Source organism: Natrix helvetica, assembly GCF_964273705.1.
Source record: "Natrix helvetica genome assembly, chromosome: 3".
In the NCBI taxonomy this organism is placed as follows: domain Eukaryota; kingdom Metazoa; phylum Chordata; class Lepidosauria; order Squamata; family Natricidae; genus Natrix; species Natrix helvetica.
In genome coordinates this window covers 171,051,044-171,111,991 of record NC_138549.1, presented here as the reverse complement: position 1 = coordinate 171,111,991, position 60,948 = coordinate 171,051,044, and the positions used below count along the sequence as shown (strand labels likewise).

Below are 60,948 nucleotides of genomic sequence, written 5' to 3'. Positions count from 1 at the left end.
CCAGATGGCCATGTCTTCTGTATATAACCCGCTTATAAATTCCTTACCCACCACACTGGAAAAACCCTTTCACATTTTTAAAAAGAAAACTTTTAAAAGGAGTCCATTGTACAAGTCAGAAAGGGCTGGGCTGAAATGCATCCTGAAAGTTCATTGAGCAATAGAAGGCAGAAAGGGACTTTCCCCGTTCCTTCTTTCCCACCCTCTCTGCTTTTCCAGTTTGCACACCTTGTGCTGGTAGGGCTCACCTGCTCCAGGAACGCCTCCGTGGCTTTACGAGAAATCCCTTTGCTGCATTCCAGAAGGACTGCAAAACTATGCGAGTGTCAACAGGGCTTGCAGCTGGCGAAGGCAGAAAGGAGACAAAACCAAAGTTGATTTGTTCCCTCTTTTCAATCCGGCGCTCGCCATGGCTTGCAAGACAGATCCGGTGCCGGGAGCCCGGTGTTCTCTATACACCAGTTTGTGGGATTTTGAAGCCCGAACCGAAACGGAGCTGACTTTCCAAGCAGGGGACCTGTTCGAAGTGATTCAGAAGACCGGGGAATGGTGTTGGGCCAAGCAGGTGGATGTTCTTGGGGGAATATGCGAGGAAGGCTACGTTCCCTACAGCTATCTCGCCAAGAAAGAGACAGTAGAGACGGAGCCGTAAGTACTAGCAGGTTGCAACTTGAAGCATTACTCTAGCCTTTGCTGCAAAAATCTTCAGTGGGTTTTGGTGGCTACGTTGAAGGAATTCGGGTGGCGCAGTGGTTAGAATGCGGTATTGCAGGCTAACTCTGCCCACTGCCAACAGTTCAATCTTGACGGGTTGACTCAGCCTTCTATCCTTTCGAGGTCGGTAAAATGAGGACCCAGGTGGTTGGGGGACAATAGGCTGACTCTGTAAATCACTTAGAGAGGGATGTGAAGTACTGTGAAGCTGTATATAAGTCCAATGGCTAATTTCTATTCTGTTCTATTCTATTCTAGCCATGGCGGCACATGGTTAGATTGCAGTATTGCAGGCAAACTTTGCCCACTGCCAGCAGTTCAATCCTGATTGGCTCAAGATTGACTCAGCCTTCCATCCTTCCAAGGTCACTAAAATGAGGGCACAGATTGTTGGGGTCAATATGTTGACATAAACTGCTCAGAGAGTTCCATAAAGCACAATGAGGCGGCATATAAGTGTGCTATTGCTATTGAGGCCTTGATGCAGTTCTGTGCGAGTAAACATTAGCTGAAAGGATAACTTGAGATCCAGGGGTATTTTCAGACTGTTTGAGTCACAACCGGCAGGGAAATGGGGCACCCAGAGAGGCTATAGCAGTGTCAATCTTACCCACTTTAAAATGTGTGTGTGAAGAATTCTGGGAGTTGAAGTCCACACATCACTGACAGGCAGGAGGCTAGAGCAGAGCTTTTCAACTTTAGCACATTGAAGATATTTGGACTTCAACTCCCAGAATTCCTCACCCAATATGGCGAGCTGGGGAATTCTGGGAAATTGAAGTCCAGATATCTTAAAGCGGCCAAGGTTGAAAAGCATTAGATTAGATCGTAGAAATTTCATACACACAAGGACGCCTACACACACACACACACACACACACACGCACACCTCATCATTATGAGCATCTTCTTCCCGCTCCCGAGGATAACCAACATCTTTCCCTGGACATTTTTTTCATGGAAAGGACAAAAGTTCCAATTCAGCTTGTTTTCCAAGAAGCATCCCCCAAACACACCAGTTCCTCCAGTTTCCCTTCCCAGCCCCACAACCAACCTGCTGGGAAATCCACCCCATGCTGCACGTAGAAACGAGCCTGCAGACGGCTCAAGTCAGTCAGCCAAGCTAAAAAGAAGTGGTGACTTGCAGACGCAGCAATGATGTCGTAGAACAGGGATGGCTAACCTTTTCTGCAACAATGCAAGGCGTGTGCGACCCCTCCCCACGGGCGTCCTGCCCCCACGCATGCGTGTGTGACACACACACACGTGCTCCCCCTCCCCCCCCGCACATGTGCACCCCCCCATCACCCATTTTTGGCTTCCAGGTTGGTGAAGGCATTCCAGGCCCAAAACAGCCCGCAGGGGCAGAGCTTATGCGCGGGGGTCGAGGCAAACGCAGGGACGCACGCACACATGCGCGGGGTGGGGTGGGGGGATATGCATGGGGGGCAGGGGGCATGGGCACAGGAGTGCTTGCATTGCATTTTGGGGCCTTATTCCCGCCCTCCTCCTCCCGTGCCCCACTTTGACTTCCAGATTGGTGCAGAAGGCCTTCCAGGCCCAAAACAGGGGGTGGGGCGCATGCATAGGATGTGCACATGCATTGCCTTTTGGGGCGCAGCATTTGGGCCTTGTTTTGGGCCTGGAAGGTCTCCTGCACCTTGTGCGGTAGAGCTGGGCTGGGGTGAGGGCCGCTGTGCCCGCAGAGAGGGCTCTGTGTACCCCCTCTGGCAGGCGTGCCATAGGTTTTGCCATCACAGTCAAAGAAAGTTGACAGAGGGATAGAATCAAGATCACGCGAAGTGTTAATACGACTTTATAAGGCCACACTTAGAATACTGCATCCAGTATTGATCGCCACAATGTAAAAAAGATATGGAGACTCTAGAAAGAGTGCAGAGAAGAGCAACAAAGATGATTAGGGGACTGGAGACTAAAACATATGAAGAAAACGGTTGCAGGAACTGGGTATGTTTAGTTTAAGAGAAAGAAGGACTAGGGGAGACATGATAGCAGTCTTCCAATATCTCAGGGGTTGCCACAAAGAAGGAGTCAAACTATTCTCCAAAGCACCCGAGGGCAGAACAAGAAGCAATGGATGGAAACTAATCAAGGAGAGAAGCAACTTAGAACTGAGGAGAAACTTCCTGACAGTTAGAACAATTAATCAGTGGAATAGCTTGCCTCCAGAAGTTGTGAATGCCCCAACACTGGAAGTCTTTAAGAAGATGTTGGATAGCCATTTGTCTGAAACGGTAATGGGTTTCCTGCCAAGGCAGGGGGTTGGACTGGAAGACCTCCAAGGTCCCTTCCAACTCTGCTATTGTATTGTATTGTAAAGTGGAGAGGAACAGGGATACACGGTTCTCCAGTCCATCATCCCCCACCCCATTGTGAAAAAGATTGTTAGACTAGATCAGTGTTTCTCAAACTTGGCGACTTTAAGTCCTGTGGACTTCAACTCCCAGAATCCCCCAGCCAGCATAGCTGGCTGGGGAATTCTGGGAGTTGAAGTCCACAGGACTTAAAGACACCAAGTTTGAGAAACACTGGACTAGATGGATGTGGGTCAGATTCAGCGGCTTATTTCTTCTTTTTTTTCCTTCTACCGTCCCCATAGATGGTTCTTTGGGCAAATCTCCCGCTCGGAAGCCGTGCTTCGGCTGTTGTCGGAAAGGAATAAATCCGGTGCTTTCCTGGTTCGTATCAGTGAGAAAATTGGAGCGGATTTCGTACTTTCAGGTAAGACTTTCTGCTGCAAAAAACAGAAAGGATTCTTGTGTTCTTTTCTGAATTCTTCACAGGCAGACCTCCACTTATAACTGTTTGCTTAGTGCAGGGGTGTCAAACTCGATTTCACTGAGGGCCACATCAGGGTTGTATTTGACCTCGGGGAGGGGGAATGGGCGTGGCCATGGCAGGTGGGACTCATGTTGGGGCCACCAGTGGTGGCCAAGTGCTAAGGCAGGACTTCCCTCAGACCCTCCCTCACATTATAATCTTCCTTCCTTCCTTCCTTCCTTCCTTATTTTCCTTCCTTGCTCTCTTCCCATCTTCCCTTCTTTTTCTTTCCTCTTTCCTCTTTCCCGTTCTCCTTTTCCTTCCTTCCCTCCTTTTCCCTTCCCTCTTCATTCTGTTGCAGAAAATGACAGGCTTTAGACTTCTCAGGATACAGGAAAAGTTTATTTGGCAGCCAGGTTCAGAAATGTTAGCCCATGGTTAACATTGCAAATTCCGAACGATCTTTATTATTGATGCACGCATTTTTATACATTCTCAAAGCAGCGTAACACGGAAATACGTAACACATTTCTTATTGGTTATTTAGGGAAAAAGCCTTATAAGTAGATGGGGGTCTTACTTCTCCTTTTGTTACGGGCAGGGACGTGCGGTCATTGGAGGCAGGGGAGGCAGAGCCTCCCCTCTCATCATGAAATAATAATATATAAAATAATAATATCCATGAGGGAGTTTCATATATATAAGAGGAAGAGGAGCTCAGGCGGGCGAAAGGAAGCGCTTTAGTCAGCGGGGTGTGGGGGAGAGGAGGGGAGAATGCCTGAGCATTCTCTCCTCTCCCCCACACCCCGCTGACTAAAGCGCTTCCTTTCGCCCGCCTGAGCTGTGCCGCGGGCGAAAGACAGCGCTTTAGTCAGTGAGGTGTCGGGGGAGAGGAGGAGAGATTCTATCCTCTCCCCTGACACCTCACTGACTAAAGCGCTGTCTTTCGCCCGCGGCACAGCTCAGGCTGGTGGACGCTCAGAGCCCCTGGAGCCCGTGCTCCCTCACAGCTCCTGTCGTCCCGTCTGGCAGGCGCCACCCGCTTGGGAAGCAGCTGAGCTGGGAAGTTTGGCAGTTTGGGCGCCGGTGGGCTCCTCTGGGCTCCCGCCTTCCCAAAGCGCGTCCCTGTTTTTACGGAAAGCAAAAGAATGGAGAAGAAACGGGGAAGCTTCGGGTGGGAAATGAGGCCATGGAAGAGAGTTTTGCCCTTTGCTGGTGAACATGGATCGGTCTTGCGCCCATCGTGGAGAGATCCCACCCTGGGCTGGCTTTCAGAGACGTGAAAGGCTCTTTCCTCAGGCGGGCATCTTTTCCAATGAAATAGATCGAGATAAGAAGATCATTTTATTACATTTGAACGTTTTGACTAAAACGGATTCTCTCATTCAAGGAGGGAACCCAAAGACCATCTTTCCGTCCCTTTTATCAAAGAAAATGCCATTGGACAGGGCAAAAATAACTCCTCCTTTGCCCTGGAAATCAGCTACATGGAATTAAACACTATAATCCAACTTCTGTGTGTGTGTGTGTGTGTGTGTGTGTGTGTGTGTGTTTGTGTGTTTGAGAGGGGGGAGGGGGGAGAGAGGGAGGAAGGAGGGGAAGGGAAAAGAAAAAGAAAAAGAAGGAAGAAAACTTATTTAAATAAGTTTAAAGCTGTTGCTTTAAATCGGAACTGAGCATGCCTGGCTGTGGAATTCTGGGAGTTGAAGTCCACAAGTCTAAAAAAATTGCTGCCTCACTAGCCATAAACTTCACCGCACGTCACTGGTTACAGGTATGGGCTACGTGTCATTAACGAACTTTATTTGAACCTTGTGGTTTTGGACTTTTGACACAGGGACTTTTACTGGAACATGTTGTGGTTGAAGGTTGATGACATTTCCTTATCTTTTGAAACAGGCTTCCAACTGTCCTTTCTATGCCACGTCTTCATTCTTATATTTTTAATCCATATTTTATTCTACTTTAATTCTCCTTTCTTCTTACTTCCCATCTTCCCTTCTTTTTCTTTGTCTTTCCCTTTCTCCTTTTCCTTCCTTCCCTCCTTTTCCCTTCCCTCTTCATTCTCCTTCCTTCTTCTTTCCCCTCTCTCCTTCTTTTTCCTTCCTTGCTCTCTTCCCATCTTTCCTTCTTTTTCTTTGTCATTCCTCTTTCCCTTTCTCCTTTTCCTTCTTCCCTTCCTTCCTTCCCTCCCTCCCTCTTCCTTTTCCTTTCTTCTTCCTTCCCCTCTTTCCTTCTTTTTCCTTCCTTGCTCTTTCCCATCTTCCCATCTTGGTCTTTCCTATGTCCCTTTCTCCTTTCCTGTCCCTTCTTGCATGCTGACTCTGTAAACCGCTTAGAGAGGGCGGTAAAGCGGTATATAAATCTAAGCGCTGGTGCTATTGCTATGCTCAAATGCAAAAGGGGAAACATTTCTCCTTTTGCTTTGTTTCTAGTTTGTTTTGATAGCCCTCTGCCAGCAACAACGGAGCATGTTTTCTCTGGCAGGGGCATTGCGTGCCAGTCCTTTGCTGTTTTCAGGCTGGCCTAACTGGCTGGATCTAAGCACCCTACAGGGACCCTTCGTTTATTGGCCATTCAAAGTTACAACAGCACTGGAAAAAAATGGCAACCTGCCTTCTCATTTACCGTCTTCGCAGCCTCCCCCTGGTCACGGGATCAAAATTCAGACGCTTGGCAACTGGCATGTACTTATGACGGTTGCAAAGCCTCGGTGGGGGTCACGTGATCGTCATGTGTGACTTTCCCAGCTGGCTTCCCACGAGCAAAGTCAGAATGGTGGGGGAATCCAGATTTGCTTAATGGCCGTGTGATTCACTTAGCGACTGCACCGATTCACATAACAACCGTGTCAAGAAAAGGTGGTAAAATCAGTGGTTAGTCACTTAATTGTGGTCGTAAACCGAGGAGCGGCCGTCATGACTAAGGGATTTTTGGCCTCCCGGAGCAGTTTAGAAAAGAAACGGGAGATTTGACTCATCCACTAAAACGACTCTTAAGAAGAGAGAGAGGAAATTAAAAGGAAGGATTGAGAAAGGGCTACCCATCTCTTTGGGCCAGAATTTGCAAAACTTTTAAGGGAGGGGCTGCAGGATTAAAAGAGTCAAGATAATGACCTCAACCATGTTATTCAGCCCACTCCTCTTTTGTTTTTTTGTAAAGAATTTTATTGGTTTTAAAACATTTATGGGGAAAAGGTTAAAAGGTACATTGAAAATTTTGGTAGCTCCCATGCTAGTAGTAGAAATCCCTCCAAATCTCACAGTTTTACAATTTTAAAAATAACATATAAAAGGTAAGCATAAACGGAATTCTTACTTTATATCAACCATGTGTTCAATCATCTGGTTTTAATGTGCATTGCACACTGGTGAGAGTAAAAAGAGGACGGGGCTTTCTGGGGCATGGCCAGAGTTAAGTTAAGGTAACCTCAGCAATTTTAGGAGGTGTGGACATCATTTCCCAGAATTCTGGGCATTGAAGTCCCCCCTCATTTTAAAATTGCTGAGGTGGACAAACACGGATCTAAAGACTTTATTAAAATAGATGACAAAGATTTCCTTCCTTCCTTCCTTCCTCCCTCCTTCCCTCTCCCTCCATCTTTTCCTTCCTTCCTTCCTCTCCCTCTTTTCCTTTCTTCCTCCTTCCCTCACTCTTCTTTCTTTCTTTCTTTCTTTCTTTCTTTCTTTCTTTCTTTCTTTCTTTCTTTCTTTCTTTCTTTCTTTCTTTCTTTCTTTCCATTCCTATTCTACAAAGCAATTCAAACTGAGCAAGAATTGGAAACCCTTTCAGTAGGTATTTCTGGGTCTCCTTGCCCATTTCCCAAAGGTAAATAAAGGCACAGGGTGGCGGCTTCATGCACACCCGCCCTTGTTTTCTTGGGCAATGGGATGGGAGTGGTTGGAGCGGTCATCCTTTTCTTCCAAGGTCCTATTTTGATTTGGCAACCCTGCCTAGAAAATTCCCTCACCGTCTCCCATCCAAATATTAACCAGCTCTGACCTGGCTTAGTTTGATTTACACTCAATCAAAGCTGAATAGATGTTGCACATGTGCTCCGTTTTCTTTCCCTGCACCAGTGGTGGCTAACATTTTTGTCGCACGCACCCATGATGCAATGCGCAGGTGGCACCCTGCGCATTTATGCACGCGCGACCTCCCAGTATGCATCCCACCCCCTGCGCATGTAAACATGACCCCCACACACTCCCACGCACCCCACGTATGCATTTACAACCCCCCCACAAACCCCCCTCCACACACACACCCGCCCCGCCCCGTGCATATGCGTGCATCTCCCACATGCGCTCCTCCCCCTACACATGCTCGGCAGAGACCCAAAAACAATCTGGCCAGTGGGAGGCATGTGTACATGCACGGTAGAGCTGAGCTGGGGCGACTGCTTGCGTGCCCACAGAGAGGGCTCTGTGTGCCATAGGTTCGCCATCACAGCCCTACCCATTGCAAAAAATATTCTGCAAATCAGCTAATTTGCTCTTCTGCACCATGCAGGCCCCAGCAAGCTAGCACCCTATCCCCCCTTCCTTAAAAAAACCTTTAAAGAGAGGGGGGATTTCTGAATCCCCTGCCCCATAATAAGTGTTAATACCACTTTATAAGGCCTTGGTAAGGCCACACTTGAAATACTGCATTCAATTTTGGTCTCCACAATGTAGAAAAGATGTGGAGACTCTAGAAAGAGTGCAGAGAAGAGCAACCAAGAGGATTAGGGGACTGGAGACTAAAACATATGAAGAACGGTTGCAGGAACTAGGTATGTCTAGTTCAATAGAAAGAAGGACTAGGGGAGACATGATAGCAGTCTTCCAATATCTCAGGGGTTGCCACAAAGAAGAGGCAGTCAAGCTATTCCCCAAAGCACCTGAGGGCAGAACAAGAAGCAATGGGTGGAAACTAATCAAGGAGAGAAGCAACTTAGAACTGAGGAGAAATTTCCTGACAGTGAGAACAATTAATCAGTGGAACAGAAGTTGCCTCCAGAAGTTGTGAATGCCCCAACACTGGAAGTCTTTAAGAAGATGTTGGATAGCCATTTGTCTGAAACGGTATAGGGTTTCCTGCCTAGGCAGGGGGTTGGACTAGAAGACCTCCAAGGTCCCTTCCAACTCTGCTATTGTATTGTATTGTATAATAGTCTTGCCTTGACTTGTCTTTAATTTGCTTTTCTGAATTTGATAGTCCGCGATGGCCACCTGACCAGACATTACAAGGTCTTGCGAAACGGCGAGGGGAGATTTTACATGAACGGGACGAGGACGTTCCCCGACCTGCTCACCCTGGTGACGTGTTACAAGGAAAAGGTTCTTACTCACGGCTTGAAACTTCTGGCTCCCTGCTACAAGGTGAGAGAGCGCTGGGCACAGAATGCCTTGCAGCTTGGCAACTTTAAGACTGGTGGACTTCAATTCCCAGAATTCACCAGCCAGCAAGCTGCCATAGCATATCTGGCTGGGGAATTCTGAAGTCCACAAGTCTTAAAGTTGCCAAGATTGGACACCTCTGACGTACAGCTTCTGATCTTCATCTGGGGATGAGGTGGGACTGGCAGAGATGTATATGGCACCCACCAGTTGCAGGCATGTGTGGCATGTATCAATTGCACTCGTCTATTGCGTATAATCTGCATTGTTTGAGCCATGGTGGCGCAGTGGTTAGAATGCAGTATTGCATTTTAATTCGGCTGATTGCCAGCAGTTCGATTCTTACCTGCTCAAGGTTTATCCAGCCTCCCATCCTTTTGAGGTTGGTAAAATGAGGACTCAGATTGTTTGGGACAATATGCTCCCTTGTAAAACCGCTTAAGAAGCACTATAAAACACTGTCAAGTGTTATATAAGTCTAAGTGCTATTGCTATTTTTGATGTATGTGCAGGCTAGTTTCAACCGTAGCAACTTTAAGATGAGATGGGTAGCGCTAAAGGTAGCCCTTGACTTTCAAGCATTCATTTAGCGACTGTTCAAAGTTACAACAGCACTGAAAAAAGTGACCCGTGGCTGGTCCTCGCACTTATAACCACGGGAGGTCATGTGATCAAAATTCAGGTGCTTGGGAACTGACATGTACTTACTGATATGTGTTGTGGCCCAGCAGGATCCGGTTGAGCTGCTGATGGACTCGGATAGCGAGGAACCATATGAGTCTGCCCTGGACGATGTAGAGGACCCTGTGCAGGGTTCAGACTCAGAGCAGGGACCAGAGAGGCTGGTTGGCTACCAGGAGGCGCCTGAGGCATGGAGCAGTGGGGAGGATCAAAGGCAGTTTGTCCCTGATGCTAGATTGAGAAGAGCTGAGAAACGGAAGCAGCAACTCCGTAGGCAAACTCACAGAAGATGATTAAGCACAGGTGGTTGTGGATTGGCCCCTCCCAAGAGAGATTATAGGTGAGGCGTTGGGAGGGGACATTTGCAGGAAACAACCATTCGTATTAGTAGTTAAGAAAATCTATCTGTGTATTCTAGCCGTGTCTGCTCGTTTGGACTATCTGTGATGCTTCGTTTGAATTATCTGGGTTGCTCTGTTGAATGTGAGGTGTCTGGGCCTTCGGCCAAGGGATTTGTTATCTTAGTAATTAAACAGTGGCAAACAGCCAAGCCTGCGTGGAGAGGGGAGTCAGAACAGATATGTATATGAAAATACAACTAGGGAGCCATTTCTAGTATTCTTTGTTTAATTCCTCCTTCAGAATGAATGGAGCGAAATATTTGGAGGCCTTTCTTTTCTTTTTTTAATGTAGATATTTTGAATTTATTTTTGTGCCTCGATGCCTTAAACCACACTTCCCCCCCCCCTCTCAATCTGCTCCCTCAAAGCAGCATTGCTGTGGTGCAGTCTTCGAAGTGAGCTGACCCATATCTCCACCAGGTGGCACTCTGCTCACCTGAGCACAGTGTTAGTCTAACCTTGGCCACTTTAAAATGTCTGGACTTCAATTCCCAGAATTCTTCAGCCCAGCCATGCTGGCGGTGGACTTCTGGGAGTAGAAGTCCACACCTCTTTAAAGTTGCCAAGTTGGGAAAACAGTGTCTTAGCGACTGGATCGCCTTTGATGGAGGCAGCCATCCATCAGGGATGTCAGAGGAAATAGGATCTCTGCAGGCTTACCAAGGGATGATTTAGGAATTTAAGGACATCCTAAGCACATCCATAAACAAGGATCACAAATAAATGCTTCCCTGGTTGTTAGGCAGGATACAGTTGTGAAAATAATACCATCAGTCAGGTCCTTGCTGGAATGCTGCTATTCTAAAGGGGGTGGGGGTGCATCTTGGGGTTGAATGGTTTGCTTTCTTTCACTTTTGCTGGTGGGAGGGTGAGTGGGCCAGCAGGATGCCTCCTCTCCCAGCCGGTTCCAGCCGGTTATCGCCATACTACCTCTGAGTTCTCATAACACCTTTGGGGCATTGCATTGGCTAATTGTAGATGTGGGGTATTGGGGTGGGGGTGGGGGGTGAACAGCGGAAAATAGCTTAAGCCAGAGACCTTCAAACTTGGCAACTTTAAGACTTGTGGACTTCAACTCCCAGAATTCTCCAGCCAGCTGGCTGGAGAATTCTGGGAGTTGAAGTCCACAAGTCTTAAAGTTGCCAAGTTTGAAGGTCTCTGGCTTAAGGCATCACGCGGGAATTTTCACACTCCGCCTGTTTTCTCTGCGATCCCTTCTCTCAGTAAAAGTGCCTTTTGGAATGCTAATGTCATCCATGTCAAAAGTCATCCTTCCCTGAGAAGATAGCTGGGGCAGGTCCTTACATTAGGCGGAATTTGCCCCCCCCTCCCCCAAAAAAGTCAACCCGGAGAGGCATCTGCCGTAAAGTAGGGACCCGTGCAAACAATGTCAGAGACCAGGAGGAAGCTGAATGCTGGCGGGAAGCCTCCACAAAAGCCCACCCAGGAGTAAACCATGCCAGAGGGATGGAGGAAGCCGTGGGCCTGTGGGACTCAGCTAAGTCTTGGTGGGCCATAGGCGTTGGGAAGAAGAACGACTGGGACGGGAGGACAAAGGAAGTCAACTTCTCCCGAGGCCGTCATCGACGCGGGTGGGAAGAGGAGCTGAAGGCACCAGAGGATGAAGAGGAGAAAGGGGACGAACCTGGTCTCCTCATGGAGCAAGCCATGCGATGCATGATGGACGCCTTCCAGAACGTGAAGACGCAGAAGGCTCTGACCTGCAGGTCAGCAGATAACGGCCGTCAAAGCCGACAAGAGGATGGAGATGAGAGAGCCTCACCCCTGGACGTCACTGCAGGGGTATCTGGCAGCCCGGCTTGGGTGGCAGCGGTGGCAGGAACCCCACTGGCGGGCGCAAGGAGGGCCAACGTCCCAAGGCCAAGTGACGGGCCAGTTCCTCGAACACAGATGAACTCTCCCTTGATGTGAAGTTCGATGGAGACCCTCAACAGCTAGAGTTCTTCCCGGTCCACGTTGTCATCTACCTGCAGCAGTATGGCCACGAGATCCCTACCGAAGGAGCCAAGGTGAGGGTTGTCACGCTGGCACTAGAGGGCTGGATAACCGTCTGGAACCAGCTGGGAGAGGAGGCATCCTGCTGGCCCACTCACCCTCCCACCTAATTCCCCAAGCGGTTACAGCAAAAGTGAAATTCCCCAAACGGTTACAGCAAAATAATGCAAACTATTCAGCCTAGCCCTAGCTAGGTGGCTCAGTGGCTAAGACGCTGAGCTTGTTGATCAGAAGGGTCGGCAGTTCGGTGGTTCGAATCCCTAGTATAGGTCTCCTGCGTGAGCAGGGGGTTGGACTAGATGACCTCCAAGGTCCCTTCCAACTCTGTTAATGTTAAGATGCAGCCCCCCTCCCTTTTAGAATGGCAGCCTTCCGGCAGGGACCTAGCATACTGTCTCCTCCCCTCCATCCCCACCCCCACCCTGAAACAAAGAGAAAGTTCTGTTTAAAAAGAAAATTTCCATTTAGGGTGTTGAAAGAAATGTCCTTCTGGGTTCAGTTTCAAGTGGGGGGAAAAGACACTGGAAACACGGAGGCTGCTTGGAAAGATGCATGCGTGTTGTAGGGATTGCGCATTGCATTATGGGTGTAGCACGCCCGCACACGACCCCCCCCCTGTGTTCTCCCCGCTTATGGCATGCGAGCCAAAAAAGGTTCGCCATCGTTGTCCTACAGGGTCGAACCATATCTGCATTCAGCATCCTAAAACTACATGCAGAAAACCCCATTTGCAGCCGTTTTCCTTGGGTGTTTTTGCAAAAAAAAAACGGGGCAAGAGACATGCATAGTCCCCGACTTACAACCACAGCTGAGCCCAAATTTCTGTTGCTAAGTGAGACTGCAGTTAAGTGAGTTTTGCCCCACTTTACAAAGCGTCTTGCCGCAGTCGTTAAGTGAAGCACTGCAGTTATTAAGTTAGTAGCCCAGTTGTAAAGCAAATCCGGCTTCCCCATTGACTTTCCTTGTTGGAAGTTCGCAAAAGAGGATCATATGACCCCAGGACACTGCGACCGTCATAAATACGAGTCAGTTGCCGAGTGTCCGAATTTTGATCACGTGACGGTGGCAAAGCTGCAATGGTCATAAATGTGAAAAAGGTCACTTTTTTCAGTACTGTTGTACCTTCGAACGGTCACTAAACGAATGGCCGTAAGTCAAGGGCTACTTGTCATTGGGAGAACAAAAATTGCAAACGGTACACACCATAAACTTAACCCCGTTTGGACTTTCTTTTTGACCCAAGCCCGAGCCAAAGGCCATGCCCCACTGGGACGATTGGGAGAGACCCAAAGACGAATTCCGTCTGATCCGGAAGTTGGACTCCGGCTCCTTTGGAGACGTCTACGAGGGACTTTGGAAAGAGAAAGTGAAAGTTGCTATCAAGGTGTTACAGAGAGGTAAAGTCGAGCCGTAGAAATGAAAGAGTCAAATGACGAGATTCATCCGCTGGGGCTTTTCATGCAAATGAAGTCTCACCCAGGGGTGAAATGTTCCCAGTTTGGACCGGTTTGCCCAAACCAGTAGTAAAAATGCTACCCGTTCGCCCCGAACCAGTAGTAAAAAAATAAATGAAACTGGTTTGAGCGAACTGGTTTTTGTGACGATCAGCCGTGACGCGCAATTTATATTAGCTAGAAAGCAGGATATCTTGCTTTCTAGCTACCGTATTTTTCGGTGTATAAGACGCACCTTTTCCCCCCCAAAAACAGGGTGAAAATCTGGGTGCATCTTATACACTGAATACAGCATTTTCAGCCTCCCGAAACTCTGTCCCCTTTGCAAAAATGGACGCGCAGAGGTTTGGGAGGTCTGCAAAGTGCTCCTGGGGGCTGGGGAGGGCAAAAATGAGTGAAAAATGGGATGCTTTTTGCTCATTTTTCCCCACCCCCCCCAGCCCCCAGGAGCACTCTACAAGTCTCCTAAAGGCTATGCATGCCCTTTTTCTTCACAAAAAAATGAGGCATGCAGAGGGTTTGGGAGGTCTGCAGAGTGCAAAAACCTTTTTTAAAAATTTACCACTTCAAAATCTTGGTGCGTCTTATACTCCGGTGCATCTTATATTCTGAAAAATATGGTAATCTAAATCGCGTGGCACAGCAGATTCCCCCCCCTCTCCCCCGCTGTTTGCTTACCTTTACAGGCGTGCTCTGTGCATGCATGGAAGGTCCTGGTCACATTGCTACTGAAACGGTAGCAAAGGTAAGTGGATTTCACCCCTTGTCCCACCCCCTTCTTTTACAGGTAGTCCTCAACTTATGACCACTCTCTTAGCGGCCGTCCGAAGTTACAACAGGCCTCAATTGTGGTTGTAAGTCGAGGATGACCTGCATACCTGGAAAAGTAGTCAGGAGCTGAGCTGTATCAGAAGGGAGCAATTTACCGTTGCTTTTCCTTCCACCCCAGCCGATCTGATGTGCCAGGACACCTTCAGAAACGAGATCGAGGCCCTGAGGCTGTTGAAGCACAAAAACATCCTCTCCCTCTACGCCATCTGCTCGGCTGGGGATCCGGTCTACATCATCACCGAAATCATGAGCAAAGGGAGCCTTCTCACGTTCCTGAGAGGTAAGACCATCGCCTTTTTCCCGTTTCCACCCCTTCGTCCAGAGGTCTGCGTAGCCAAGCCTAGATTTTACCAAAATGACACAAAAGTGCATCGTAAGAAGATCAGCAACCCCCAGCAGGCTGTTCTTTCCATGGCCGGCCAGTTGCCCACAGAAGCTCACCAGAAGATGGTCTGTTCACAAAATTGACTCACGGTCAGTTGCCTCCTCCTGTTCTAAGGTAGGCTTCCCAAATCACGAAGCAGACTCCTTGTCCCGACAAAACCCCTTTTTATTAAGCTACTGTGATTTCCTCTCATTCACATCCAGCAAAGTCCTGGCAAACAGTCTTCCAAGGGTGAATTTACAACCACAGACCTTATCAGGCTTGGAGAGCTGCCAGGCCAATATCTTCCAAATGCAACACTGTGCAAGAAAATATTTGGCAAGAAGTCTCTGAGAGTCAGGAAGAAATCTTCACACGAATGAAACGAACTACTTGTCTCCTGCAAACTCCACTCCCCCTTTGCTCCTCTTTATTCCCTATGGGGGGGTGGCATTCACTGTCCACCTGTGCCTTTACTCCCGAGTCGGCCCTTGTTCCTTAGCTGTTCCCATCTCCTGGCAGCTCTGCGCATGCACACACCGGGAACAGGCTCCAGCTGTTCTTCTGCCCCACTGATGTCCGACTCCGAAGGCAGCTGATAACTGTCACATGGCCCTCTGCCTCCGACGCAGAAAGAGAGAAAGAGAAATAGTGCAACTCCGATGCAATGACTCACAGTGGGGGAAATAGGAGAAAGGTGTGTAGGATATGCTTGCCACCTTGAATTATTTCTAATGCCCAATGAAGAATACAACATCAGAACAGCTGAATTTGAATTGCAGGCTAGAAACATCTGGTCCACTAGTGTGTGTTCCCCGTAGTGGGAGATGCCTTTTGGTGCCTGTGGGCACTGGATTGTCTAGATCAGTGGTGGGCAACCTTTTTTTTCAACTGAGCCAAATCTCGCCAAAACCACGATTGAAATTTATTTTGAGAGCCACATTTTTAAAACCGAAAATACATAGGATGGTACACTGTTTTTAGTTTCAATAAACTCTGGCATTTGAAGCACGCAAGTCTTAAAGCTGTCAAGTTACAAGATCCTTGCACCCCTAACCCTTTAGAAAAAAAAAAACCCCAGGGGTCTTCAAACCTGACAGCTTGAAGACCTGTGGACTTCAACTCCCAGAATTCTGAGAATTGAAGTCCACCAAGGGCATCAATCATATTAGCCCAGGGATCTGCAAAATTGGCTCTTAAGACTGGTGGACTTCAACTCCCAGAATTCTGAGAATTGAAGTCCACCAGTCTTAAAACAGCCAACTTTGCAGACCCCTCCCCCATTGGCAGTAGCAAATTAGCCAATCATGCGAGGAAAGCGAGGTCTGACCGGGTGGGCAGCGAAACTCCAGGGCTCTCTGTTCTAATTCCCCGTGAAAACTGTTGCCTCTGAAGCGTTTGCTCTACTGTTTGAACCTTTAAGCATCCCTTTCCCTTTTTTCTTTTCAACCCACAATGATTAGGGAGGATCCTGAAGTCGGGTGGGGACGAGAAGCGAGGACGCAGAAAAAGAAACGGAGGTGTTTCTTTTTCTGCCTCCTCGCTTCTCGTCCCCGCCCGACTTCAGGATCCTCCCTAATCATTGTGGGTCGAAAAGAAAAAGGGAAAGGGGCGCTTGTTTTGAAGTGCCCGAGAGGAGGGAGGGGAGCGGGTGCTTCAAAACAAGCGCCCCTTTCCCTTTTTTCTTTTCGATCCACAATGATTAGGGAGGATAATAATCCGGCACACAGAAGAGCCGCATTAAAATGTGTAAAGAGCCGCTTGTGGCTCGCGAGCCGCGGCTTGCCAACCACTGGTCTAGATGATCTATGTTGGGGTTGGACTAGATGACCTATAAAATCTCTTCCAACTCTGTTAATCGGTTAATTTGTCTTTCTCTGAGCTCCATGTGCAAGGCAACGCCTCTTGCTATCTCCCTCCCCCCAAAAAGCGAAACTTTTTGCGAAGGACATCTCATCGTCCAGGAGGTTCTTGTGTCACTGTCCGTTTCTTTCCAGGTCCCGAGGGCAAACAGAAGGAGATGGTGGAGCTGGTCTGCTTGGCTTCCCAGGTGGCCGAGGGGATGAGCTACCTGGAATCGCAGAATTTCATCCATCGGGATTTGGCTGCCCGGAACGTCCTGGTGGGAGAAAACAACATCTGCAAAGTGGGAGATTTTGGGATGGCCAGGCTGATCGAGGTACTTTTCACGGACAGATTGATTCTGTTGCTGAAGTCATATTTTCTGCAGTCGAGTTTGGAGCGGTTTACCTTAAGTTTGTATCTATTGTGGCTAGTGTATTGTTGTGGTTGAAGCTGAAGTAGTCATTGACAGGTAGGACCTTTTAGCAGATGATTTTATGTCTTACACTTAGGTCAGACTGAAGGCGGCGTAGTTCTAAGTTGTTTAAGCCCAAAATTTCAAGCCTGATGGCCTAAGGCAGGGGTGTCCAAACTTGGCAACTTTAAGAGTTGTGGACTTCAACTCCCAGAATTCCCCAGCTAGCAAAGCTGGCTGGGGAATTCTGGGAGTTGAAGTCCACAAGTCTTAAAGTTGCCAAGTTTGGACACCCCTGGCCTAAGGGATTCTGTTGCGAGCAGAGGAGTGGAGGACTCTCCTCATGAAATATCTCTGGACTCGCTCGATTGTATTAATGTCCCATATGCAGTGCGGGTTCCAGACAGATGAACTGTATTCGAGAATTGGTCTAGCAAATGTTTTGTATGCTCTGGTTAGCCGTACAATATTACCAGACAAGAAGCTATGCAAGATTACGGTAGGTTGACAACTCTTAATGCCTTTTTGGCAATGTTGTTACAGTGAGCTTCGGCACTTAGATTGTTTGAGATGAGTACTCCAAGGTCCTTGAACAGAGTGAGTCTACAAGGTCGTATCCACACAGCTTGTATTCTGTGTTCTGATTTATTTATTTATTTTGCCAATGTGTAAGACAGAGCATTTGTTGGTTGAGATTTGGGGTTGCCAATTGTTTGACCATTATGACACATTGTCAAGGTCTTTTTGAAGGGTAGCCGCATTGTCGGTGGTGTTAAATAGTTTTATATCATTAGCGAAGAGAACGCAGCTGCTTATAATATGATCGCAAAGGTCATTTATGTAAAGTATAAAGAGTGTAGGTCCTAAAATGCTGTCTTGGGGGACACCGCTGTTAACAGGTGCAGGATTTTTTATTTATTTTTTATTTTAATAAAGTTTTTATTTTTAAACAAACATAGACAAACAAGACAGGTAACATAAAAAACATATTCCATTGCGTACAGTGTGTCGATTGGTTACAAGGTTTTTGTGTATCCTTTCCATAGTCATCACTTAAACTTTATATAAAATCACATATTGTCAATCAAATATATTTATATACATTATTATTATAGTACTTCAGTTGTTTGACTATCACTATTATTTCTTCATTTTAAATGAGGTATTCTAAATATGGGTTCATTTATAGTATAATAATTCATTAAATCATCTTCACTATACCCAATAATAAAGTATTTTTGTATCCTATTCTAAATCATTCTATTATTTTGGTATTGGTAACATTGGCTTTGTTCCGAACTTGAGAAAAAATATTTAAAAGGTAAAATTCAACCGAGCGTTGAAAGAGATTCTTGATCCACAGATGCAAAAAGTGAGGAAAAATAGAAGAAGAAGGAAAATAGAGGCCAGTCCAATTTAAAAAGTAAGAGGCATTTGTAAGAATTCCATCCATAAAAAAAATGAAGTTAAAGAAAGATAGATAACACACTAAGTTTAATTCAGGCTAATTCGCCGCTTACTCTCTTCTTTTTTCAATTTTAATCTTACTCTAAGTCTTTTTGGGTGTTCTCTTCTCTCTCTCTTTTTTTTTTTTCAAGAAGTTTTATTGGTTTTTTTTAAAACATTTATGCGGAAAAGGGTAAGTGGAATGGTTACAAATTTTGGCAGTTGCAAGTGTGGCAGACGCCCCCTCCCTCCAGACTCCTAGGTTACATCAAAATATCAAACCTTAATACATAATCATAAAAAATCAGCATATTAATTCTAGAAAAAATAGTTTTCAATCAGTTTATATAGTTATAATATATAGTCTAGTTATAAATTCATTATTACTTTCGGTCTGTTTATAACATTGTGGTTTTCTTATTTATTTTTGTGATCTGAGCTTTCTTGGTGTTGCCCCTTCACCCCCCGCTGGCAGAGCTCCGGCCCCTCCCGTGTCCTGTATGACCGTTGTAGTGTCTTCTGTTTTTTCTAGGTTCGCTTTATTTTTTTCCATAAAGGCCTGTGCCTCTATGGGTGTGTTGATTCTGATTCTTGTCTCCTCCCAGAATATCAGCATACCTTCAGGCATCAACCATCTAAACCACACCCCCTTCTGGTATAATTTATTCGCCAATTGCGAATAGCTTTTCCTTTTTTCCCTAATTTTTTTGGGAATCTGCTTCAGAATGGTTATCTCCCTGTCGTGGTATGTCAGTGTTTGCCCCCTTTGTACACCCAGAATTTCATCTCTTGTGGTTTTCCTAAGGAATTTAATATGAACCTCCCTGGGTACATTATGTGTTCTGGCATATGCTGAATTCACTCTATAGGCTAAGTCTATCTCCCATTCCATCTGCTGTTTATCTTTGTGTATGTATTCAGCTAAAATATTAGTCATAATGTCCCTTATATTTTCCCCATCTGCTTCTATTACATTTTGAAATCTAAGATAAAAGGACATTCTCTCAAACTCTGTTTTCATTTGTTGGATGTCGAGTTCTTTGTTCCCCTTCTGTAAAGCCTCTACCCCCCCTTTCGCCTCCGCCACCCCACCCTCCACAAGGTCCAGTCTCTGTGAGTTCTTAAAGATTTGGGCTTGATTCTCTTTAATTTCATCTTTCATTTCCCTTAACTGTTTCTTAATTTCCTCCTGGCCCTGTAAAATTTGTTGAAGCATTTGTTGAAAGTCTATCTCTGTAGTCTTGGGTTGCATCAGTTCTGTTATCTTTGACTGTGTAGCTGGACTAGACGTTGCAGACGTTGGGGCAGAAGTAGCAAAGCCAGGCTTTCCAGGAGGTGGTCTTTTTGGAGACATGGCTTATGAAGCAAGGAGATCAGTCAGAGTAGAAACTGGGCAGCTGGAGAAGTAGAGCAGGCAGGCGAATTCAGAAGGCAGAGGATCCAAACAAGTGGGAGTTTCTTTAGTCACTCTAGCGATAGATGAAAGTTTTTTCTCCAAAGAGTTCAGAAAATAACAATCCACAAGAGATTCCTCTGGGTGACTCGGAGACAAAGACCGGAAGCCTGAATTTTAAAGGTGGAGTCAAGTTCCACAGTTCATGAAGACAACGGAAGTGTGCCATCTTGCCCTGCCAGCTTTGGGCTCAGAGGCATAATAAAATTTTAAAAGTTCAGAAAGTTCTCAGTTCACCCATAAGTTCTGGAGCTAAGTCCAATGAAAGTCACTTTTATGGGGGTGAGGCATCATTAGTTGGCTCTCCCCCCTCCTCCTTCCCCTGGGGGTGAAAGCAAAATCTTCTCAAGCCGCTTGTCCAAGGGAGGGGGGGAAATCCCCCTCCCTCTAGCCGCACCTCTAGCAAGGATCCGAAAGTTTAACTTTTTAAAAGTGCTGAAAAGTCCATCAATTCAAAAGAGAGGGAATGAAGAAAGGAAGCCTCTCACCATACTGCCGCTGCTTCGTTCAAGAGTGCGTTCTCCGATCGGCATGGAGCGAGACGCACGCGCGCCCTCCAAAACTGCTCCCCGATGCCTAGAACGAAGCGGAGAAGCCCCCGCCAGCCGACGCCGACGCCAGGACCCTCCGCGAGCCGTTCCCTCGGCAGGACGCCTCTCCGGGGCGTCCTGTGCCCCCCCAGAAGCGGGGGAAGCCCACCGGGAGAGCGGGAGCAGGCAAAGGCTTGCCTGTCGCCGTAGCCGCCGGAACCGGAAGTGGGTGTTCTCTTCTCTAATAGTAAAATTTATCTCACCATTTCGACACACTCTCTCTCCTGCTTTTCTTCCATTCAGGGGCTGTCCCAACCTTCTGCAGCTTAATGGCTGCTTCTCTGTTGCCGGAAAAAAGAGCTTCTCCTGGATCAATCAGGGACTTTGCGATGTCCCTGAGATCAACAGGATGTGCCCTTCTCTATCACCATCTCAAAGGGACGGTTTAGGTCCTAAAGGACCATCCAGCAGCAGAGATAGCGACAGCAATCCTGGAGCTCCAAGATTGCACGTCATGTCGTCACGATGTCAAGCCCCGCCTCTAGGTACAGGATTTGATTGAGCACTCCCAATTTTGACCACTTGTTGCCTGTTTGACAGGAAGATAGATAGATGATAGATAGATAGATAGATAGATAGATAGATAGATAGATAGATAGATAGATAGATGATATATACTATATTTTTCAGAGTATAAGACGTACCTTTTTCCCTCAAAAAAGATGCTGAAAATCTGGGTGCATCTTATACACTGAATACAGCATTTTTGGCCTCCTGAAACCCCGCCCCCTTCACCAAAATGGCCATGCAGAGCCTGTAGGAGGCTTTCAGAGAGCTCCTGGTGGCTGGGGAGGGCAGAAATGAGTGAATCAATTTTGCCCCCACCACCACCCAGGAGCACTCTACAAGCCTCCTAAAGGCTATTCATGCCTCTTTTTTTTTTAAAAAAAAAAAACGGGCCCATTTTCATGAAAAACGGGCCGTTTTGGGGAGGTCTGCAGAGTGCAAAAACTTTTTTTTTTAAAAAATTGCCTCTTCAAAACCTTGGTGCGTCTTATACTCTGAAAAATACGGTAATAGATAGATGATGGATGGATGATAGACAGACAGACAGACAAAACAGCCAAAAACCAGCCTGAAAATGACTCTGAAAACAGCCCAAAAACCAGCCAAAAAACAGGCCGTTTTTCTGGCTGTTTTGGGGGTCATTTTCAGGCAAAAAACAGCCAGTAAAACAGCCTGAAAATGACTCAGAAAAGAGCCCAAAAAACAGCCAAAAAAATGGGCTGTTTTGGGGGTCATTTTCAGGCCAGAAACAGCCAGAAAAATGGCCTGGAAATGACTCTGAAAACAGCTCAAAACCATCCAAAAAACAGGCTCTTTTTCTGGATGTTTTGGGGGTCATTTTCAGGCAAAAAACAGCCAGTAAAACAGCCTGAAAATGACTCGGAAAAGAGCCCCCAAAACAGCCAAAAAACAGGCCATTTTTCTGGCTGCTTTGGGGGTCATTTTCAGGCCAAGAACAGCCAGAACAATGGCCTGAAAATGACTCTGAAAACAGCCAAAAACAGCTCGTTTTTCTGGCTGTTTGGGGTCATTTTCAGGCCAAAAACAGCCATAAGAATGGCCTGAAAATAACTGAAAACAGCCTAAAAACAGCCAAAAACCAGCCCGATTTTCTGGCTGTTTTGGGGGTCATTTTCAGCCTAAAAACATCCAGAAATATGGCCTGAAAATAACTCTGAAAACCGGCCAGCTGGTCTTCGGGTTTCCGGCACTGGGGCCGCATGCACATGTATACACGTTCCAGTTTGGGCACTCGGTGCCAAAAAGGTTTGCCATGACTGACTTACAGTGTTCAGAAGGTGTGGATTGTGACTCCACACATGCTCTCCTGACTGGACCTTGTCTGCACAGATCCCTTTTGGGGATCAAGAAATGTCGAGTTTCCCCAAGACTCCCTACAAAGGGAATCACCCTGTGCTTCTGTCTTTGCAGGAAGACATTTACCTCTCTTACTCAAACAGCTTTCCCTACAAATGGACTGCACCGGAAGGCCTTTCCTGCGGATGCTACTCCATCAAATCTGACGTCTGGTCCTTCGGCATCCTCCTTTATGAAATCATGACTCGCGGGCAGAACCCGTATCCAGGTATGGGGACAAGGTTACAAGAGGTTGGTAGGGGACTCTTAGGACCAGCTCAATGTCAGGGTTCCAAATAGCATCCTCAAACAAATAACACTCCAAGGCTAGAAGTTCCTCAAAGTTGCCATTTATTAAAAGAGCCACGTTGGCACATCTGGAAAAACCTGAATCTGAAAGTCCCCAGGTTTTCCCACCCAGTTGAAAGTTCAAGATCCTGCCCCAACACCCACAAGTCCATCACATGGTCCAACCTTCCACTGCCACGAAGACAGAATCCACCCATCCGGTTCCGGCCAGGTGCAGAGAAAAAAGGATGACCTTGAGTTTCTAAAAGAATATTGTTATGACTACATATCGCCCAACTCCGTATAATCCGCCCTACCATTTTCCCGCAATAGAAAATGAATAGTATTTGAGAGCTACATGGAAAAAATGGAATTTGAAAGGATGTCTTTTTTTCTTAGGTTTCAAAATATACCTGAAACAGAGGGTGAAGACTTAAGAGAGACTATGATAACAATGTTAGCAAATTATATTAAAAGAGATAGGCAACAGCTAGGGTGGGATATTGACCTGATATATAGAATTAATTCAGCATATGCCAGAATATACAATGTCCCAAGGGAGGTTCATGTTAAATTCTTCAGAAAAACCACAAGAGATGAGATTCTAGGAGTTCAAAGGGGGGAACCTTTAAGATATAAGGACAAAGAAATAACCATTTTGAAACAGATACCAAAAAGAATAAGAGATAAGAGGAAGAAATTCTTCTTTATAACTAAAAAGTTATATGAAAAAAATATCTGGTTCCGGTGGTTAATTCCAGAAGGCCTGTTGATTTTCTGGGAGGGGGCCAGAGTGAGAATTATCACAGTGGTGGAGGCAGAAGCCTTCATGGAAAAACATAAGGACCTCCTAGGTGAAACAAGAGACGGCGCACAAGACACGAAGGGGGGAGGAGCCTTGACTCAGCCAACAGAAAGGGGAGAGGAGACAGTAATGAAACTTAGGTCACAGAAATGAATTAAAAACATATTGCAATTGCTAATATAATGAAATGTAGAAGTGATATAAAATATGGTTGAAGATGCTAAAGAATTGAGTAAAATAACTGCTAATATAAATATAACAATGATATTTTGATATATATAAAATATGAAAGAGATGTAAGATTCCGGGGAAGTACCACCTTCCGTATGATGTAGCTGTCAAAAATTTTTCTCCCACATTTATGTACCCTTTTCCCCAAAATACTTGAAAAAAAAACCCAATAAAACTTTTGTTTAAAAAGAAAAGAAAAGAAAATGAATAGTTGTAAGTCGAGGACTACATGTACTGCTATCGATGTATTTTGTGCCATACACAGAATACATAAATAATGCAGCCTTTTCCCTTCTCTCTATAGGCATGAGTAACTTGGAGGTCTCCACCAAGGTTCAAAACGGCTTCCAGATGCACCGCCCACCCAGGTGCCCCCCTGTGATGTACTCCATCATGTGCAAATGTTGGAGCCTGGATCCCAACCAAAGACCGGATTTCCAGAAAATCAGAGAGCTCCTCCAGAATTTCACCAGCTACGAGAACTTTGAAGCTCTCTCTTAAGCTGCCCTTCAACGATTGGGGGAGAAGTTGTACCCCAACACACAGTCACCTGAGTATAAGGGGTGGAGGAGCACACCAAGGTGCTTGACAAATTATTGCACCATCAGCCCTGCTGGGAAAGGAAGCATATAGGTTTAATCGAAAGGGCAAAATAGGGACTTTGAATCTAGAACTAAAGAGAAATTTCCTAAAGGTGCTCACCAATGCTTGTCTTCAGAGGTTGTGGGGGCTTCATCACTGGAGGCTTTCAAGAAGAAATGGGACAGCCATCTGTTTGAAATGGTATTGGGTCTCCTGCTTGAGTAGGAGGTTGGGCTAGAAGACCTCCAAAGTCCCTTCCAACTCTATTGTTCTATGTTCTATGAATGATCCAATGGGCCATGACTAAACTTCTTTGTCCTTTGTTACACTTTGCAACACAACACTTCATTAGCACCCACAGCACCTCACAAATCTTCCTGCGAGTCGAAAGGCTGTCAAATGAAAGGCAAAACTCTGGGTCCAATGTTTGCAGGACGGATCGGGCTGGAAAAAGCTTAAGCAGAAGACTAGGCTGATGAATCTGCATATCTCCTGAACTACCTGCTGGTACCTTTACGTTCTGCAAAATTCAGTCTTGACTGTTTCTCATTTGCTTCAGGGACTGCAGAGAGTTTGTCCATCGAATACGCGTGATTCTAAAATTGATGATTCAGCTACTTGCGGGAATCTAACCAGGGGTGAAATTCAGCGGGTTCTGACAGGTTCTGGAGAACCGGTAGCGGACATTTTGAGTAGTTCAGAGAACTGGCAAATACCACCTCTGGCTGGCCCCAGAGTGGAGAATGGACATTTTGCAGTCTCCTTCCCCTGGAGTGGGGAGGGAATGGGGATTTTGCAGTCTCCTTCCCCCAGGAGTGGGGAGGGAATGGAGATTTTGCAGCCTCCTTCCCCCAGGAGTTGGGAGGGAATGGAGATTTTGCAGTATCCTTCCCACAGGAGTGGGGAGGGAATGTGGATTTTGCAGTCTCCTTCCCACAGGAGTTGGGAGGAAATGTGGATTTTTCAGTCTCCTTCCCACAGGAGCTGGGAGGGAATGTGGATTTTGCAGTCTCCTTCCCACAGGAGTTGGGAGGGAATGTGGATTTTGCAGTCTCCTTCCCACAGGAGTTGGGAGGGAATGTGGATTTTGCAGTCTCCTTCCCACAGGAGTTGGGAGGGAATGTGGATTTTGCAGTCTCCTTCCCACAGGAGTTGGGAGGGAATGTGGATTTTGCAGTCTCCTTCCCACAGGAGTTGGGAGGGAATGTGGATTTTGCAGTCTCCTTCCCACAGGAGTTGGGAGGAAATGTGGATTTTGCAGTATCCTTCCCCTGCCACGCCCACCAAGCCACACCCACAGAACCAGTAAAAAATGTTGAATTTCACAACCATTATCTTAACATATGTGAATGAAGCACATTTAATGGTTTGTTTATTGTGCCAGAATTTTTCACGGCATTATAAAAAATATTGCTCATTCATTTTGGTTGAAGGTTAAGAATATTGTGGGAATCTGACTTGGGAAGAGTGTCTGGAACTTTTCCTGAATTTTAAACCATTCAGGATTCTGTTCCTATCTTCCTGCCAGCTGAAGAGTTATAGGTAGTACAGATAGTCCTTGACTTAGGATTCATTTAGTGACTATTTGAATGGATCATTTTTCATACTTACAACTGTTGTGCCATCCCCATGGTGACGTAATCAAAATTTGGACACTTAGTCAATTGTAGTCGTATGTTGAGGAATATCTGTATGTAGAGGAAGTGAAATAACTGTTATATATTAAAAGATCCTTGTTGTATAAATTTAGTGCCAAGAGATTTTTTTTCCCAGCGAGACAGAAATACACACAACTAAAACGATCATATTGATGAGTGTTTTTTTTTTCAAATATGGCCACTTTAAGAAGGTTGGACTTCAACTCCCATGTTTGCTGGGGAGTTCTGGGAGTTGAAGTCCGGATGTCGACAAGTTACCAAGGTTTTGAAACAGAGCTTTAGGAGCTTGTATTACAATCAAAGGCAACGAAATTCCATTTGGCTTCAAAGCTTTCTGGTTACAAGAATGGCCATCACTCCTCGTAAGAACCAGTAACATAGAAATTGGGAAAGAATTTGAGTATTGTAGGAAGTTTAAACCTCTCTCCTAGAGAAATGAAATATCCTAGGAAATATTGGAAAAGGCAGAATGTTATATTTCCCTGTTTGAGAAATGGAGAAACATGTTTTTAGGCAGGAAACAGACTCACTCTTAACAGCCCCCACCTTCGTCCATGGGGCATCAGAAGAAAACAACAACAACTGAGTAATCTACTCTACATAACAAAAGTGGGATTAGCCTTCTACAGAAATTCACCACATGGCATCTGGGACTCAACCAAGCTTGGGACTCAAAGGACACACAAGCTACAAAGTTAGCTAAGACACACACACATACCATCCCTGGGAGTCTGACAACCAATCAAAATGCATTTCTTACACAGGAACAGGAAACAGAGAGGTAGGGGCAGAACAGAGTATAAAAACCCAGGAACTCTCAGCAAGCTCTTTTTTCTCTCCTTTCTTCTTCACCCAACATCTGGAAGCATGGGATCCGCCCTTTTCTGATCAGGAGCTCAAGCCATGCGATTAAACCATCTTTCCAAGCAGGCTCCATGTTTCCAGTGTCTTTCCCCCCACTTGGAACTGAACCCAGAAGGACATTTCCTCCAACAGAATATAATCCTCTGTGTCAGCTTCTCTTTAAGTTTTCACCGCAGGTCTCTCATGTTGCGTTGCTTGTGACTCAGCATGGAACATCGATGTGTCTGATTCAGTTCCCTTTGCAACTTCATTGCATCAGCCGTGCAGCAGCTTTAAGCCACCAAGTGCAGCAAAGGGCACTTAATGGGTGCAGCTGGCAGCCGGGCACGCTCAGTTATGCCAAGTAGATCTGGGTGACACAGTGCCAGTTGAGCAGATGGCTGGATAAGTGTCCGAGCTCAGCTCTTCCCTGTAGGTAAATATAAAACCATGATTCTCCTCCAGACAGGCACTGCCTTCAAATGTTTGCCCTGAGAACTGGATCTCGTTGGCCTTTACAATCCCCTAATAATGGCTGCTATTCGGAGAGCAAATATTGCTGAATAATGGAGCATCGTGGAGAAGCCAGACGTCTAACAGGTGGCAGAGTCCACCCCCCCGCCACCCCCACAATCCATTTGTCTCTGTGCTGTGGACTCGGTTTTTTGGCGTCCTGCTCAAAGCGACTGCTTTAAATAGACAAAGAAACTCAATGCTCCTTTTGATCTTCCCATTAGACCAAAATATCTCTGTAGGTAGGCAGCAAGTTCTTCCCGTTTGGATTAAGGCATATTATGCCCAGTGCAGAATAAGAGGAAGACAGGCAGGCAGGCAGGATAAAAAGAAAAATGAGATACAGGAAGAGGGAAAAGAAAGAAAGAAAGAAAGAAAAGAGAGAGAGAGAGAGAGAGAGAGAGAAAGAAAGAAAGAAAGAAAGAAAGAGGGAAGGAGGGAGGGAGGAAAATAAAATGACAGGCAGAAAGAAAAGAAAAAAAGAAAGGAAAGAATGAAAGAGAAAGATGAAAGAGACAAAGAAAGGAGAGAAAAAAGGAAGACAAAATAGAAATAAAATGACAAACGAAAGAAAAAAGACAATGAAAGGAAAGAATAAAAGAAAAATGAAAAAGATAGGGACAAGGAAAGAAAAAAAGAAATAAAAAAGAAAGAAAGAAAGAAAGAAAAAAGAAAGAAAGAAAGAAAGAAAGAAAGAAAAACTACACCAGAAACATCTAGAAAATGGCTTAATTCACTAGTCAGGACTGGCCTCCTGGGAATTGTGTCTTGAAAAACTCACAGATTGAATGAATCCACCCAAGGTTGTTGCGTTTTTTTTCCCGCCAGAGGGTGCTAAAAAACAGTGGCAGGAAGAATTCTGGATTTTTCCTGCCCTTCGGATCATTCCCCCCCCCCCCAAATCATTCTAGAGCGCACGAGCTGGTTGGTCTGCGGTTTTGCAATTGCCTCTCCTTACTTTTGTAAGAAGCCTCTCCCAAAGCAGTTTTGGCCAGTGGGTTGCTGGGCTTGATTGAACTCCGGCCTTCTGGGTGGTTAACCTGAATAGCTAACTTGCTTGGCAGGTTGTAGGTCTCTGTGGGTGTGGTGTGTTGTCAAAGAAAGAGATCCCTGGTAGGCTTCCTTGGAGAAAAGGAGCAATGAAACATGTCCGAGTGATGGGAAGGAGGTGGTTTAAAAATATATATATGAAGAGTTTCTTGCTCAAAAATGAGAATGTGGAGCTGGGTCAAGGTGTTGGCCTTGCATGGGGAGAGGTCATCTGACCAACCTTGTAAGAAAAAACAACAACGAGGAGTGATACAGATACCCTTTGGCACTCCTGAAGGAAAAGCAGCTTCTAAATCCAACTAGCAATTACTAATGACTAGATTTGGGGATTTATGCTAGGCTCTTCCCCAATAGAATACAGGAAGCCCTCGACATAGGACAAGGCCGTAACCTGTTAGGTCATCTTTTCAGAGATACTGTAGTTCCTTACCTAAACAGAGAGGAAAAAGTGTAAGAAAATTCAAACTCCCTTCCAGTTCCACAGAGAATTTGCTTGTGGAAAGTTAGCAAGGCACATTGGACACCTTCCTTCCCCCCTGCCTCCCTCTTTCCTTTCCTTCCTTCTGAAAATCTTCCTCCTTTCCTTCCTCATAAAATCCTCCTTCCTTCCTTCCTTCCTCCTTTTCTTTCCTTTTTCTTCCTTCTGAAAATCTTCCTTCTTTCCTTCCTCATAAAATCCTCCCTCCCTCCTTTCCTCCCTCCCTCCTTTCCTTTTCCATCCTCCTGAAAACCTTTCCTTCCTCATAAATCCTTCCTTCCTCCTTTCCTCCCCCCTCCTTTCCTTTTCCTTTCTTCTGAAAATCTTCCACCTTTCCTTCCTCATAAAATCCTTCCTCCTTCCTTCCTTCCTTCCTCCTTTCCTTTCCTTTTCCTTCCTACTGAAAATCTTCCTCCTTTCCTTCCTCATAAATCCTTCCTTCCTCCTTTCCTCCCTCCCTCCTTTCCTTTTCCTTTCTTCTAAAAATATTCCACCTTTCCTTCCTCATAAAATCCTTCCTCCTTCCTTCCTTCCTTCCTTCCTTCCTTCCTCCCTCCCTCCTTTCCTTTCCTTTTCCTTCCTTCTGAAAATCTTCCTTCTTCCTCATAAAATCCTTCCTTCCTCCTTTCCTCCTTTCCTCCCTCCCTCCTTCTTTCCTTTCCTTTTCCTTCCTTCTGAAAATCTTCCTTCTTACTCATAAAATCCTTCCTCCCTCCTTTCCTCCCTCCCTCCCTCCTTCTTTCCTTTCCTTTCCTTTTCCTTCCTTCTGAAAATCTTCCTTCTTTCCCTCCCTCCCTCCCTTCCCTCTCCCCCTCCCACTTCCCTCGCCTTCCCTCTCTTCTCCTTCCCAGCAGGAAGGTACAGTAAGTGTCTGCTCTCAGCAGCGGGTGGAAGCAAAGGAGTTCCTGCAATACATATGTATAAAATATTTTCTTCTTTTTTCTGCTTGTTTTGCTGTTACCAACCCCTGATTTTGTTCATTTATGAATCACTGTATTATGTGAATGTGTGAACCCAGAAAACGAATTTAGCAACCTCTGGCAACCATTTCAGGAAAACCGAGAATTTCAGAGTCCCGTTCGCAGCCATTTCTATCTCAATGAAACTGTTTCCAAACAGATAGTTAACCCGTGCAGCTTCTCTGACCCTGGAAGAGCCTCTGATCTGACAGCAATCTTTGCCCTGGCAATCCAAAATTCTCTGGCTAGATTGCTCTGAAAAAAATGGTTCCTCTTCCTCAGCTTGATTTATCCTGGCAGATGGAATTACATCTGTTCCCTTCAGCCTCTTGCTCTATAATTTTTTCCTCTCTGCCGCCTGCCAGCCCTTGCAGAAACTTGGCATCTAAAAATAACCTTGGTTTAAACCCAGGAAGAGGGAGACATTCCTGGTCCTGGGTGGGGGAAGCAGGCCGTGGAGAACGCACCGTACAATTTTAGGGGAACAATGCAGAGCCATCGATAATTGTGTTTGTTTTGGAGTGCTAAAATACACAAAGCGGAGAAAGAAAAGAAGCGAGTTCTAGGAAACGGCCTGTTGGAAGAAATGTCCTTCTGGGTTCACTTCCAAGTGGGGGGAAAAGCCACCGGATTCATGGAAGCTGCTTGGAAAGAAGGTTTATTGATGGTGGGCAGGAGCACAGGGTTTGAGGTTGTTGGAAGAAATGTCGTTCTGGGTTCAGATCCAAGTGGGGGGCGGGGGGAAAGACACTGGAAACATGGAGGCTGCTTGGAAAGATGGTTTAATGGTGGACAGGATCACGTGACTTGAGCTCCTGATCAGAAAAGGGGGATCACATGCTTCCAGATGTTGGGTGAAGAGAAAAGAGTGAGAAAAAAAGGGACTTGCTGGGTTTTTTATACTCTGTTCGGCCCCACCTCTCTGTTTCCTGTTCCTGTGTAAGAAATGTATTCTGATTGGTTGTCAGACTCCCATGGGTCCATGCAGGGGACAACTCTCTAAGTTGTGTTTTGAGTCCAAGTTGAGTTGAGATGCCATGTGGTGAGTTGGGCAAAGGGCTAATGCTATCATGCCTTAATTCCATCACCCTGGCGCTGAAGGGGGAGATTGTTATGTAGAATAGAATGGCTCAGGCATTTTAATGAAACATTAAGAAAAGTCTGGTTTGTTAAGAGTGAGCCTGTTTCCCGCCTAAAAATATGTTTCTCCATTTCTTATCCAGGGAAATATAATATTCTGCCTTTTCCAATATTTCCCAGGATATTCCATTCTTCTAGGAGTAGGGTGGGTGCTAACTTCCTTACAAGGACCTGGGGGGAAAAGGAGGATCACATGCCTTGAAGATCATGAATGGAAAAAAGGGAGGAGATGCTGAGAGATTCTGAGTTTTATACCCTCTTGGGCCCTGCCTTGGAGCTTCCTGTTCCTGTACAAGAAATGTATTCTGATTGGTGGTGAGACTCCCAGGGGGCGGGGCTCTTAGCTAACCTTGTAGGCTGCCTGTGTCCTAGGCCTGGCTGAATCTTGCTGGGTGATGTAATCTCCCCAGGTGCCATGTGTTGAGATCAGTTGCTAGATGGGTAGAGGGCTAATCCTATCATGTCCTGCGGGCCATGTCTTAATCCCATCACACTGGAGCTGAAGGGGGAGATCTTTGTTATGTAGAATAGACTGCCTCGGTCATTTTATAAATGGGGATCTTTGTTATGTGGAATAGACTGCCTCAGGCATTTTTATGGCCCATTGAGAAACAGTAGAGGGGGCTCTGAAATATTACGCCCTTTTAATATTTCCTAAAATATTTCATTTTTTCTAGGAGAGGGGTGGGGTGCTAACTTCCTACAGGCCAAAAAACAACCCCAAACAAACAAAGGATCAGATCTTTCACAGAAAATGAATACTAGAATAACTTTGTTTTTTTAAAAAAATAGTTTTTATTCAGCATTTTCCAAACATTAAAATCACAATTACACTTTCACAGCTTTCCATTATCGTTACTTTTTTTTTTTTTGCTACTTTCGGGTTTTCCATTTTACAACCTGTAAAACTCCTCTTTGTTTCATACTTTCTAATTTTTACAATATATACGTGTATATACAATATTTCCAATATTTCTATTACTTTCTAAGTATATATGAATAGGAGAATAAGCAACTGGTATGGCACTGGTCAAATATAGCAGTCAATGGTGCCTGATACAGTGGTGGGTTCTGGCAGCCACTAGGGATGCGCCCCGCCTGCGCGCTTAATGCGCACTGAACACACATGCACAGTACAAAAAACCTGCCCTGCAGAAGCCAAAAACAAGATGGAGAACTGGTTTGGGGGCGTGGCAGGCCTGGGTCGCTGCCATTTCCAGCAACCCAGGCCGCCAAGCTATTACTGATTCGGCTGAACCGGGCTAAACCAGTAGGAGCCAACCACTCCAAGCTTTCATTACATCAACCTGTATCTTTCCAGTAATAGTGCAATCTTATGTGTTTTGCCATTTGTAGCATTAACATTCTGATTGCTTTCTAAGTCTTGTATGGACTTCTCTTCGCAACTTATTGCTCATTTTTATCTTATGAAAACTCGAAACCCTCCATCTGCTCCTTGCATCAGCTTGCTTTGGTTATCACTGGTGCTTCTGTCAAGATTTTTCTCCTTACTTCCATCAATTTTTCTCTCTTTTCTTCTTCTATGCTTTGAAATCTGGGGTAGAGTTCCAATTTATCTATCTCCCCTTTCCATATTCCATTCTTGCCATTTCCAACCACACTCAGTTTACTGTCAATGCCAACAATTTTCTTGTCTCTTTGCTCATTTTTTCTTCAATTTTTAGAACTCTGTCCTCCACTTTCTTCATTTGATATACATCCTCAATTTTTCCCTCAAATTTTATTATGTGTTCTATATTCTCCATTCTCTTCTCAATTTTCTATGTTATTACTAATATTTTTTGAATTTCAAACATAATCATTTGCAATGTTAAGATTTATTTTCCATGTTGCACCATTCTTTCAACTGTTAAATACTGCCACTATAGCATTCAAAGCTTTTTGTTACATTTCAAACAAGTTCATTTATAATCTTTCAAGTCAAGGCTTTGTCTTCACTCCAATCCAGCTGTTGTTAAAACTCCCGAAGAACACCTATGTAAACAACATGTGCTCTTCCTACTATCACTCTCAGTGAACGAGCTAAAAAGCCTTGCAATGTAAATCAAATGATCAAAGGGCAAAAAGAAAAAACGTTTCCAAGCCTCCAGCCTCTAAGTGACAGTGTTACTTCTTTTCCCTCTGTTGTTACAATCCTCTTTATATTCCTCTTTATATCTTCCTTATATTCCAAATTTAATGAAAAAAAATTCTTAAATGGAGAAAAAAAAACAATCCAATCAAGCATTGTAAAAAAAAGAAGAAATTTTAATCCATAGGTATAAAAAGAATAAAAAGTAGTAGAAGAAAAACTAATGCATTCAGTTTAAAAAATAGGGAACCTTTGCAAAAATTCCAACCATAAAAAGAAAAATTAAAAAAAGATAACACACTAAGTTTAATGTGGCTTAATTTCACCGCTTACTCTCTTCTGTCTTCAATTTTGAATTAGCTGATGGGGGGGGGGTAGTCTCTTTTCTAATAATAAAATTTCCTCACCAATTCGACACACTTTCTCTTTCCGCTTTCCTTCTGTTCCAGAGCTGTCCCAGCTTCAGCCGCTTCAATGGCTGTGTTTCTGTCGTCGGCAAAAAGAGATTCTCATGGATCAGTCAGGAACTTTGCGATGTCCCTGAGATCAGCAGGACGTACTTTTCTCTGTCACCATCTCTATGGGACAGTTTAGGTCCAAAAGGACCGTCCAACGGCAAAAATATCGACTGCGATGTTGGAGCTCCAAGATTGCGCGTCGTGTTGTCGCCACATCAGCTCCTCCTCCCATCCAAGAAGTTTCCTTGGAGGTCTTCTAGTCGAACCCCCTGCTCAAGCAGAAGACCCTATACCATTCTGAACTAGTGGCTGTCCAGTCTCTTCTTAAAAGCTTCTACTGCTGGAGCATTTACAACTTCTGGAGCAGTGGTGGGTTTCAAATTTTTTTGGAACCTACTCTGTGGGAGTGGCTTGCTGGCCATGTGACCTGGTGGGAGTGGCTTGCCAACCATGTGACCGGATGGGAGTGGCTTGGCAGTCATGTGACCAGGTGGGCATGGCTAACTTGGAAAATGTGGTGAAACTCACTTAATGACGCTCTTGCTTAGCAACCAAAATTTTGGGCTCAATTGTGGTCATAAGTTCTCTTTCTTTTTCTTTCTTTCATCTCTCTCTCCCACTTTCTTTCTTTTTTTTCTTTTTCTTTCTTTCTCTCTCTCTCTCTCTTTCTGGCTCTTTGTCTCTCTCTCCCTCCCTCCCTCTCTGTCTCCCTCTGTCATTTTCTCTGTGTGTCTATCTGTCTGTCTCTCTCTATGTATCTCTGTCTCTCTCTCCTCCCTCCCCCATCTCTGTCACTCTGTGTGTGTGTGTGTGTCTGTCTGTCTCTCACTCACTCTGTGTCTGTGTGTGTGTCTGTCTGTCTCTGTCTCTCCCTCTCTCTCTGTCTCTCTCCCCTCCCTTCCTCTCTCTCTGTCACTCTGTGTGTGTATATGGGTGTGTCTGTCTCTCACTCATTCACTTAATCACTCACTCTGTGTGTGTGTCTCTCTCTGTCTGTCTATCTTTCTCTCCCTCCCCCTCTCTGTCTCTCTGTGTGTGTGTGTCTGTCAGCCTCTCTCTGATTCCCTCCCTCACTCCCTCTCTCTGTCTCTCTCTGTTCCTCGCTCTGTCTGTCTGTCTGTCTGTTGTCACTCTCACACACACACACACTGTGGTCACCTTGTTGAGTGTTCCAATCACATTTGAAACACTCAACAACTGGCCTGCATTTATGGTATTTTGCAGCATTCTGCAGTCATAGGACCAAAATATATGGTTAAAAGTACCTGGCAGCGGCGTTTTTCCTTGGGGGGCTCCTCAGAACATCCCAAGACTTCGGAGGGAAGCTTACAGCCCAGAGCAGGAGCAAAGCCCCTTTTCCAACTGGCCTTTCCTCGCTTGGAGGGCTGTAATTGCACCTATGTTTTCCACGGCGTGGAGCAGCGGCGAGGTTCTGCGTGGCCGGCAATGACTCCGGGGGCCATCCGGGAAGATGAGGAACATGAGGGGGGACCCGGCCCCCCACTGATGGCCTCCGGAATCATCGCTGGCCGTGCAGAGTCTCGCCACTGCTCCACGCCGTGGAAAACATAGGCGCAATTACAGCCCGGAGCAGGAGCAAAGCCCCTTTCCCAACTGGCCCTTCCTCCCTTGGAAGGCTTCGGAGGGAAGCTTCTGCAGAAGCTCAGGTGAGTGACAACAAGTTCCTGCCGTTACGAAGTCTTGGAGGCTGTAATTTTCTGAGCTGTGCGCGCGCGCCTGTTTTCCAAGGCGTGGAGCAGCAGCAAGGCTCTGCGCGGCCAGTGATGATTCCGGAGGCCATCAATGGTCCCCCCTCGCGTTCCTCATCTTCCCGGATGGCCTCCGGATTCATTGCTGGCCACACAGAACCTCGCCGGTGCTCCACGCCGTGGAAAACAGGCACGCGCGCACAGCTCAGAAAATTACAGCCTCTGAGACTTCGTAACAGCAGGAACTTGTTGTCACTCGCCTGGGCTTCTGCAGAAGCTTCCCTCTGAAGCCTTCCGAGGGAGGAAGGGCCAGTTGGGAAAGGGGCTTTGCTCCTGCTCCGGGCTGTAATTGCGCCTATGTTTTGGGCCGCGGCCAGAAGACAAGGAACATGAGGTAGCGCAGCGGTGGCGGTGGGGAGTCAGCCCCGATGCAAAAAACGCCAAGGGGGCGGGGCAGGAAATTACTTCCGGGTTCATTGACCCACCGGATCGCGTGATCCGGTGCGATCCGGCAGAAACCCACCACTGTTCTGGAGCTAAGTTGTTCCACTGAGTAATTGTTGTAACAGTCAGGAAATTTCTCCTTAGTTCCGGGTTGCTTCAGAATTGGAAATGACCTTGGAGGTCTTCTAGTCCAACCCCTTACTCAGGCAGGAAATCCTATACCATTTCAGACAAATGGTTGTCCAATCTCGTCTTGAAAACCTCCAGTCTTGGAGTACCTACAACTTCTGTCTCGCTTAGCAGCGAAAATATTGGGCTCAATTATGCTCGTAAGTCGAGGAATAACTGTACATTCCTAGATATATTAACAGAGTTTTGACTGGATTTTTGACTTTCTATTTGACTACAGTCTAGTCACGCTCTTTTGCCATAGTTCTCAGGCTTGTTTTTACTGTATTCTGTTTTTGTTTCTGGTTGCGTAACGGATGAACTGAGACGCCGCCAACTGTCCTCAGTTGACTTTATCCAAAATTTGGCAGAGTCAGAAAATGCTGCCTTGTTTCACCGATTCCCCAGCCAAGGGATGGGGGAAATCCTACACAAATTTCATACTAGCACCAATGTTTGTGTCCAATTCCCCAGGAGTCTGGCAGCACTTTTTCTAGTGCAATTTATCAAGCGTTTGTGAGGTGCGGCCCACTTCACTGCCTGCATAGAGGGACTAAAATGATTTAAAATTTCAATTGGGGTGAGGCAGAACTGGAGAAAAGAGAAAAGAGAGAAAGAGAGAAGGCAAAGACTCTGCAGGTTACATGTCCCGATGATAGAAATTTCATCTGCCTAATACAGGTAGTCCTCCACTTATGACCATAACTGAGCCCAACATTTCCATTGTGAGAGAGATGTTAGTGAGATTTGCCCCATTTAATGACTTAGCCACAGTTGTTAAGTGAATCACTGCGTTGTCACGTTAATGACATGGTTGTTAAGTGAATCTGGCTTCCCCATTGGCTTTGCTTGTTAGAAGTCACAAAAGGGGATCATGTGACCCAGGGACGTTCTAACCGTCATAAATATGAGACAGTTGCCAAGCATCTCAATTTTGATCTTCTCCTCCTTCTCCTTCTTCTCCTTCTCCTTCTTGTTCTTCTTCTTTCCCTCCTTTTCTTCCCCTCTCTTCCCCTCCCCCTCCCTGCCCTCCCTTTTGCTTCTCTTTCAATTTCCTTCATCTTCACTTCTCCTCTTTTCCTTCCTGTCTTCCTCCTCCTCCTCCTTCCTTCTTTCTTTTCTCTTCCTTTTTCCTTCTTCTTTCTTCTTCCTCTTCTCCCCCTCCTCCTCTCCCCTTCCCTGCCCCTCCCCCTCCCTGCCCTCCCTTTTGCTTTTCTTTCTCGTTCATCTTCACTTCTCCTCTTTTCCTTCCTGTCTTCCTCCTCCTCCTCCTTACTTCTTTCTTTTTCTCTTCCTTCTTTCTTTTTCTTTCTTCTCCCTCTTCTCCCCCTCTCCCCTCCTCCCCCCTCCCTGCCCCTCCCCCTTGCCCTCACTTTTGCTTCTCTTTCTCCTTCCTTCGTCTTCACTTCTCTTTTCCTTCCTGTCTCCCTCCTGCTTCCTTCCTTTTCCTTTTCTTCTTCTTCTTTTCTTCTCCTCCCCCTCCCCCCTCTTCATCTAAAGCAAGGACTTTGGGGGATCACAGGGGTCCTAAAACACACCCACTTTAAGAAATGTCCTTCTAACGAAGTTCTGGCAGCCTAGCTGAGATGGGTGTGACTCAACAGCTATGAGCGTGTAAGTGTGTGAGAAAACAAATGTACATCACAGCCAGTAAAGTTTTGCTGCACTATGAATTTCTCAGGTCTCCATTTACCAGTGTTTATCTTGGAAGTGATTTGATTATCTCCCTAATTAGTTCCTGGCTGTCATCCTGTGTGTCTCCTATGGTCTTTCTGACAAACCCAGAGAGCCAACTGGAGCTGCACTGAGTGAGTTGTTTCGTGTGTTATTTAACTGGTTCTTTTATTCGTACAGTTTCAAACCCAATTTGTAACGCTCTGCAGTAAGCCAGGGACTTCAGAAAAGGAGCTGCATATAAACCAGAGTAAGGAATTCATAACAATTAATCAACAAAGGATTGATTCAGACTCCGACTGTTATGAATTCAAGACAGCTGTATTGTTGGGCTGGCAGTTTTGTGCTTTGACTGCAACGAGTTTAGATTTTTGGCTCAGGAATGGGCAGGGATTCAATGTTTAGCTTTCCGTCTGGAATACGAAAACATGCTTTTAAAACATCGGAACTGTGTTAAATCTCAGAAGCCGGTTTTTATTTTGAGCTTCAATGGGTTTCCAATCTAACTTTGAGGACTTTGCATGGCTTTTCCCATTACTCGTCAGCTTCCAAATTTGAGAGCCACTCCAATCTCCGGGAAACATTGGGATATCATCATTTGAAAGACAGTTACGGGGGCTGACTGGTGGCTGAACCATATGGTGAACAATTGAGGGAACGAGATATGTCTAACAAAGAGAAGAACTAGGGGTGATAGCATCTTCCATGATAGCATCTTCCAATATTTGAAGGGCTGCCACAAAGAAGAGGGAGTCAACCTCTTCTCTAAAGCACCTGAAGGCAAGAAGCAATGGGTGGAAAACAATCAAAGACAGAACCAACCTAGAACTAAGGAGAAATGTCCAAACAGCGAGAACAATGCATCAGTGGAACAGCTAGACTTGTGCTCCATTTCTAGAGGTTTTAAGAAGAGCTTGGACAGCCAATCATCTGGAAAGGAAGTCTCATGCTTGGGCTAAAGACCTCCATGGTTCCTTCCAATTCTGTTGTTCTGTATTATAATTTATCTCCTTGGTGCAAAATCCTTCTGAGTCTTCTAAGGATTCAAGCATATAGAACAGGGGTGGGTTTCAATTTTTTTTACTACCGGTTTGGTGGGCGTGGCTAGATGGGGCGGGGCATGTGACTGAGTGGGCGTGGCCAACCTAATGTCACTCACGCACACTCAGTCACATGACCCCCTCACCAAGCCATTTTTGTTCTTCGTTTGCAAAGCAGCTCTCAAAGAGAATGAAGCGGGCATGGCAGACTCAGAGCTGCCGCTTCTTCGCAACAGCCAACGACCTCTTCCGCCTGGAGCTCCAAGCTGCGGGGAGGGAGGGTGGCTGCAACATCGGCAACTTTGGGGGCTCCTTCCCTCAGTGGTTTGTTTTCTTACCTCTAGGCAGCTACGCCGGCTTTGTCCTTAAAGGCTGCTTCTCCGCACACGGAGAAAAGTGACCCTATGAATTTATTTATTTATTTATTTTATTTCTTGGATTTCTAAACCGCCCCCTCTCCCAGAAAGGGACTCGAGGCGGTGTACAGTCAAATGCAGATAAAAATACAATAGTAATATAAAACAATTAAATACATTTGGATGGAGGAGATAAGGCTGTGCAAGAAATAAATAGACTATAAAAAACCCTAAAAACACCCCAATTAAAACCCAAACCCAATTAAGATATATCCCGGGAGGTAAACTAAGAGAGTGCCAGGCCAGCTGATTGAACTAGGTGAGTCTTTAATTTCTGACGGAAGGAACGGAGGTTGGTGGTAGTTCGAATGTCGGGGGGGAGGTCATTCCAGAGGGTTGGGCCCATCACAGAGAAGGACCTACTCCTAGGTGTCGCCCGCTGGCATTGCCTAGCGGACGGCACCAGGAGGAGTCCCTCTCTGTGTGAGCGGATAGGTCGCAGGGACGTGTGTGGAAGGATGCGATCCTGCAGATAACTAGGTCCTATGCCATGGAGCGCTTTAAAGATGGTGATCAGTACCTTGAAACGCACCCGAAAGGCCACAGGTAGCCAGTCCAGCTCGCGCAGGAGAGGTGTTACGTGGGAGTAACGTGTACTCCCCATGATAACCCGCGCGGCTGCGTTCTGAACTAGCTGCAGTCTCCGGATGCGTCCCAAGGGAAGCCCCATGTAGAGGGCATTGCAGTAGTCCAGGCAAGACGTCACCAGCGCATGAGTGACCGTGCGCAGGGCACTCCGGTCCAGTAGGGGGCGCAATTGGCGCACCAGGCGAACCTGGTGGAACGCCCCCCTTGCCACGGCTGCCACATGGTCCTCCATTGACAGCCGGGCATCAAGGAGGACGCCCAAATTGCGCGCCCGCTCCACAGGGGGCAGTTGTTCGCCCCCTATGGCCAGCGATGGCGTCAGCTGGCTGAACCGAGGTGCCGGTACCCACAGCCACTCAGTCTTGGAGGGGTTGAGTTTGAGTCTGTTGTCCCCCATCCAGACCCCGACGGCTTCCAAACACCGGGACATCACTTCGACAGCCTCGTTGGGGTGGTTTGGGGTTGAAATGTACAGCTGAGTGTCATCAGCGTACAGGTGGTACTCAACCCCAAAACCACAGATGATCTCACCCAGCGGCTTCACATATGCGTTGAACAGGAGAGGCGAGAGGACTGACCCCTGTGGCACCCCACAAGTGAGTGGCCTCAGGGACGACCTCTGCCCCCCTGTCAACACACATTGCTTCCGGTCGGAGAGGTAGGAGCCGAACCACCGCAAAACGGTGCCTCCGACTCCTATCCCCTCCAACCGGCACAATAGGATACCATGGTCGATGGTATCAAAAGCCGCCGAGAGGTCTAATAGGACCAGGATAGAGGAACAACCCCTATCTCTGGCCCTCCAGAGATCATCAACCAACGCGACCAAGGCTGTCTCTGTGCTGTGCCCAGGTCGGAAGCCGGACTGGCGTGGGTCTAGATAATCGGATTCGTCCAGGTGTCGTGGAAACTGCTGCGCCACCACATTCTCCACAACCTTCGCCAAAAAGGGGAGGTTGGAGACTGGACGGTAATTAGCTAGCTCCATTGGGTTGAGCGAAGGTCTCTTGAGCAAGGGTCTCACCACCGCCTCTTTCAAGGCGGTTGGTAAGTATCCCTCACCCAATGAGGCGTTCACCAGGCCCAGAAGCCAGCCTCGTGTCACCTCCCATGCTGCCAGTACCAGCCAGGAGGGGCACGGGTCCATTGAACATGTGGTGAGCCGCAGCCGTCCACGTAACCTGTCCAAATCCTCGGGGGCAACAGAGTCAAACTCCTCCCAGAATGGTCTCTCAAGACTCGCTGTTGACGGCTCGTCTGGTCCACTGACGGGGGTCCATCCGCTCTGGATCTGATCAATTTTGTCCTGAAGATATTCCCCAAACTCCTCTGCTCTTCCCTGTAAGGGTGTCTCCCGCATCCCCTGTGACAAAAGGGAGCGGGTCACCCGAAACAGGGCGGCAGGGCGGTTATCCGCGGACGCAATAAGGGCGGCACAATGTCTACGCTTGGCCGCTCTTATTGCCACAAGGTAAGTCCGCAAGTAGGCTCTTACCTGTGTTCGGTCAGATTCGGAGCGTGAGGACCTCCACCTGCTCTCTAGACGTCTCCTGTGGCGCTTCATCACCCTAAGCTCCTCAGTGAACCAAGGAGCCCGGGAGGGTCGATGCCGCAGGAGAGGTCGCAAAGGCGCAACCCGGTCCAAGGCCCCAGTCGTCGCCCTATTCCAGGCAGTCACTAGGTCCTCGGAGCGGGAGCGGGACAGGGCTACAGGTATTGGCCCAAGCTCCGTCTGGAATCTGTCCGATTCCATCAGGTGCCTGGGGCGGTACCAGCTTGTAGGGTCTGGTTCCGCCTCCTCGCGGTGGGGGATAGCGCCAGGGAAGTCCAGCCGGAGGGATGAGTGATCTGACCATGACAGGGGCGTGATGACTAAGTCCCCTATTCCCAGATCACTCGTCCACTGTTCAGATACAAAAATGAGGTCCAGTGTGTGGCCCCCTTCGTGAGTGGGGCCCTGAACTAATTGGGTCAGGTCCATGGCCGTCATGGAAGCCATGAACTCCCGAGCCACCTCAGAAGCCGCTCCCGTTGACGGCAAGTTGAAGTCCCCCATGACCAAAAGTCTGGGAGTCTCAACTGCCGTCGCTGAGATTAGCTCGAGGAGCTCGGGCAGGGCTGCTGATGCATAGCGAGGAGCCAAGTATACAATCAGCAAGCCCCGCTGCCTCCCTGGGCCCCAGTTCACACCAAGGGACTCACACCCGGGTATCTGAGGGACAGTGAACTCCCTCGGCTCTAGACATTCCCGAATAACCACCACCACCCCACCACCCTTACCCAGGGCCCAGGGCTGATGGAATGCCCGGAAACCTGGTGGGCACATTTCCACGAGGGGTAAACCACCCTCGTGGCCCAACCAGGTCTCCGTTATCCCTGCAAGGTCTAGCTCCCCCTCTGAGATCAGCTCATTAATGAGGGGGGCCTTGTTGGTAACAGACCTTGCGTTGCAAAGCATCAGCCGCAGGCCCTGGCTCTGTAGTTCCTGTCCACCTAGACTGCAGGGGTTGGTACAAACGACCGGGCATAACCAGCAGCCACGGTCTCCCAACCGACCTTGGGATCTTGTCCTGTCCTCGCATCCCCTCCTCCCCACGACCGTTATAATAGGACAACCCTCTACTCGAGTGACCTTTATTTTCCCCCCCTCCACCGCATCCCCGTCCTTCCTGGACTCACCTGTTTGTCTGGCACTGGCTCTCCTCCCGGTCTGATTGGCCCTCCCCCCCACCCTGGAACCCCCTAAAAAAGATAGAAAACATTTTACTAAAAATCCCCTTAACTTCCGGTTCCTGCAGGGAAGGGAAGGGACCGAGCCAGCTGCTTCTCAGCTCTGGTCAGCTTGCCGTCCAATGGACGCGAGCAGCAACCAGGAGACCAGTTTGGGGGCGTTAGGGTTAGTTAGAGAGCCAGCCCCGATTTTTACTACCAGTTCTACCGAACCGGTCTAAACCGGTAGGAACCTACCTCTGATATAGAAGGATTCTCCAAACTAGCAGATGACTCAGCTCTTTGGAGAAGGCTCCAATGCTGGAAAAAGAGGAAGGGAAGAGAAGAAGAGAAAGATTGGATGGAGTCAATTACAATGGTAATGGGGACAACATTAGAAGACTTGAAACACCAGAAGATGGATTTCTCATTCTGGGTGGTGTACCATTGGAAGATCTGAAGGACCAGGCTAGGGGAGGATCATCATGGAGAAGATCGATCTATGTGGTCACTAAGAGTCAACATTGACTTGATGGCACATGTTCAACCAGTGGGAAGACCGAGCTCCTTTGATACATCCATGGTGCTGAAAAACGTGGAAGGAAAAAGAAAGGAAGATCAGCAGCATGGATGGACTCAGGTACACTAGAGGTAGGGACATCATTAGAAGTCCTGAAAGACCAGGTAAGGGACATCTTATCATGGAGAACATCTACCTATGTGGTGGCTAAGAGTAAAAAAAAACTTGATGGCACATAATTATGGATGGACTCAGTCACAGTAGAGATGGGGACACCACTAGAAGACCTAAAAGACCAGGTAATGGACATCTCATCATGGAGAACATCTACCTATGAGGTGACTAAGAGTCAAAAACAACTTGATGGTATATAGACATGGATGGACTAGGTCACAGTAGTGAGGTGGATACCATTAGAAGTCCTGAAAGACCAGGTGAGGGACATCTCATTATGGAGAACATCTATCTATGTGGTGGCTAATAGTTAAAAAAAATTGACGTCACATACCCATATATTTTTCGGAGTTTAAGACGCACCTTTCCCCCCCAAAAAAAGAGGGTGAAAATTTGGGTGCGTCTTATACACTGAATGCACCCCCCCCCCACACACACACACACACCAGTGCCCAAAAATGCAAGGTCTGGAGGCAGCAATGGTCTTTGGCAATCCCTGCAGCCTGGAACAGCTGACTGGGGGTATTCCGGTAGTCCGATCCACCCGCCAATCAGCTGTGCTGAATCAGGCTGCAATAAGTGCTGAAGCTGACCTGGCTGGCCAGAGTTTGCAGCAGCAATCACATTCAGAAAGCACAGTAACTGATTCAGCAGGATTCAAAATAGTAATAATATACAATACATTACCAAAAGCAGGTTTTCCAAGGTAGCAGTAAATACAAGCAAAACACAAACAGTTTCACTTTCAGTTCTCAGCTAAGCCAGGCTCCTTCCTGTCTCCTTGTTGCTCACACAGCATAGTTCAGAATCAAAAATAGCCTTCATTGGCTGACCTAGTTGCTATGCCTATTCATTGGCTGACCTTGTTACCATGTGTCAGCTGAATACCATGGATGCTGGTAGGCAGAGGCAGAATTTTTTTTCTTCTTATTTTCCTCCCCCAAAACTAAGGTGTGTCTTATACTCCGGAGCCTCTTATACTCCGAAAAATACGGTAAACCTGGATGGACTCAGTTATAGTAGAGATGGGGACACCATTAGAAGACTTGAAACACCAGAAGATGGACCTCATTCTGGAGAACATCTACCAATGTGGTGATTAAGAGTCACAAACAACTCCAATAGTTTTTTTGGAATATAATTATTAACGCCAATGATATTGAATGGGGCTTGCTCAACTGCTGAAATACACCATGCAAAATAGAGACTCAGAAATGTTCAGTTAGCAACAGGGCTGTTAAATGAAACAGGCGTCCCTGTTGACTTTGCCTTTCTCAGAAGGTCACAAAAGCTGGTCACATGACCCTGGGACACTGCAACCGTCATAAATACGAGCCAGTTGCCAAGCCTCTGAATTTTGATCACATGACTAAGGGGATGCTGCAATTGTTGTGTGACAAATGGTCATAAGTCACCTTTTTCGGGGGCCTTGTAACTTTGGTCACTAAGTAAGTCAAGGACTACCTGAAATGTTTATTATGAAAACATTTATTTTACTTGTTTTACTTAGACAAGTAATTACTTAAATTACTGAAAACTTTGCTTGTCAGAAGGTCACAAAAGACGTTGACGTGCCCAGCACAATGCAGCCCTCATAAATATGAGCCAGTTGTCGAGCGTCCAAATTTTTTAAAAAATATTTTTTTTTAATTTTCAAAACAAACACAACACATAAAATCTTCCTTCTTTACATACTGTAGAAAGTGTATCAGTTGGTTACAAAAAGGCTTTCATGCATCTCTTCCACAGTCAACAAACATAATTCATATTAACTCAAGTATTTTAACTCGGATATTTATACATGTTACCATCATCATAGCTCCATTTTCATTTGACTATAATTACAATACAATACAATACAATAGTAGAGTTGGAAGGGACCTTGGAGGTCTTCTAGTCCAACCCCCTGCCTAGGCAGGAAACCCTATACTGTTTCAGACAGATGGCTATCCAACATCTTCTTAAAGACTTCCAGTGTTGGGGCATTCACAACTTCTGGAGGCAAGCTGTTCCACTGATTAATTGTTCTAACTGTCAGGAAGTTTCTCCTCAGTTCTAAGTTGCTTCTCTCCTTGATTAGTTTCCACCCATTGCTTCTTGTTCTACCCTCAGGTGCCTTGGAGAATAGTTTGACTCCCTCTTCTTTGTGGCAACCCCTGAGATATTGGAACACTGCTATCATGTCTCCCCTAGTCCTTCTTTCTCTTAAGCTAGACATACCTAGTTCCTGCAACCGTTCTTCATATGTTTTAGTCTCCAGTCCCCTAATCATCTTTGTTGCTCTTCTCTGCACTCTTTCTAGAGTCTCCACATCTTTTTTACATCGTGGCGACCAGAACTGAATACAGTATTCCAAGTGTGGCCTTACCAAGGCATTATAAAGTGGTATTAACACTTCACGTGATCTTGATTCTATCCCTCTGTTGATGCAGCTTAGAACTGTGTTGGCTTTTTTGGCAGCTGCTGCACACTGCTGGCTCATATTTAAATGGCTGTCCACTAGAACTCCAAGATCCCTTTCACAGTTACTACTATTGAGCAAAGTACCACCTATACTGTACCTGTGCATTCCGTTTTTGTTGCCTAAATGTAGAACCTTACTCTTTTCACCATTGAATTTCATTTTATTAGATAGTGCCCAATGTTCAAGTTTGTCAAATTGTTTAAACGTCCTTCATCATAAAATATACCAAGATTTAATACATAACCACATACTGGCATTTCATTTACTATTTCTAAAATCCTCCAATAACACTGAATCCTTATGTCCTATTCTAGCTAAACATCCATAATATTTAATAACAAAATTTTCTAATCCTCCTTTCCAAATCACTGTTTACAATTTACATCTAGTTTCCTTATGTCGTACCCATATCTGTATATATGTTATTATCATTATCCCTCCTTTATTTAACTATATCCTGTATCATAACATTTCCCCCCTAATAATTAAGACTTAACTATATCTAACTTAGTTCTTTTTAATTAACCTTTATATATAATCCAAAAGGATTTCTAATCTTCCTTTCATGGGTACCATTCAATATTCATATCCCATTATTACTTATCATAACTCTACACATTGTATACATTATCATTATCAAATATTTATTTAACTATATCTGTTGTCACTAAATTTCACTAAGTTTAACTATTTTTAAATTATACTCTTCCATCTATCAACCTGTATCTTTCCAGTAGCAAAACAGTCTCATATCTTCTGCCATTTGTGGTGTCAGTCCTCTAATCATCTCCTTCATCAACTTTGTATGGACTCCTCTTAGCAACTCCTTGCTTATAAAATCTCTCATGTAATTTCGATGCCCTTCTTCTGTTTCCTTAATCAGCTTATCTTTGATTGTCGGTAGTGTTATCAATGATATTGCTAATAAAATTTCTCTCTTTAAACCCATAAATTCTTTTGTTTTTTTCTTCTTCTGTATCTTGCCATCTGGGGTAGATTTCCCCTCCATTTAATTCCAAATTTTGATCACGTGAGGATGCTGCAGTGGTCAGTAAGTGTGAAAAATGGTCATAAGTCACTTTTTCAGTGCCTTTGTAACTAGGGTCACTGAACAAAATGTTATAAATTGAGGACTGCCTGTATAGCAAGATACACTCATAGTGTTTGCACTGTTGCATTCTGGAGCAGACGGAGCTTTAGATCAGCCTCAAAAACAGCCCCATGCAGATTATATTGCAATAGTCCACATGGATGGGTTAAGGGACTTCTAGAACCATCTGGACAATGGCGTCCCTTGCCAATGCTGCTTTTTGGTTTTGGGTAGGAGCTGCAAAAAATGCAAAAGTTGGCTTGAAACGCAACATTAAGAAAACTAAGATCATGGTATCCGGTCCTCTCAATTCCTGTGAAAATAAATGGGGAAGAAATGGATGTAGTGACAGGTTTTATTTTCCTGGGCTCCAAGATCACCGCAGACTGCAGCCAAGAAATTAAAAGACGCTTGCTCCTGGGGAGGAAAACGATGGCAAATCTAGACAGCAGACTAAAAAGCAGAAACATCACCCTGCCAACAAAAGTGCTTATAGATAATGCTATGGTTTTCCCACTTGCAATGTATGGCTGTGAAAGTTGGACCATAAGGAAGGCTGAGCGTCAAAGAATGGAGGCCTTTGAACTCTGGTGCTGGAGAAGACTCCTACGAGGCCCTTGGACTGCAAGGCGATCCAACCGGTCAGTCCTAGAGGAGATCCACCCTGACTGCTCTTTAGAAGACCAGATCCTGAAGAGGAAGCTCAAAGACTTTGGCCACCTCATGAGAAGGAAGGACTCCCTGGAGAAGAGCCTCATGCTGGGAACGATGGAGGGCAAAAGAAGAAGGGGACGGCAGAGAATGAGGCGGCTGGATGGAGTCACCGAAGCAGTCGGTGTGAGCTTCAATGAACTCCAGAGGATGGTAGAGGACAGGAAGGCCTGGAGGAACGTTGTCCATGGGGTCGCGATGGGTCAGACACAACTTCATAACTAACAGCAACAACAAGGAGTTGTAAGTCCCGAAGGGCCTCCAAATTAAACACTAGTTTGCTTTTTTCCAGAAATGCTACTTCATTCAGAACTAAAGATGATGCAAAGTCTGAAGTAGTGAGAGAACCTGGAACACACATTCAATTGGTCACATCAAGGTTGAACCTGTTCCTCCTCATCTAAGACCTGAACAGCCTTTGTTTGGCATTTGACCCTGTATTGATGGATGACCCTGTCCAACAGGTTAATGTAGATGGTAAACAACATATGAGAACCTGAAGCCCTGAGCTACCCTAACAAACCAGGAGCTTCAGGGTGGACTTCAACCCATCTGTCAACCGACCAGAACTTGTCATGGAGAATGGAGAATCATCACCACCAGTCTTCACTGAAGATGATCCAGATTTAATTTATTTATTCTCTGCCTTGATTTTTTTTATAATCAACTCAAGGTAGTGAACATACCTAATACTCCTTCCTCCTCCTATTTTCTCCCCAAACCTTTGAGCTGGATTGGGCTGAGGGGTGGGGGACTAGCCCAGTCACCCTACTGAGTGCTTAAAGCGGGACTAGAACTCTCAGTTACCTGGTGATTGACTCAGTCAACCTGCCAGCTTTGTGCATAAACTGGAACTAGAAGTCCCTTGGATTGCAAGGCGATCCAACCGGTCAATCCTAGAGGAGATCAACCCTGACTGTTCTTTAGAAGGCCAGATCCTGAAGAGGAAACTCAAGTACTTTGGCCACCTAATGAGAAGGAAGGACTCCCTGGAGAAGAGTCTCATGCTGGGAAGGATGGAGGGCAAAAGAAGAAGGGGACGGCAGAGAAGGAGGTGGCTGGATGGAGTCACTGAAGCAATAGGTGTGAGCTTAAATGGACTCCGGGGGATGGTAGAGGACAGGAAGGCCTGGAGGAACATTGTCCATGGAGCTGCGATGGGGCAGATACGACCTCGCAACTAACAACAACAAGAAGAAGTCATGGTCTCCTGGTGATAGGCCCAAAGTCACCCAGCTGTTTTTCATGCCTATGGGAGGACTAGAACTCACCAACTCCTAGTGATTAACCCAAAGTCACCCAGTCAGCTTTTATGCCTAAGGCAGGAGTAGAACTCACAACCTCCTGGAATCTAGGCTGAAGCCCTAACTATTAAACCACATGGGTTCTCCATTCAATGATTCAATGGCCATTGGTTTTGAAAGCTCACAAAAACTCAAGGAGAGCTAGGTTATTGCACTAGCACCATCCTCCATTTTAAATGGCTGATTCACTTTTCCAATCTAGTTTTAAAAGTTATTTCTACCTGTAGGCAAACCCCTTTTGAGATGGACAGTGCAGCTTAGAGGCAGTTCAGTTCAGAAAGGGATCCTGGGTTCATGAATAGGATTGTTTTCACTCCAGGCTCAGAACAACATTGATTGATGTCCAAATTCTTCCCCAGCAAGTAATTAACATCCTCCAAAATAAACAAACAAGAATTCAATAAAAACAAGCATCTTTGGCTTGCTGTGGTGCCGCTGTTCATGCACTTTGGAACTTTTGATAGAAACGAAGACTCGGTGACCTGTGTTGTGGCCTGCCAGTGGCCAGTGAGGTTTGGGAGGAACATGGACCAGTCCTGGAGTCTGGGGAAGGCTCTGATGAGGGCTTTGTGTTGGAGGCAGAGGGGGCCAGAGTCGCCATATGCCACCTATCAGCTGCCTTCAGAGTCAGACATCAGTGAGGCAGAGGAACAGCTGGAGCCTGTTCCCAGTGTGCACATGTGCAGCTGCCAGATGAAGGGAACAGCTAAAGAACAGGGGTCGACTTGGGAGTAAGGCCACAGGTGGACGATGAATGGCCCCTCCCAGAGGAAATAAAAGAGGAGCGAAAGGGGAGTGGAGTTTGCAGGAGACAATTAGTTCGCTTAATTGGTCCTTGACTCTCCAAGACTGCTTGCCAACATGTAGATATCAGCCTGGCAGCTCTCCAAGCCAGATAAGGTCTGTGACTGTAAATCCTCCCTTGAAAGACCTTGCCGGATGTGAATGAGCAGAATTCACAGCAAATAAATAAAAGGTTTTTTTGTTGGGACAAGTTGCTTCATGTTCTTGGGAAGCCTAGGTCAGAACGTTCTGAGCCAAAGCCTCCAGTAAATCTCTTGACCATTCAGTCATCAATTAACCCAGTTCCTGATGTGCTAGGAATGAGCTCATCCTCCCTTAAGCTGACCTTCAATGAAGAATCTGAGTCATCATCCAAGGGAGACATACATACACACAAACACACACATTGTAATATGCAGAGTCATAATGGAAATCCATTGGTTCTCCACCCAATCACATGTCCTGGACTAGACCTGACCATCCTTCGTTAGAAACTTCCAAGCAGATATTTCTGATTTCAGAAGGCATAACATGGAATCTCAAGCCAGTTATCAGCTGCCTTCGGACACAGACATCAGTGGGGCAGAACAACAACTGGAGCCTCTTCCCAGTGTGAGCATGCGCTCAGTTGCCAGAGGAAGGGAACAGCTAATGAACAGGGGTCAACTTGGGAGTAAGGCCACAGATGGACAATGAATGGCCCCTCCCAGAGGAAATAAAAGAGGAGCAAAAGGGGAGTGGAGTTTGCAGGAGACCATTAGTTCGCTTAATTGGTTCGTGACTCTGAGACTCCTTGCCAAGTTTTGCAGATATGGGCCTGGCAGCTCTCCAAGCCAGAGAAGGTCTGTGACTGTAAATTCTCCCTTGAAAGGCTTTGTTGGATGTGAATGAGCAGAATTCACAGCAAATGAATAAAAGGGTTTTTTGTTGGGACAAGGAGTTTGCTTCATGCTCTTGGGAAGCCTAGATCAGAACCTGTTTCAACAATCTGTTAAATGCTAACCCTAACCACAATTTAATCTCGAGTGCACAAGAATTCACGACAGACACCAGCAGTTTAAAAGGCTGCTCAGATTTTATTAGTTCCCCATTCAACAAGTACAAAACGAAAGAAAAACGCGTTATCAAGGCGGTGGAAAAAAACGACGTAGTTCTGTTGATCCCCAAGTGAGTAGAAAAGAATGGTGTGTGTAGATTTTATTTTTTTATTTTTATAGTTGTCATTTTCGTTTTTATAAAAACCCTACGTCTAAATTAATTGTACTCAGAAGCAGCCTAAACTAGTCTACGGGGAAGGGGAGTGGGAAATGGGCTATAGCCCCTAGCGGTCGAATCAGAAGCGTTAGCTGTTGAACGCCGGCCTTCCTCACGCCGTGGGACCCGCGCTGGATTTGCTGGGTTCGCTGGCGTGGCGCTTCCTCATGACTTCCTGGGCCAGGTCACAGGTGATCATGCCATTGGCTATCTGGAAGGTTCCTGAGCTGTAAAGAGGTGAGATCAAGTTATTTTTCAGATATATCTTCATTATGTGCTGCTTACGTTACAACTTACAATTCCATTCTGTCATGGTCACCCCATTCACCTGTTAAAATTGCCCCACCCAGTGCAGTGGTGGGATTCAAATTTTTTTTACTACCAGTTCTGTGGGTGGGGCTTGGTGGGTGTGGCCAGGTTGTCATGTGACTGGGTGGGCATGGCCAATTTAGTCGTCCATTTTGCCAATTTTGCATTCCATTAAACAATACACAGCAGCCCCCTTTTCTATTCTTTTTAATACTGCATGAAGTTTTTGCTCTAGGTTTTTTTTTATTAGAGGGGGAGAGGTTGGCAATGCCTGGGGATTTCTGGGAATTTCTCCTCTGTGTTAGAGGCAGCAAAATAACCAAGATGATATAAGGTCTCCTGCTAGAGCAGAAGGTCGGACTAGATGACCTCCGAGGTCCCTTCCAGCCCTGGATTGCTGTGCTGCCTCTAATGCAGTGCTTCTCAATTATTTTCTGTCATGCCCCCCCTAGGAAGAAGAAAACATTTCGCGCCCCCCGCGCAACTGTAAATAGTATCATTTGTCTATAAAATTGTTATAAGTACACCTCTGCATAACACTGTATCCTTATTAAGGTATAAGAGAATAAAAAAAGAAAGAAATGTGGATCAATTTACAACAAAGAATAGCTTTATTAACTGTAGCAGAAAAGATTTAAAGGAGCACAGGATTTAAAGGAACACAATATTAAAAAAAACTTTAACCTGCAAAACAAAAATATATAAAATAATTTGAGCTGAGCCCCCCTTTACGGAGCCTCGTGCCCCCCCTGGGGGGCCCGCCCCACTATTTGAGAAGCACTGCTCTAATGCCAGGGTTTGTGGTCTTTCCCTCCTCTTTTTCTCCTGGGAGCCAAAACGGGACACGTGGGAACTCCTGGAAGGATGGTGGTGGTGGAAAGGGCGGGGCCAGTCAAAGGTGGTATTTGCCAGTTCTCCAAACTGGTTAAAATTTCCACTACCGGTTCATAAGAACCAGTCTGAACCGGCTGAATACCATCTCTGCACCCAGGTAGTCCTCGACATGATCAGTTGGGACCAGAATTTCCATTGTTAAGTCACTGCTGTCATAAGTTAAGTTGGATATGATTTTTTAATGACCATTATGCAAAGCATCATGGTCCTTAAGTGAATCTGTGGTTGTTAAACGCATACCGCAATGGGACTTTTTTTTTTTTGCCAGAAATCAGCAAAAATGGTTGCAAATTGCAATTGCTCAAATGCAGGACACCACAGTTGGTCATAAGTGCGAGCTGGTTGCTAAGGGCCCGAACCGCAATCATGTGAAAACTTTGGGGTTGATACAAAGGTTGTCAAGTGGGAGGATTTTCAGCATAGTCGTAGGTTCAAACAACCGCTAAATGAATGGCTGCAAGTCAAAGACTACTTGTTAGGTCTGCCTCCATGCCACAACTACCCCGACCAGAGGACTGGGGAATTCTGGGAGTTAAAGACCACCCCTTTGTAAAGTTGCCAAGATTGAGAAACACTGGTCTAATCCCAGCTCACTTACTTCTCTGGAGATTCCGACACAGTTGTCATCACTGGATGGGTATGTTTTCCAAAGAAAAAACTAGCCCACCAGTGTCCAGGATCAGACTTGGGAAGACCTACATGGAAAGGAAAACAAAAGAAAAACTAGTTATCAGAAACAGGAATGTTGTTTAGTTTGGAAACCACTTTGTCTTATTGGTACTATTTAAATCAATTTAATTTAATTTATTAAGTCCGTTCCTCTCGAACAGGACTCTCCAACCGCAGCAACTTTAAGACTTGTGGACTTCAACTCCTAGAATTCCTCAGTCAGCCATGTTGGCTGAGGAATTCTGGGAGTTGAAGTCCACAAGTCATATAGTCGCCAAGGTTGGAGACCCCCGTTCTAGAAACTCAAGGCAGCACACAAAGTCCTCCTACTGTTCTTACCACCTCCAAGTGGATGGAGATACTGACTGGCACAAAATTACTCAAAGTGTACTTCTTCCTGAGCTAAGAATGGATTTACAATGGGTCTTCTTGCTTCTAGATTGCAGGTAGTTGTCTACTTACGACCAGCCGCTTAACAACTGTTCAAACTTACAACCGACTGCCAAAAAGTACTTACCTACAACCCAGTTCCAAAGTTCTAAACAGCAGCTGCCTGCAACTAAGGGGCTGCATTTTGAGTGCTCAAAAACCAGCCCCGCATTTATGCTCCTGTCATTTTATTTACATAGCAAAAGTCAGTTGTTACCGTATTTTTCGGAGTATAACGATGGTTTTGGGGAGGAAAACAAGAAAAAAAAATCCTGCTTCTGCCTACCAGCATCCATCGGTATTCATCTGGCTAGAGTCCTTGCAGCAAACAGCCTGGTCAGCTTCGGCAAGTTATTGCCGCCTGATTCCGCATGATGGATTGGCCTCCCGGAATACCACCAATCGGCTGTTCCAGGCTGCAGGGATCTCCACAGCCCATTGCCGCCTCTGTGCGTTGCGTTTCTGGCCTCCGCACGTTCCATTTTAGACCCGTTCCAGGCTGCAGGGATCGTCACAGCACATCGGCACCAATCTCCCCTTCCGCATGGCATGTTTTCGGCCTCTGCACATCGCGTTTTCGGCCAGTTCCAGGTGGCGGGGATTGCCGGTGCTGCCTGGAACTGGCAGAAAACGTGATGTGCAGAGGCTGAAAACGTGATGCACGGAGAAGGCGGCAATGTGCTGAGGCGATCACCACAGCCTGGAAGGGGTCTAAAACAAAGTGTACCGAGGCCACAAAACAGCCGAAGGGTGGGGGCTAAGTGGGTAGGCGGGGCTTCGGCAACATTCGCTATATAAGACGCAACACAACTTTCACCCATTTTTAGGGGAGGAAAAAAAGTGTGTCTTATACTTTGAAAAATACGGTATTTCTAGGTTTTGGTAAAGATGACCGTTAGTGCAGAAAGGGTTCAGTTAATGACCCGATGTTTGATTAATGACTGCCACAAAAAAGGTAACGAATAAAGGTTGTAAAATCAGGTCCGGTCACGTGACAACCGGCTTTACAACCGTAATTGGAAAGACTCCATTATGGTTGTAAAGTGAGGACTATCTATACTCTCCTTTTTGACTGGAGTGAACATGCAGGAGAAAAAAGGGGACCCAGAATGCAATATTCCCATAGCACACCGGCCTTCAGTTTAATTTAGAGAAGGCCAGCCAGAAAAATCTCTGCCAATGAGATATTTTGCTTATACTCAAACTTTCTTAGATCCAGCCTTAGATAACCCCAAGTGAAAGAATAGAAGGTATTTTGAATTATTTACTCTCCTGCCAATCCATGTTAATCACACAAGGACATTTCTATTCCTTCCTTTAGCAAAAGAAAAGGGTAACAAAAGATCAGCACCATAAAATTGCTGATGCATATGATGTTTTGGCCAAAGAAGGAACTGAGACCAGCTCATCAGCTGCACCCAAATGGCAGGAAATCAATTGTGCGTCTTCTTTGAATTTGGCTAGAATCTCCTTCCTCTTCAACCGAAACCGAATTAAAGATAAATTAAAGATTTCTTTTCTGCAAAGAAAGCAGAAAATTCAGGAGGATTTGCTTCCCCCAAAATTCTCCTATTTCTTTTTACCCCATAATCCCTTAATTTGGGTAGGCCGGAGCCAAGCATTTACTGGCTGGATGCCCTTCCTGATGCCTACACAGAGTTCACAGCAGATTTTCTTTTTTGCGCTTTAGGAGAGAAAGGTCTACCCTACCTAGAATTGAACTCGCAATCTTCTGAGCGGGAGATGACTGTCTTTATCACTAGATCACCACGCCGCTATGCCATCCAACTCAATAGTTTACTGAAATTGGTCATGGGCTCTAAGTTACAGATAGTCCTATCCATCAGGATCAAATCTCGTGAGACTGATCCAATTTTACTATTTTTTTGTGGCGGTGGTTAAGGGAATCAACATGGCTGTTAAACAAACCAGGAGTCATTAAGCGAACCCATAGTTTGCTATAGGCATGGTTTTGCCAATACCCAGACGTAGGTGCTGGTTTTCAGCAAAACTGACATAAAATGTAGTCAATTGACTGAGGGACGCTGCAAACAGCTGTAAATGTGGCCCAGTTGTTGAGTGCTCAAACTGTGATCGCATGATCGCTGGGGTGCAATGGGGAGATTGTTGGAACTTTTGAGTTTAGTTCATAGATACCCTCAGGGGGTCCACCATAACTTTGGAAGGTCACTATGTGACTGGTCACAAGTCGAGGACTTCCTGTACACTTCAACCTTTCTCCATGGAGCCATCTTTTCACATGCAAGCAAAAAAGCGTGTGCTTAGATGTTCATGCACCTTGCATAGCAAAATCAGAATAAATAGCTTAGAGCATAGAGTGTTAGAGTGTACTGAATCAACATGGTCACCTCTGAACTTTATAGAGAGCAAATTGCTGGCCCCGCCTAGCTTACTGTCAGCCTCTGCTTTGCTACTTGCTTTCGGCAGCCATTGAAACAGGGAGGGGGGGGACATGGTATTTGGGAGGGGAAGCTTTCAGTACAGGAGTGAGTAGAAAAGGGAGGTTTGTTCTCACCATCTACTGCACATGCTGCAGATAGTGGATTTGCAGCCAAGGCCAACTGTCCGGCATACCAACCTGATGATGCTTTTTGAAGATGAAACCCACATGACACCGGTGGGGTGTGCGGATTGGACTGTGGGATGGGGTTACCAGGGGGAGGGAGTTGGGTCACATTGATATCTATGATTACGCGCGCTTTTGCCTCAGATCTTGCTTTGCTTAGCTGCTATCTACTCATAACCACTAAAAGTACTCTTAATTCTGAAACATGGAGTTGAGTGGTTTCTTTCTTGGTTATTGAGGGAGGCTGCCTTGACACTTACTATCGTTGGATTAGAATTGGCTGTTGAAAATCTCAGCCACTTTCTTGGTGGGTCTAAATGCAACCTATTTTTGCTTAAGTAAGACTCCTAGGTCTCAGCTCACCCAAAGTCAAAATGGAGAAGAAAATACTGCAAGACAAGCAGTCACAATGTAATGCTTGATAGCACATGAGTGCAAACCAATCCAGGGTGTGCTCCAGAGGGTAACCCTATCTCCTGGTAATAAATCATCATAAGGCTTCACAAAAAATATTTAAAAGTCTTTAGTCATATGAGAAGAATAAGCATATTGATTCAACAGACTATGGATTTTACGGACTATGGATTTAACAGACAAATTTCAAGCAACGTCAGATTTCACCCCAAAAGACAGACTCGGTTCACTCCGTGGTGATTTAGTCCAGTCAACATTCACACAATTTGCACTGATGATACCTATGCGCAAAATCCTATCCACCATTTAGTAAACATTCCTCTCCATTCACATTCTTCCTGTCATCTTAGTACATGAAATCAGGGACTTTGATTTGCAAAGGCCTCTGACTCTGAATTTTGACCTTCTATAAAACACTGACCTGGATGGTGCGGGATGACTTCTCCGGAGTACTCAGCACTTCCACAGGAGCTGTTACTGGAGGTGGAACCCAACCGTCCTGTAGGCGAAGACAAGGCATCATGTTAGCCAAAATATTGCTACAGGTAGTCTTCAATTTACAATTGAACCCAAGATTTCTGTTGCTAAGCAAGATAGTGAGTTTTGCCCCATTTCATGCCCTTCCTACAAGCAGAGTCAGTGGGGGAAGCCAGGTTCACTTAACCACCATGGCAAAGAAATAAAAAATATCAGACGCAACTCACTGACTGCATCGCTTAGCGACAGAAGGTCCGGTTGCAACTGGGGCTGTAAATTGAGGATTATCTGTACTCAGAAATAAACAATATCCATAGCCTTTTTCATAGACAGTCGTTGGGGTCACACTAACTTAAAACTCTGTAATTTCTTATTACAGAGGGGTGTCCAATTTTGGCAACTATTAAGACATGTGGACTTCAACTCCCAGCATCCCTCAGGCAACATTGCTGGCTGGGGAATACTGGGAGTTGAAGTCCAAAAGTCTCAAAGTTGCCAAGCTTTGATTCCTCTGCTTTAGACTTTCACTTTGCGCAATTATTAAATGAAATGCATCAGGTGTTTCATTAATATTGTTCAAAAAGTTGCAACAAAGTTGGGGTTGAAAGAAGAGACCCAGAAAAACTTTCCAAAACTAACAGCCTCTTGCTCCAAAATCCCATCAGAGTGCATATCCCATCTTCTCACACGAATGCTGCAGAGACCAGGGAAGGGACACAATACTTTGCAAAACAATCCAACGCGCGGCCCACATTGCCACGTTTCCCACTAGACCGATGAACTTTACCCCGTCGTGCCTTTGCGTGCCAAAACTCCACCCAGGTTGGAAAAATAAACAATGAAGGATTGCAAGGACCTGGGCACCGATTCAGACAAGCCCGTTCAGGTCAGGGAACAGGAGGTGAAGGTTTTTTTTCAGTGCGGTCTTAATTAATCCGATTCAACAGCCGAAACAGAGAGCAGCCTTGCCAAGCAGAGATAAGCTTCAAAACTCGCTGGGTTACTCATTACTAGGAAACGCACAACTTTTCTCTTTGTAAACAAGGTAAGGAAAGAAGCTTGTTTTGGGAGTTGTTTCTTGTTTTAGTTTTAATGCCTTCCACTGAGTCGTGATGACTGTTTCACTAAGTTTCCGCAATTTTCTTGGCAAGATTTCAAGAAGTGGTCTGCCGTTGCTTCCTTCCTAAGGCCGAGAGGATGACTGGTCCAAAGTCACCCAGCTGGCTTTCATGGCTAAAGCGGGACTAGAACTCACTGTCTCCTAGAAATTGGCTCAAAACCACCCAGCTGGCTTTCATGGCTAAGGCAGGACTAGAACTCACACCCTCCTGGTGATTGGCCCAGTCACCCAGCCAGCTTTCATTGCTAATGAGGGACTAGAACTCACCGTCTCCTAGCAACTGGCCCAAAGTCACCCAGCTGGCTTTCATGGCTAAGGCGGGACTAGAACTCCCGGTGAAGGCGGGACTAGTCTCCCGGTGGTTGGCACAACAATTGAGTTCACATAAACCAAAGTTTTGCCCCTTGAAACCTCCTTTCGCTGTCTTCATCTCAAATGTGGCACCCAAGATAGTGACCAGAGTATGTTTATATATATTTAACCTGGTTAGTAATTAACCTAGTGTCAGGCCCAAAACCAGGAATGACGCGTGGTGATTCTTCTAAGCCGAGTTCTTTATTGTGTTCACTCCTATGGGCAAAATCTATACTCTACTCTCTGCATCTACCATATACTCTGGGAACTATTGAGGAGGGACTGTCTTTATCCTCTATCTCTCACACACGATAGATGGGTAGAGTTGCCTCTTATTCCTCCTTTTCGAGACGGGCGTATCTATGTTTCTTGGTAAAATGCACCTCCTCCCTCCTGGGCATCCACCTTCTCACTGCATTCATCCCATCTGTCTATGGCAGGGGTGTCCAAACTTGAGAACTTTAAGACTTGTGGACTTCAACTCCCACCTGGTCTATGGAGATTCTCAGTCATCCAAGCTGGACTTGGACTTCCTTGGCTTTTCTCTGAAGGCGTTTCGCTTCTGAAGAAGCTTCCTGGATGAGAAGCGAAACGTCTTCAAAGAAAAATCGGAAAGTCCAGTTGCCTCTTGAAAAGAAGCACCTTTGGGAAATTCAGCACGTCTATTTTCTGCATTTGTACAATATGGGGAATTGACAAACTCCTCCACAAAGAGGGCACTGTAGGACAAGCCCCCTTCTTCCCACCCCATTTGAGAAGGGTCTCCCTTGTAGTCCAAGCAGTGTTGATGTGACATGGGGTGCAGATTTGTACCCTACACCCTTCTGAGTTCCACAAGGTGGAAAATGCTCAGCATGTTCCAATCCCGTGTTGAGCATTTCTTTACCCCTTCCTTGGCAATGGCTAACAATGTTATTTTTCCCCCTCTTCTCTTACTTCGGTAGTAGTCGTGGGTTGCCACAAGGGAGCCACTGGACGGGATTGCTGCCATGTTTCTTGATCTTCTTTCTTGCGCAAGTTGTAAATCCTGAGACACACAAGGGGGGGGGGGGAAACCACATTAAGCCTCTTATCAGAAGATAGGAAACAGTCATAAAATTAAGACTCATAAGGCAGAGATACATCTAGTACCAACTTAGTAAGACCACAACTAGAATATTGCATCCAGTTTTGGTCACCATGTTATAAAAAAGATGTGTAGACTCTAGAACAGTGATGGCGAACATATGGCACGCGTGCCACAGGTGGCACGCGGAGCCGTGTCAGGGCACGCGAGGCGCTGCCCTGTTAGCTGGCCAGCACGCATGCGCGCACTGGCCAGTTGAGTTCACCCTTTTTTAAAGCCATTTTTTGTCCTCTCCAGGCTCCAGAGGCTTTATAGGAGCCTGGGGAGGGCGAAAAGAGCCTACCCCACCCCCCCAGAGGCCCTCCGGAGGCTTCATGAGCTTTCCTGAAGCCTCCGGTACGCAAAAAAACGGCCCTCTGGACAAACTGGAAATTCAGGAATGGACTTCCTGTTTGCTCGGAGGATCGCTTTGACTGCCCCGGAGGCTTCAGGGAAGCCACTTGAAAGTCCTTGAAGCCTTCGGAGCGCCTAAAATGACCCTCCGAGCAAACCGGAAGTCACTTCCGGTTTGCTCGGAGGGTCGTTTTGACTGCTCCGGAGGCTTCAGGGAAGCCTCCTGAAGGTCCCTGAAGCCTCCGGAGGGCTTCCAGGGGGGCGGGGAGGCTGTTTTCACTCTTCTCATGCTCCTATAAAGCCTCTGGAGCCTGGGGAGGGCGAAAAAAGCATGCAAAAATGGGGGGGGGGGTTTGCCTGTAGTGCGCGCATGCACACTTGGGGGTGGTGGTCACGCGTTGCATTATGGGTGCAGCACGCCTGCACGCGACCCCCCCTGCGCTCCCCCCACTTATGGCACGCGAACCAAAAAAGGTTCGCCATCGTTGCTCTAGAAAGAGCGCAGAGGAGAGCAACCAACATGATGAGGGGACTGGAGACTAAAACATACGAAGAACGGTGGCAGGAACTGGACATGGCTAGTCTAGTGAAGAGAAGGACCAGGGGAGACATGATATCAATAGCATGTAGACTTATATACCACTTCACAGTGCTTCACAGCCCTCTCTAAGCGGTTTACAGAGTCAGCATATTACTCCCAACAATCGGGGTCCTCATGATAGCAGTCTTCCAATACTTGAGGTGCTGTCAATGAGATAATAGGAGTAAACCTATTTTCCAAGGCACCTGAAGGCCAGACGGCCTGGCCCATCTATAGTTCCATTCTTACCTCCTGGCGGATATTTTTATCTGGGATAGTTTTTAGGGTTAATGTTTTTTAAATTTTTTAAATTTTAATCTAACTTAAACTAAATTTGTACAGTGAACTATTGCTACCTCCTCCAGTCCTATATTTATTTTATTTATCTTATTTATACTATGTATATTTATTGTTCAATTGTTTTAATATGACTGTACACCGCCCCGAGTCTCTTCTGAGAGAGGGGCGGTCTAGAAATTGAATAAAGTTAAAAGTTAAGTTAAGTTAAGACAAGGAACAATGGATGGAAACTGAAAAAGGAGAGATTCAACCTAGAAATAAGGAGAAATTTTTCTGAAACTGAGAACAATCAACCAATGGAAGAGAAGTTGCTTCAGAAGTTGTGGGAGCTTCATCAATGGAAGCTTTGAAGAAGAGACTGGATTGCCAATTGTCAGAAATGATGTTTGGTCTTCTACTTTGGAGGGGGTGTCTGTGGACTAGATAACCTACAAGGTCCCTTCCAGCTCTGTTAATCTATCTTCAAGACAGATACGGAAAAGTTTCCATTGGTAGAACATTACAAGATAGTCCTCGACTTACAACAGTTTGCTTAGTGACCGTTTAAAGTTACAGAGCCACTAAAAAAGGTGACCTATGAGCGTTTTTCACACTTACGACCTTTGCACTTGTCATCAAAATTCAAATGCTTGGCAACCCATTCATGTTTACGACAGCTGCATTCTTTCTGTGTCATTTCACCCCCTTTTGCGACCTTCTGACAAGCAAAGTCAAGGGGGAAGCCCGGTTCACTTAACAACCGGGTTACCCACTTTAACAGCTGCAGTGATTCACTCACCAACTGTGGCATGAAAGGTCGTAAAACGGAGCAAAACTCACTTAACTGTCTCACCTAGCAACAAAAATCTCCATTGTGGTCGTAAATCGACGACTACCTGTCTGCTCTTCTCCAGTGCAAATTCAGGGACATCCAACTCTTCGATCTGGGGTCACAAACACCCATAAAAGCAGCAGCTGACATCAAACTAACAAAAGCAAG

The 60,948-nt window shown here is 46.0% G+C and overlaps 2 protein-coding genes across 2 annotated transcripts in view; one reads left to right on the top strand and one right to left on the bottom strand.

Moving 5' to 3' along the window:
* The first annotated feature begins 306 nt into the window (after positions 1 to 306).
* On the top strand, positions 307 to 25,104 carry PTK6 (protein tyrosine kinase 6). The gene is made up of 8 exons (XM_081949743.1): positions 307 to 648; positions 3,335 to 3,456; positions 8,695 to 8,858; positions 13,218 to 13,371; positions 14,378 to 14,539; positions 16,621 to 16,802; positions 22,308 to 22,461; positions 23,861 to 25,104. Exons 1-8 carry the CDS (start codon positions 410 to 412, stop codon positions 24,055 to 24,057), a joined length of 1,374 nt encoding a protein of 457 aa, XP_081805869.1. The 5' UTR covers positions 307 to 409; the 3' UTR covers positions 24,058 to 25,104.
* A 25,075-nt stretch (positions 25,105 to 50,179) lies between these two features.
* The window catches only part of PPDPF (pancreatic progenitor cell differentiation and proliferation factor), a 19,175-nt gene continuing 8,406 nt past the window's right edge, over positions 50,180 to 60,948 (bottom strand). The window contains exons 2-5 of the mRNA XM_081948628.1: positions 58,567 to 58,657; positions 56,101 to 56,178; positions 52,179 to 52,275; positions 50,180 to 50,604 (exon numbers count right to left, since the gene is read on the bottom strand). Coding sequence (XP_081804754.1) covers positions 50,490 to 50,604; positions 52,179 to 52,275; positions 56,101 to 56,178; positions 58,567 to 58,621 — 345 coding nt within the window. The 5' untranslated portion in view covers positions 58,622 to 58,657 and the 3' untranslated portion in view covers positions 50,180 to 50,489. The remainder of the gene's footprint in view (positions 50,605 to 52,178; positions 52,276 to 56,100; positions 56,179 to 58,566; positions 58,658 to 60,948) is intronic.

Coding starts and splice junctions, on each gene's coding strand:
- PTK6 (XM_081949743.1), top strand. CDS start 410: ATGGCTTGCAAGACAGATCCGGTGCCGGGAGCCCGGTGTTCTCTATAC. Junction 8,859..13,217: donor TTCTGGCTCCCTGCTACAAG/GTGAGAGAGCGC, acceptor TTTTGACCCAAG/CCCGAGCCAAAGGCCATGCC. Junction 22,462..23,860: donor CGGGCAGAACCCGTATCCAG/GTATGGGGACAA, acceptor TTCTCTCTATAG/GCATGAGTAACTTGGAGGTC.